This window comes from Stylophora pistillata, chromosome 13 (genome assembly GCF_964205215.1).
Source record: "Stylophora pistillata chromosome 13, jaStyPist1.2, whole genome shotgun sequence".
Classification (NCBI taxonomy): Eukaryota; Metazoa; Cnidaria; class Anthozoa; order Scleractinia; family Pocilloporidae; genus Stylophora; species Stylophora pistillata.
The window spans coordinates 16,158,156-16,230,244 of record NC_142531.1 but is presented as its reverse complement, the minus strand read 5'-3'; the positions used below and the strand labels follow the sequence as shown (position 1 = coordinate 16,230,244).

Below are 72,089 nucleotides of genomic sequence, written 5' to 3'. Positions count from 1 at the left end.
AACAAGAATGTAGACATAGCTCTTTATCGTTATTATAACGACTAAAATTTGCATTTCTATTGTCAAGCAAATGTGATATAATTTTCTATTGCTTTTCTCTCTATTGTTCTACTATTGGAAAGTTGTTTCTCTTTAATTTAGTTTGCGTTTTCGCGTGAAGTTATGTAAGAATTACGTAACGCCCGTAGCTATTTATTTTCGCCAGTATGCGCGATAATTTTCATTACGTTCTAATTCGCTTCGCTCAAACGAACGTAAATTATTTTACCCTTAAACTCCCGTAATATCAACAGATCATACGAGAAATATGGTAGGATGCGCAAGCGGATCCAAAATACATATGAGCATACAAAATAAACAAGAGGCTCTCTTTTCTTACCACGAAAAAGCTGATTATCAGCGCCCAAAGCAATTCTTGGTTTCTTTCCACGATCACTGGAGAGTTGTTCCTTTTGGCGTCTCTTGAGGCTCGCGGCCTCCCTTGCCTTCTTGAGACATTTTTCATCTTCGGAGCCGGATGCAAATTCGTCTGACTCGTACTCGGCTACAACCTGCCAGCCTTCCTTGCTTTTATCAGCGATTTTTATCAGCTTCTGCCGCGTTCGAATACGTTGCCTGCCTTCTTGGGAAAGTTTCTTGATTTGCGACAAATTTGGCTGGATACTTTCACTTTCGGTTTCTATGCTTTCAAAAATGGTATCTAATTCAGCATTAAGCTCAAATTGTTTCTGGTTCCCTTTGAACTTTAGCTGTACAACTTCTTTATCTAGCTTACTCCTTTGTTCGATTTGCTTTCCTTTATCTTCTAATTTTTTCTCAAGAAAATCTTTAAACATGGAAAAGACTTGATCAACGGCTGCTGAGTTTCCTCCACTCTCACCTGAAGACGTTTGGCCTACTTCAGGCGGAACAAACGAACCCTCACTCTGTTTCTGGTCGTTCGGCATCACACGAATAGGAGAGCGTAAACCAAAAAGATGAATGAACTGTATGGAACCGCAAGCGTGAATGGGACTCAAGAGACAGCGAAGAGTATAAGTACTAATAGCTGGCCAATCAGGAGATACATGTAAGACAAAATGTACAATAGTGGGTGCGGCAGGTGTGAAACGAAAACAACTACAACTGATTACTTGGAATAACAGCGGAAAATACATTTGCTAATTGGCTTCAACTAAGTCAATCGTTTCGTTAATTTTGGCTAGCGCCATGTTGCTTTTATCGAAGAGTTTTACTACCGGACCTGCTTTCGCCATAAATCTCGAATCACCCACTCTCTTATGCGGTAAATGGTTTGAACCCGGGGGTAACATGTGAAGGTGTAGTCTGATCGTCCGGGTGAGTGTAGTCCTGAGAAGGACTGTTGTCGGTGGCAGTGACTGACGTTTCGACAACCTGTGCGGAAGTCATCATCAGAGTCAAGTGAATGATTGTTGTCAGTAGAATGTTTTTATTCCAGTTCGTGTGAAATGATCGGTTGGTTTTGCCGTGATGTTATTGGCTGTAAGACTCAAGTGACGTAAGTCGGTCGTGATTGGTCTGTTTCGGTCTGTCGGTAAAGTTAGGTTGTTCTTTTTCGGTCGTTTGTGATGTTTATGTCGTGAATGAGTCGTTTGTATGGGGCGGGTAGTTGTTGACATCTGTTTAGGGGAGACAATCTTTTTAGGGGACAATACTACAACCGCTAACCGACAAATCCAGACATAAACTACAATCCACTGAAGACTTCATTAACGCTACCAAGACTGTTCAGATACCTGACGACTACAAACTAGTGTCATTTGATGTGAAATCACTGTTCACAAGTATTCCACTTCAATTAGCATTACAATGCACTGAGACTGCAATCCGACAATCTACTGACCCACTACCGCTACCGACAGACGACATCATGGACTTGCTAAACATTTGCCTAACGTCTACTTACTTTCAGTACAACGGTAAACACTACAAACAGTTACACGGCACTGCCATGGGGTCTCCAGTTTCTGTTGTTATAGCAGAAATTGTGATGCAGAACATCGAGGAACGCGCCCTTTCGACTTGCCGACAAACGATACCGCTTTGGTTACGTTACGTTGACGACACATTCACCGCCGTTCGACACGACGAAATTGACGCATTCCACAACCACCTTAACGAACAAAACACCGACATACAGTTTACCAGAGAAGTCGAAGAAAATGGCAAACTTCCTTTTCTAGACTGCCTGGTAAGCCACAACGACAACTCATTACGAACGACAGTTTACAGGAAACCGACACACACCGACAGATTACTAGACGAGTCATCCTACAACCCTACATCACACAAAGCCACAACTATCAGAACTCTAACACGACGCGCACAACTAGTATGTGACTCGACAGACAGCTTATCCGACGAGAACAAATACCTTCACCGTGTTTTCACGAAGAACAACTACAACAACGACTACATCCGACGAAACACTCACCGACCCACTACCACTACCGAAACTAACGACACCGCAACCCCTACGACTACAGCAACCATACCGTACATAAAAGGCATGTCTGAAAACATCTCGCGCATCTTACTACCCTTCAATATCCGCGTCGCCCACAAACCCATCACCACACTAAGTCAGTTACTAACCAACGTTAAAGACAAAGACGAACCGAGGAACAGACAGGGAACGATTTATAAGATCAATTGTTCCGACTGCCAAGCCTCCTACATCGGTGAGACTGGCAGAAACCTCACAACAAGACTGACTGAACACAGACGGGCGACGAGGAAAGGTGATGTCAGCAATCACATTGCTGAACACCATCGACTTACCAACCACAACATTGACTGGGACTCTGCGCAATGCCTAACCTACAGCACTGACTATTTTCAACGACTGACTCTGGAAAGCTGGTTTACTAACTTAGAACAGACTCCCCTAAACAGATGTCAACAACTACCCGCCCCATACAAACGACTCATTCACGACATAAACATCACAAACGACCGAAAAAGAACAACCTAACTTTACCTACAGACCGAAACAGACCAATCACGACCGACTTACGTCACTTGAGTCTTACAGCCAATAACATCACGGCAAAACCAACCGATCATTTCACACGAACTGGAATAAAAACATTCTACTGACAACAATCATTCACTTGACTCTGATGATGACTTCCGCACAGGTTGTCGAAACGTCAGTCACTGCCACCGACAACAGTCCTTCTCAGGACTACACTCACCCGGACGATCAGACTACACCTTCCCACTCTCTTATGTACAGATCTTTACATCTAAATAAATGTCCATCTGGCATATAAATAAAGAGTACATTCGCTTTGTGGCGTTAAACGTGTAGTTATTTGTCGACAGATTTGCTTTGCAGTGTTAATCTTAGTTTTATTACACCGGTACTTTTCCTTTTAGAATTCTCATATATTTTCATATTTTCAAGCAGCAGTATATCATGACAGCGTTATCCAATAAAATTACTGTTTTTGCTCGACAGCAAATAAATGCACGTCCATGCACTTCATGGCTGTGTTGTGATTTTCTTCAAGCCACTGTGTGACGATTCTCATTTCTTCTCGATCTGTCCCCGTTCACTGGTTGATCTTGAGTCTGCGGCTCGATGCATCAACGAAATAGTTTCATCCCCCAGAAAAGGAACCGATTCTGTTGGCCCTTCTGCTTCTATTTCCAATCTACTTCCGATTGTCACTTCTTCTGTGTGGTTCCTTAGAAAGTTTGGTCTCGCAAAATTACTTCAACCCTCACACTCACACGCAATAAGTCCCCTCGATAATGTTATCATCTGTGTGAGGATAGTGCTGGAATTGCTTGTCTAAATGGATATCGTTATCAGAGATGAGTCACAATTGTTGTTGTTCAAAACTAGCTCCATATTTATTTGGACCATTCTAATACATTTAGCAGCCTTGGGAGAATCAAGTCATCAATTTCAAGTAATCCAAGAGTCCACTCCATTTTTAAACTGACGAGAAGCGTAGATACATTGCATATTTCAACAAATCAACCCTTAGAGACTGCTCTTATTCATTGTGGTTACTGCTTTCTTCGGAGCAAGTTGTATTCCACATTTATACCAATAACCTCTTCCCAATAACTACATTCCCGTCCATCCCGGCATTTTCCTGTCACTTTGCCCATGACAACTTTTAGAAAACACCACACAGGAGATAAGTGCTTTTGAGGTTCCCTGATTGGCTAATCCGGAAGTGCTCTGAGCAGACGAACAGACAAAATCGCGCTTCAAGAGTTTCATTTCCGACCATTTTCGGTATTTTGACAGATATCAGTGATTTTTTAAAGGAATTATTAACCTCTACTTTGATGAATAGTACGCGACTAATGCTAATGCTGTGTCCAAATAAATGCTGGGACTGGCCAATCCTGTACCAGGTCGCTCAAGGTGCATGTTGTTTATCGCGGCACCGATCTTTGTTGTTGTTGTTTGAAATGCAGAGCCAAAAAGGCTTGGCAATCTCTCTTAAAGCTGTGTGTTTATAATCTTTTTTCTTCCCATGATGGGCCGAGATCTTGGATCTATGTGGGAATGTAATGATGACCGTAGAAATCCCGACAGGTACAAGATCTTAACGAAAAATTTTTATTTCCAGTTTGTGGGTTCTTACAAAAGTCTTGGGCTCGATTGTCTCGTTGTTCGGGAACCGGAGCCCGCGCTCCTCCCCGAAGAGACGGCTGGACGTGTGAGGTTTCTTTTGTTGCTTATAGCCAATCAGAAGTTCGCCTGCAGATTTTGTAAGGCCGCATAAATTATCTTGTCAGACAAAGTTTTCAAAATGGTGGGTTCGATTACCAGCCGCTATTCGGGAACCGGAGCCCTCGCTCCTCCCCAAAGAGACTTCTTCTCGACGAGGAACGAAAAAGACCGGACTCGAGAGAGCAGCAGAAATCGAGCCTACAAAAGTCCTTGATAAGTTGCTACACCTTCCGTTCCATCCCGATCAAGGTATACCTTTTGAAGCTCAAATGAAAACTACATATTCTGAGACTAATAGAAATTTGAGCCTTTAAAGAAACGAAATTAGCTCTAGAGTAACGAAAAATGCAATTCCCAAAAGCGACGACGACTTCGACCGGAAAATGAAAACGTAACTTGCTGACTTCATGAGGCTTTGGGACATTTGGGCCAACGTTATTACCGGCAAATTTCATCTCAAGTGTTGATATGTTCATAAGGTATTGTTCAATCAAAGATTTTGTCGTTAAATCATTCAACTTTCAGAATTTTCAATACAACGCTACGCAAATATATGGCCGTGAAGTCATATAAATAACGGTTGTGAATAAATATCGCCCAGGTCTCGTGAATGCAAGTAATTTGGGCAAGAATTCCATATTACCCCATATATTAATTATGCATTCAGTCTTTGTTCAATGCAAACAAGAGCGATAACAATAGAATTCCTCTGAGACTAGTAGTCTTTATTTTCAAAGTTCTGACGTTTTTTAAGTCTGATATTTTTCATCGAACTTGAAATTACTTTGCGAGTTTTGCGAAAGCTTTGAGTTTGAAATGTTTTCAAAGTGCCGGTGAACACAAAAAGTGTGACGTTACAACTAGCTGTGTTCACATACTCTCGTCTTCACTGATCAGTTGACCAATGTGGGCGTGCGAACTCTCAATTCTTTTATTACCGTTGGTATTTTTGTCTGTGATCATGCAAATCACACCCGCTAGAAAATGAAAAAACCATGAAGACAATGAGATAACTATCGCGCACAGATATCTTACCGAAGAAAGGAGCTTCGGCTTTAGGTTGATCGATCTTGTGATGAAAATCTAACCGTTCCGAAGGGATAAACAATGACGTCTGACGTTCTATGTAAAAAAATTATATTATTTTTCATTTGTGCATGCGCAATTCCATCAGAAGTTATAAAAGTGTGAAGTAAAACCGAAATAGATTCATTTTGAAGTAAAATGGTGATTAGCTCTCCATACCGGTGCATAAAGAATCTATTATCGCGCGCAGATAGCTCACAGTTTAAAGAATATAGGCATCAGCTGTACTGTGATCGATCTTGAAATGAAAATCCAACTTTCCAAAGCAATGAACACTGAAGCCTGACGTTTCCTGTTAGAAAAGAATAACATTGATAAGAGAATAACAGTGATAACTGTAGCATGTTCAAATCCACCATTAGTTATAGCAGTGTAACGTAGAAAACCAAAATACGTTTATTTGGGTTGAAACAGTTAAATCTTCTTAGTAACTGGCTGGATAATTCTCCGTATCTTCCTCTTGGTGATGGAATTCATTCATTCTCCCGAAGTGTTCAATTTCCGTTTTGAATCTTAGAAATTGGTATAAAAACTGAGTAGTTTAACCTTCGTTTTCTTCCGTAAAATTAGAGATATATTTCTAATTTGTAATAAAAATTTGTGAAATAAGAATCATTAGTTCACGTCTCGTACATAATAAATCACTCAGGGGAAAAAATATAACCTTTTGATCTCTTTTTTGTCCTCGAATGTATTTGAAATTTGATCAGTTCCCAGCAAGCAGTTTCAGTAATTTAGTGAAATACTTTTGATCATAGTTTTTATTTCTCCTCTAAATAATCACGAATTTGTCGTAAAACTTTTTGATACGTAACGGGGAGGGGGGGGGGGGGGAAGGGGGAGAGGGATTCCAAAAGGGTTATTGGAGAACGAACATTCAAAGAGAAAACATTTTCAAGAGGATCTGAATGGGGTTAACCGCCAGCCGTCAAATGGCCAAAATATTAACCATCAGCCTTCAAATAAGCCAGCCAATGTTAGCCGTCAAATGTCTCAGATATCCGTGATTAAGAACCAAACGATTGCCTTAATTGGGGTCAAGTTCTGTTGTTTACATATATATATATATATTATTTTATATATATATATATATATTTATATATATATATATATATATATATATAAAAGTTTTGATATATCACAAAAATACATTTAAGTAAGTCCTTTAACTTCTAGTCGCGAGGAAAGCTGGTTAGCGACAGAACTGACTTCCGGTGTGGAAACACTTCCAGTGTCGAAAAATGTTAATTGTTTATTTAAAAAAAGGTGTTTTAACTTAACGGTTCTTTACAAACGCGTCATTGTGAAAAACTATAGCCAAGTTCGAGCGTTAAGCTTGTTTTACAAACGACATTCCAAAAAATTAACCGTCAACTGTCAAATGACCTAAAATTTAACCGTCAACCGTCAAAAAGGCTTAAAATAAACGGGAAGCAAGCTCGTCGAGCTTGCAATTGCATGCCAGTATTTTTCGAAGACAAGGAAGAACCTACGCCATATAGAATTGCTATCATTCATATGATCACTCGTTGTTAATGCTTTCTAATCAGCGCAAGTTTCTTGCAGTTGCCAAAGGAAAAGAGGAGAGTGTCTTCCAGGTACATGGATCCTACAACATAAACGTGGTCCAGGTCCATTTCCCCTACCTCCCTCCCCTCCCCAAAAGAAGTATCAACCATTGATTATTACTGAGGATCAGGCTAGATCCTCTCGCTGATGTTCTTTTTCAGTCTCCGGATTAACGCTTTCAAAGGTGGGACCAGTGATGAGGCTATTTTAGAACAAATTACCGATCCACTCCATCTGTTTTTCTTATTTATTACATCAGAGACTATTTTTGTCTTCGATCACGCAAATCACGCCTGCGTAAAAATAAAGAGTTCATGAAGACCATGGTTCAATTTTCACGCACAGATAGGTTACTGTTTCGAGTGTCGAAGACGTGCAAAGGCTATATGCTCACGATTTATTCGCTTAATTCAATTTTGCTATTACACTTCAGTTAACTCCCACTCACAGCTCTCACGAAATCACACACCACGTCTCATTGTAAGCACGTGGAATAGCGCCATATATGGGGCGATAAAACACGTGCTGCATACATGCTGTTTGGTTACGTAATGGACAAACGAAATGACTTATGATGTCATCAGTTTTAAGACTAATAAATGTAACGTACAGTTTCCAACACTCTCCCCCATATGACTTGGGAACAAGGCATATGCAAGTGGAACTGACTCCACAACACAACAAGAAATAAGCATAAAAATAATGTTTCTTTAGTAAACACATTCAAGTGTCTTGCTCTGCAATGTCCTGTATTCGCTGACGTGCTGCCACAGCTGCAGCTCGTCGCGGCCGGAACTCCAATGCAGTTGGGTTCAAAGGTGTGTCATTACAAGGCGTAGGGTTTCGGTCGCACGACAACTCCAATGGATAGCGATGTTGGATTGGGCGTTCCATGAATCCCCTACCTGCTCTTAATTTCGCTGCCCTAACAACACTATCACATCCACTGAATAATTCTTCTATTACCCCCACGGGCCACTGATTTCGGTTTCGCTCTTCAACATCTCCTACGGACAAGCTGTTTGGTTTGGTGTTGTCAAAGTTGATGCCTCTCTCTCAAAGCTCTAAGGTATTCTGTGGTCCAGCGACGCCACATTGTATCTTGGGTAGCTTTCAAGAATTTCGCACGTTTCCTCAAGTCGCGGTCTTCGAGCTGATGTGGCTCGAACTAAGGTAAAATGTTAGCATTCAGAAACAGGAAGGAGTTGGGTGTTAGTATAGGGAATTGCGGGTCATCCTCCACGTAGCTAAGAGGTCGATGGTTAAGCGACACCTCGATGTCAAGGACTACCTCGCAGAGCTCGTCCCAGCTTGGTAGACCCTGACCCACGGACTTGTAGAATGAAGACTTGAATAAGCCAATGAGTCTTTCGAAGTGTCCTCCCCACTATGTCACTCTACTCAGGTTAAAGCGCCACGTGATGAATTGATCACTCAAGAATGAGTGGAACTTCTCATCCTTCTTCACTTTCGTCAGCCATTTTGCCACAGCTGTGAACGTAGAACCGTTGTCTGAGTAGACAAGGGATGGTCGACCTCTCCTCGCGATCAGATGTTTAAAGCTCTTGATAGATTCGCTTGTTTCTAGGCTGGGAAGCACTTCCTGGAAGATTCTGCGGGTAAGAGAACAGGAGTAGACTTTCTTCTCTGGCTTGCAGTTGCCACTATACTTGATTGGTCCTGCGAAGTCCACCCCCGATGACATCAAAAGGTGTACTCCCTTCTGTAGGTGACTTCGGCAGATCACCTGGTGGTGGGTCATGAAGGGGCTGAGCCTGGAACCTCTTGCACTCAAAGCAGTGCTTCACTGCTCTCTTAGCAAGCCGTCGAAGCCTTGGCAGCCAGAATCTTTCTCGTACTTTAGCCATAGTCATGCTGACTACCCCATGGAGAGTTTTTTCATGCGCTTGCTGCACTATTTCCACTGTGAAGGAATTAGAATCTGGTAAGTAAATAAGATACTCACCCTGAATGTGTCCTCGGCATTCCAATACACCAGCGGTGTTTAGTTGCAGATTCAGTTGTTCCTGGTCACGGGAAAACTTGACCGTCTTTGCCCCTTGGCTCTGCGCTTGCTTGATCCAGGACATTTCTTGCTGCTGAATTTCTTCGGTCGTAAGAGGTCCAATGATCCTCTTGGAAGGGTGACGAGAATTGTGATTGAAACCGCAAGATCCATGCACAAATTCTCATGGCTTTACGCAAGCCGAACTTCTCGAGAACAGTGTCAAAGTCATCGTTTGCTTCGACACCGAGCGCGAAAAGTTCTCGTTGAGCCTTCTTTTCTGCATTGCTGTCATCCGTTGTCACAATATTTGCAGGCCACTGAGATCGGTCGGATAACCACGGTGGACCGTTCCACCATAGCTCCGCTTCATTCACACTGCCACCTCTGCTCCCCAGGTCAGCAGGGTTTTCGGATGTCGGTACATGTCTCCACTGCGTGTTCGAGAGGCTCTGGATCTTTTTAACCCGATTAGCCACGAATTGGCGATACTTCCCGTCATCGTTTAGCCAGTGTAGGGCTACAGTGCTGTCGAGCCAGCACTGTATGTCCTCCGTCATAGTGAAGGTTTCTAGCGCAACTCGCACATTTGTAGACAAGTTGACTGTCATAGGACCTGATACGAGCTCCAAACGAGGAATCGTCAGACTTTTCTTGGCAAAGCGGGATTTGGCGGCAATCAGACCCAGTGTCACGCCTGACGCCTGTGTAACCACAGCATACACAGCAGCACACACACCGTGAATGCTTGCATCACCAAATGCACGAAGTTTAATATTGTCGATCGGTTCCTGGTACTGAACAAGACTTCGAGGAAAGTACACATCGTCCGTTGCATTCTTCTCCCGTTTTAGCCACCGTTTCGCGATCCCCACGGGAAGCGGGGTATCCAAGCTCAACTTAATCTCACTGGCTTCTCGATAGATTTGTTTTCCCTTCTAACATCGCAGGCGACACAAGTCCTAACGGGTCATAAATCTTCGCTAAGTTGGCGAGGATGCCCCGCTTGGTCAATGTAGCAGGCTGAGATGGGAGTGAAACAGGTAAAGTGTCATCCCCTTTGCCCCATTTGAGTCCCAGTAGTTTGCACTCTCCACGAGGTGATGATGCACCAAGCTGTTGTTTAGCAAACGAAGGCTCGTCATCGGTGCAGTTGCCTTCTAGTTCTGGCACTTTCTGGCACATTCTAGTTCTGACACTCATTTTTGCAAGGTGAACCTTGCATGATTAAAGATATCTACCGCATGATGTTTGAGGTGTTGCGGACCTTCTACAGTAGTATCTCCAGTAATCAAATCATCTACATACAGACTGTTCTTAATTTCTTGTACAGTCCCTGGGTACTCGGACCGCAGACTTTCCAGGTGTTGTTGTATCACGGCATTGAGTAAGAAAGGAGAAGGAGCAAGACCAAACACCAGTCTCGTAAACCTCAGCACTTCCAGTTCTTCAGTCGATTTGTGTTTAATCCAGTGGAACCTCAGTGCGTCACGTTCAGCTTCCTTGACACATATCTGTAGATGCAGTAGCCTTGCGCATATCTCCGGCTACTGCAATAGGATGGAATCTGTTGCGGACACTAACATTCCAAAGTTCATTCCGTAGTGGGGGTTCAGTGTGTAATCAGTCATTCAAAGATGGCGCACCGTCATACGCACGGGCCGAGGCGTCATATACCACTCGTAGCTTGGTTGATTCTGCATTCTCGCGTATTACTGCTCAGTGGGGCATGTAGAATTCTTTGCCAGTTACCTTCGCTGGTGCCTTCACAACCACACCTTCCTCTAACTGTTCCCGAATAATGTCGTCGTACTGGTCTAGCATATCAGTTCTCTTTGATTTCCGTAGAAGAGAGTTTACTCTGCGCACTGCCCGCAAAGTTATTGGGCAACTCAGGACAGTTCCCTTTCCAGGATAGTCCAGTTTCGTATCGGCCGTCTGGACTTCTAGCCAGCTGCTCCTTAAATTCTTCGTGGACGTCGCTTTGGTGAGTAGATAGTTTGTCCTCTAGTCCGAGGACATCTAGGGCGCAGAGTCGGTTGTGACCCACCGTAGATTTCACGGCAAGGAACGCGTTGCCCAGATCTGTTCCGGGGGACATTATAGTCCACCCGAAACGTGTACGCTCTGCTACTGGATCTCCCCTACGTCCGACCCGAAAACAATCACTTGTCCGTATCTTGGTAAAGTCATTAGCGCCGATAATCACGTACATAGGTAAGCGAGCCTTTGTATCACTATCCTCCATTTTAACACCTCTCAGGTGAGGGTGATTTTTTACGAGGTCGGAGCACCTTGGGTTGTCTAAAGTCAACAGTTCCTTTTACGATTGTGGTGACATTCACGTTTAGTGAGAAATCTCCAGTCACAGAACGCATGACAGCTTCGTAGACTTACATAGTTCTGTTTTCAACGCCTGTAAGCATGGCGATTTGACGCAAACTCTTACTCTTCACTTCACCGGCACTTTCGATTTTGGTGACATTCACATTTAGTGAGAAATCTCCAGTCACAGAACGCATGACAATTTCGTAGACTTGCATAGTTCTGGTTTTAACGCCTGTAAGCATGGCGATTTGATGCAAACTCGTACTCTTCTCTTCACCGGCAGTCTAAATCCCACAGGGATCAACGAACGCCTTTCATTCCACTAATTTACTCTTGCTTTTCTAGTTGCCATGTTCCCATCAATAACGTAGCTCCATTCTTTGCTTTTAAAAGCACACACAACTCACAATTCCTCTATTCGCTCCGACGAAGAGCTAACGCTCGAAACGTCAGCTTTTGTAATCGTTACGGTGGCCAATTTACCACTTCAACTTTGTTGATATATCCAAGTTATTTCGTTACTCCCACCGATGCAGCCCCAAACAGTTTCTTTCGAAACTATCAGCCTCTTCACTTTAGCTTTAAGTAACTCAATCGCAGTTGACGAAACATACGAATGGCTAGCGCGGCTGTCCAAGAGAGCTCTGAATTTATATCCACCTATGTTTGTCTACTACTGGATGAATAACACTGGAATCGCCAATCAAATTTGGAGTCATTACTGGTTCTCGTCTCTCCTTCTCGTCACATATCGAAGTGTGGTGTTTTCCATCGCAACTTTTGCAAGTATTTCTGCTCTTACAATCGCTGGCTCGGTGTTTGGCTCCGGTATAATTGAAGCACAAGCGCTTATCGGCAAGTATTTCCTTCCTTTCTTCATTTCTTCAATGCTTTGGACGTTTTCACAGTTAATTGCTTTATGTTGTTAGCTACAACAATAAAGACACGCCCCTGGGCTCGCCCTCGACTGGTTTCCGGTTTCTTCTTGTTTGGCACGAAATGCTCTGGACTGATCTCGACGGAAATTTGAACTCTTTGATTTCGGTTAATTTGAAATGGGATTATTAATCGTTCATTTTTCCAACGCCTCTAAGAATTCTACAAAAGTCCATTCACACCAATTTTCATCTATCATAGCAAGTTCGTTCTTTATCACGTCAAGTTTGTCGAAGGTAAATCGAACTGCGGCGTCCAATTTGGATAAGCTCTTCAATGTTCGCAATGACTCTACGTTGAACCGTAGTACTTCTTAAATTTCATATATCTTCTTTACGTTTCTCTCGCGCATGGTGGGTAGCTCCAAAGTATTCCTAACGTAAGTTCCCACGACTTCACTCGCTTTCCCATATCTTCTTGTGAGTAAGTCTTTAGCCTTTTGATAACCTTCAGGCGTAAACGTAAGACCGTCGTTGAGATTTTGCAACCTCATATTCACTTATTCTTTCAAATAAGAGAACTTTGTGACTTCAGGGGCACAGGAATCATCAATTTGACTTTGGAACTGTCCCCAAAAACGCAGCCAATCTTGCGGCGTCCCGTCAAATTCTGTGATCACGAACTTGGGCATTCTCACCACATTGCTAGCCATTTGCCCGTGCATATTCTCCGGCGGTTCCGTTTGAGCTTGTTTGAGCTCCAACTTCTTCTCAAATTCCAATTCCTCCGCATGTGCTCGATTAATAGCTTTTTGTTGTTGCACCATTTTCTCTTTTTCTAGTTCCACTTCTCTCTTGTGCCCTAGAGCACGGTTGCGTGTTTCAGATTACGATCGATTTGCTCGATTCGTTCTTCCAGTTCGCGTATACAGGCGTCTCCTTCGTTAATGACCAGCTCGATTTCGTCGGCCCATTCTTGTACCGCTTCGTCGTCTTCGCCGTTCGTGAACTGTATCGAAGACGTGCAAAACCTGTACTCACGATTTATTCGCTTGATTCAATTTTGCTATTATACTTCAGTTAATTCCCACTCACAACTCTCACGAAAACACACACCACGTCTCATTATAAGCACGTGGAACAGCGCCGTGTATGGGGCGATAAAACACGTGCTGCATACATGCTGTTTGGTTACGTAATAGATGTCACCAATTTTAAGAGTAATAAATGTAACGTAGTTTCCAACACGAGACGGAGCTTCAGTTGTACCATGATCAGCAAATCCAACTTTCCAAAGGGATGAACGTGTTGAAGCCTGACGTTACATCAAGGGTGTAGCCAGGGGGGTCCTGGGGTGCCCGTGACCACCCCTTGGTAGGTCTTCTTTAGAGCAAACAACCTACGAATTCTGTGGCACGAATTCTGTGGCAACCTTGCAACCGAAATACGTGCTTTTAAGTGGAGATATTGAAACAAACCCGGGTCCAATAGGAGATGGCAACTTATGCTCGTTATGTCAAAGTACTAAAGTAGTAAAATGTACGGTATGCGACCGCACTATTTTTATGTTCCATCAGAACGTTAATAGCCCGCAAAACAAGTCGGAAGAAATAGTGATGCTAATGAGGGATCTCAAAGCTCAAGTGGTTTTTTCAGTTTTTTTTAACTGAAACAAAGATTAATAAATCGTACCCTAACAGCCGATTCTCAATGGAAGGTTACAATATGTATAGGAAAGACTGCAAGAAAGGAGGAGGTGGTGTCTTGGCATACATTGACTCATCGTTACCTTCTAAGCAGCTAAAGTTACCTAGAACCTACAGTACAATTGAAGCCTTAGCCATTGAATCCACCTTTGGAAGACACGAAGTAGCTGTGCTTGGCCTTTACAGGGCACCGGAAGCTTCAGGGATCAATTACTACATTAGACTGGAGGACGAGCTGAACGAGGTTGTCTCTTGGCTGTCACTGCAAAAGCAGTTCATAGTAATCACTGGAGATCTGAACCTAAATAGACTCAGACCAGATAAAAAAGAGGGAAAAATTATGTGCGACCTCGAAGATGTTCATGGCCTAAAATGTCTGACTACTAAGCCAACTAGAATTACTGATACAACAGAATCGTTACTGGATGTAATATTGACAAACAGACCTGATCTTTTTAAAGAATGTGGTGTCCATGATCCTGGAATTAGCGACCATTTGATGGTGTATGGAATACTGACTAAAAGGATCAAGTACCATCAAAGCAAAGTGATTACTTTCTCCGATTTTAAGAACCTTGACACAGATAAACTGAAAGAGACCCTTAGTATAGCACCCTGGCATGTGGGAGAAATATTTGACTGTGTTGAGGATTGTTATGATTATTGGATAAAACTTCTGAGAACTATTTTGTCAGAGTATTTGCCAGTGAAGAAAATGAGAGTCAGGGCAAAAGATGTTCCCTATATGACCCCAACATGGAAATCTGCTATAAGGACTAAACGTAAGTTTGCCAAAAGGTTCAACCAAAACAAAACACCAGAAAACTTGGAGCTCAAGAGAAAATGGAGGAATAAGGCTACACGACAAAGGTGAATAGCCATTAAGCAATACCGGGAGGAAGTATCACATGATCTGAAGAATAATCCTAAGAATTTTTTTCAAACCTTCAAACCATTCTTGGATAGAAAGGACAAAGAGGACAACAGAAAGAGAGAAATACATTTATCTATTAATGGTACATTGGAAAAAGATAGGCTAGTGGTAGCAGAGTGTCTTTCTGAGTATTTCTCATCCATGGCCAAAGGAATAGGAGGTGAACAGGTAGATGATTTAACTGAGGGACATTTTATTGAGCATAGCAGTCTACATCTCATTTCTTCACATATGGCAGAATCAAATGATTCTTTTTGTTTCAGACCTGTAAATCATTATGAAGTGAAGGATGCTCTTGAAAATCTTAATACTCGCAAAGCAATTGGATATGAAGGTTTGCAACCTAGAATTTTAAAATTAGTAGCTGAGGAATTGGCTCCTTCACTAACCAGGATTCTCAATACTAGCATTGAACAAGGGACATGGTTATCTGACTGGAAGAGAGGGGTATGGGTACCTGTCTACAAGAGTAACAACAGAGAAGAAGTGAAGAATTATCGACCAATTACAGTTTTACCCCCTCGATAAGCTGTTTGAGAAACTATTGGGAAAGCAGTTTACAGAGTATATGGATCCTAAACTTAGCAATAGCCTGACAGCCTATCGAAAGAACAATGGATGTGAAACCACATTACTGAGACTAGTTGAGAAATGGAAGCTGGATCTAGATAGTAGAAAAGTTGTAGGAGTATTATCCTCTGACATGAGTAAGGCATTTGACTCTGTTAGTCCACCACTGCTCATTAAGAAAATGGAATCATACAGCTTTTTAGGATCAGCCCTCAACCCTCTGCGTGCGTATTTCTCTCGCAGACGGAACAGGGTTAAATTGGGTCCTGTGACGAGTCAGTGGAAAGATACAATAAGAGGTTGTACTCAAGGGTCCTCCTTTGGTTCCCTCTTGTGGAACTCATTTCAAAATGATCTCACATATATAACTGAGGAGGGAATCTCCATGTATGCAGACGATCATCAAATTTTTGCATCAGGTTCGTCTGCTAGTATTGTTGAAGAGAAACTGCTGAGTGAAGGTAGAAAAATTACTAAATGAAAACCTGCTACATGTGAATGTTCAGAAATATCAATCCATGCTTATGGGTTCTGGAACTGAGGCCAAAAATAGTATAAACCTGCATATAGATAGGACTGACATTGAACAATCAAAATCTATCAAACTGTTGGAGGTACTCTTGGACTCTGAACTAAATTTTAGTGATCATATTACCTTAGTCTGTAAAAAGGCAAGTCAACAGATAGGAGTTTTAAGTCGTCTAAGTTAACTAATACCCACTTACACTAAACTACAACTTTATAAAGCCGCCATTTTACCTCACTTGACCTACTGCAGTATCATCCTGCATTTCTGCAGAGCCTCAGACAAACGTAAAGCTGAAAGACTACAGGAAAGGGCCTTGAGAGCAGTTTTCAACGATAAATCACTCTCTTATGACGGCCTGTTGAAGCTGGCTGAAATTCCATCACTGGTAAACAAAAGGCTCCAGGACATAGCAATCCTTATGTTCAAGGCAAAAAAGAACTTACTTCCTTGTCAAATACAGGAACTATTTATGTCACAAGTAAACTGCGGTAGAAGATATTCTCAAAGAAATGCAGATTTTAGAATCCCTCGCTTTAATACAGTAAAATATGGTAAACACTCTATAAGATACTATGGCCCTCTTCTCTGGTCGAAACTTACAAAAGAGTTACGCAGTGAAGACAGCCTGCACGGATTTAAGAGCAAAATCAGGAGAAAGGACATGACTGTCATGATTGATGATGGATGCAAAAAATGTACGCTCTGTAATAGTTGATTTTTAACTCTAGGACATTGATAAATAATTTTAACTGTTAATAGGTTAGGTAAATAATTCTGTAAATAGGTTCCAGATTTCTTATTTTTAAAGCTTTTACCCTGTGTCCCCAATTAGTGCGGTGCGCTAGGTTTTCACGACACATAAATAAAGTTCACTACTACTACTACTACTACTACTACTACTACTACTACTACTACTACTACTACTACTACTACTACTACTACTACTATAATATTCAGGTGGCGAAAACGCCATGACAATATCTTGGCCGTAAAAGCCATTGATATGGGCCTTCATGCCGCGATAATACGACTGAGCCCGCTGATACACGCCGAAAGAGCAGCGCTGTAAATGGTGAGTAGCCTTTGTGACCCCCCTCCCCTTTGAAAAATCCTGGCTGCGCCCCCTGTACATGTAAAAAAAATCAAAATGTTTAGTTTTTTTGGATGCTCAAATCCATCACTAGTTATAAAAGTGTCACGTGCCAAAACGAAATACAGTCCCTTTGTTTTGCTAGTATTTTTGTCTTCGATGATGCTAATCACACCCGTTAGAAAATGAAAACTTCAAGACAACGAAATACAAGTGATCTAGATCCCCGAAACACGTTGACAGTGGAAGTTTTGAAAGGTTGGGAAAATACCTGACTGCAAATCATTATTTGCTGTTGTTTCACTTTGAAAAGTCGCCGCCCCAGTGAAATAAATTTGTTCTGCAGCGACTTTTGCAAACCTTTGTGGCTTTGTACCCTATAATTAATTCTTAGTCATCCTCATTAGCTAAGGTTATTGAGTATGGTTCAATTTGAAATACTGATGATCAAAAAACTAAAAACAGACCTATTTATAATGCGGACTGTCCCCCGCTGATATCATAGGAAACCCGTGGTGCTTCATTATGTGGTTTCCAGTGGCTATGATCTGCATCTGTTATTAAACTGACATCGTTTTAGGAGGGCTCAACGAATGATTCAAAGATCTCGGTAGATACGAATTGAAGTTGTGTTTTCTACATGTAACAAGCGTTTCATAACCGAGATACTCCACACTGAAATGGGTTCACAGCTACGGTACAAGAAAAATGGAGAAAAAAATTCATGTCATAGTCACTTTAAAGCGCCTGAATCTCGCAAAAGAAGATAAGTCAGTCTATGACACTGCACGTTCTCTAAGAGAGATGTTATTTTCTTTTAGAAACTGAAACTATTTTAAATTCAATGATATAAGTGTACTTTTCCGTTGGAAAAGTGTTTCATATCTCCACCGTTAAATTCGATCAGTTGCTTTCTTCAAACCTTTATGGTTTTAACTATGTTTATATTTTAACCTCATTAGCATCGATTAGTTTGAGGAACTGATGGTTTCCACAATCATCTGATCAAAAACTAAGGTCAATCGTATGTTAAGGCATATTTATGATGTGGACTGTCCCTAGCTGGTGTCAGACGATATTCTTAGTGTAACGATTCTTTGTCTTTGATCAGCGGCCACAGTTTTACAGTGGAACACCTCTAAACCGGACCCTCAATAAACCGGAATCCTCTCTATACCGGACCCTTTTTTCGGCCCCAAAATCTCTGTCATACATTTGCTCTATTTTTAACCTCAATATACCGGAACTCCACACTTTCGGAAACTGGACGCTTTTTTCAGTCCGTAATCATTGCGCTCACTTTTCAAATAAAAGTAGTTTATGTACCACAGCCGTTAAGTTGGTTAGGATACTTTAGGCTACAAAAAGAAATCATACAACATTCGCTCACAATCTAGATATTTTGTCATTGCTATTTCACAAACTCATAGTCGAATGCCTGCATAAATGTGGGAGAAAGGGAATTATAATATTTTGGTATCGGTCATGTCATAAGACAAACTTTTAAGAATTAGATAACTCAGTACTAAAATTTAAATCGAATCGGCTATCTATCTTTGCAAAACTGAGTAAAAAGAGATTTTCGTTTTCTGGATGCTCAACTTTACATCGGCTATAAAAGTGCTACGTACCAAACCGAAATAACAGTCACTTAGTTTTGCTAGTGTTTTTGTCTTCCATGATGCAAATCGATCTATCGGTCCATGACTCTTAAAATTGCTGGGTTGGTCATTAGTTTGAACTTCTGACCAAAAAATTGCCTATGTTTTTCTCGCGTTTGAATGAAATGAGTGGAGGTTGCGAAAAGACAATGCCAGTCTCTGGATCGTTTTGAAGTAATTTAAAGTTTTTAAGAAGAATGGATTTAACTGAGTGGTTGTGAGGGTGAAATGTGAGAGTAAATGGAATGCGGTCAGAATTTTTCTTCTGTGACGTTTGTGGTGCTGACTGTCGAGCAATAAGTTGAGCGCGATGGTGACCCACTTGAAAGACAGAACAGGGTAACCACGTTTTTAAAAAACTGGCACATTTACCCTGACTTGAAGAAAAAATCAGAGTCGTCACTACATAAAAAACGAAGTCTTAGAAACTGAGAAAAGGGAATAATAATAATAATAATAGTAGTTTATTAAACTCTCTTGTAGTAACTTACTGAATTAACGAGTTATGATACAATGAAAACTTAATAAGAACGACTATGTACATTTCTGTATACATTAAGTACAAGTTATATACACCACTCAGAACATACATCACATTTGTTAAAAATACTTAAAAGTTAAAAAGTCTTCGGTGCGCTTCTTTCTACAGGTAGTAACGTTTCTGTAAAGATACAACTGGTCTGATTTGTGTCTGAGGTTATAGGGACAGGTATCGTCTAAGCGTGTTGGTAGAAGAGGATGGAGAGGGCGGTTTAAGTCCTTATCTCTTCTATACGCAAGGGTCTCCACCCGTGCTAACTCGAGGGCTTCTGAGCAACTGTCGGCACATGGGAAAATTATCTTAAGCGCCCTATTCTGTATGGATTCAATTTTGTCAGACAAATAACCTGGAATGGATTGCCATACTGGTACGGCGTACTCTATAACAGATCTAACAGCGCTTGTATAGACCTTTAACATGCTACCTTGGTCAACGCCGGCTCTACGTAGAATACACAGAGAGTAGAGCTTCTTGCAAGCTTTTTTATATATGTAATTAATATGATTATTCCACCTAAGGTCGCTATCGATGAACACTCCTAGAATCTTGTAAGTCGATACGCGTTCTATAGTGTTATTACCAATAACTAATGGTCTGAGAGTAAAATTAGGATAAGACATAAAGTTAATTAACATCTCTTTACATTTAGTAGGGTTTAGTCTCATGTTATGGTCCATGGAGAATTCGTGAATGTTAGAAACGATCGTATTGAGCAGACTGATAGAGTTCCTAGGTAGTATTTCTATGGCAGACTTGTCATCCACAAACTTGATCCTCAGGTGCCAATCAGCTAAAAGATTGTTTGTCATTATTGTGAAAAGTATCACTCCTAATTTAGTTCCCTGCGGCACACCTCCCTTGAGGAATTTCCAATCTGATAGTGTTGCACCTATTCTTACAGCTTGCTGTCTGTCGGTTAGGAACGCCGCGATCCAACTGATGAGCGCTGGATCAACCTCTAGTTTTCGCAACTCAGTCATTAGGATGTTGTGGTCAATTAGATCAAAGCCTTTCGAGAAGTCAGCGAAGAAGACCCGAGCTCCTAGATCAGTACAATCTAATGCCTCGTAAATGGCTTGTAACATGAATAGAAGAGCATCTGTCGTCGACTGGCCTCTACGCGCAAACTGTCGCGGGTCGATTTTTCCATGTAACTGTGGCAGTAGTTTATTGCATGTGAATCCCTCCATGACTTTTGCCAGAGTGCACGTGAGCGATATCGCCCTTTATTTCTCTTGGTGGGTTTACCTTTGGGATTGGGGTGATGATGGAAGATTTTAGAAGTGATGGGATGTATCCCTCCTTAAGAGACTGGTTATAGATGTTTCGAATGACAGGGGCTAGTTCGTGTGCGAGGTCCTTAAGCAGTTTATTTGGGATGTTGTCGGGTCCTACAGCTTTCGCCACATTAAGCGACGACAGGGATCGAAACACTTCCTCATTGGAGACGAAAAGTTCCTCTTGTACCAGGCTTGGGGGAGAATCACGGGTCAAAGGTGTAAAATGGTCTGTGAGACTTACAAAAAAGTCATTAATCTTATCTGCAAGTAATTTGGTATTCATGGTATCCCCCAGAAACTGATGGTACCACTCCTGCTGAATATCTTGGCCTGTTAGTGACTTTACTTGCCTCCACCACTTACTGAAATTAGTGGATTCCACTTGAGCAACTTTATTATGACAGTAATAATTTTTAGCTTTTTTGACCTCGCCCTGTACCTTGTTCCTCCAAAATTTGTAATTCTCAGAGTCCTTTCCATGTCTGAGAAATGCAGATTGTCTTTTACGAATCCAAGATTTCAATTTCTTAGAGATCCAGGGACGGTCAGTTGGATGTTTCTTGACTATTTTTCGTGGGAGGAAGGAATTAACAGCAGAAGTAAGTTCCATCATCAACAGCCTGAACTTGTCTTCACAAGACTCAGTATTAAGAACCGAGTGCCAGTCCCTCTCGGTCATCCAGCATCCGAGCGCACGCCATGCACTGTCGCGCATATCGCGTGACTCTATTTTCTTTATGATCGGTTTGTGTTCGGATGTAATTATTGGTCTGGCCAAGATGGTATAATGATCAGATGATGCGATTTTGGGTAATTGGGATACACTGAACAACTTTGGTCTATTTGTGAAAAACCAATCCAGCGTGCCTGAGTCTCTAGTTTTGAAATTTACAAGCTGCTTAAGATGGTTGGCTTGAGATATATCTTTTGACTTTAATCCTGTCGTGTGATGATTAAGGTCGCCGGTAATTAAAACCAGGGCATTTGGCTGGTCAGATAATAGCATGTCGAGATTTCTTTGAATATGTTGCCGCAAGATCACATTCTCAGGTTCACGGTTACTTGTGGAGTGGTAAATCGCACCTAACACAACTGATGTAATTTGCCTTGGTAGACTATGTGGCCTCATTGATATCCAAATTGATTCGACTTCCTCTTGTTTACAAGATTCTAAGAGTTTCCATGGCACTTTGTGATCTAAATAAATACACACTCCTCCTCCTGTAGTAATTGTATCCTTGCAAAATAGATTGTAACCAGGGATAGCGACACAAGAATCTGGCACATTAGGCGACAGCCAAGTTTCAGTAATGAAATTAGCGACTACAGAGTTGAGCGCTGCGATTTGTTGAATCTCATCCACCTTGTTCGTTAATGCTCTCGCATTAGTTGACAGGATAACAAGTATATCATAATATTTCTGATGTTTGACCTTCCTTAAGACGTTATAATTCACCGCTCTCGTTGGCTTATCAAATTCGCAGATGGCTATACTGCTTGTTCGGGGCTGTTAGGGTTTATAGCCGACATGAATTACTTGCTCTTCGTTCCCAAAAGTATCATGACCAGGAATTCAGGACTTGTCTTGGGAAACTTAAGGCAAACGGACTTCTAAGATACCGTGGTGCTCGGCGTTCCCAAGCAGAGAAGCCTAATGCCAGTCAAAGACCAATTCCAAGTAGGATAACTTGTAGCGAACTTGGTAAACAGCCGCAGATGATGACAAATGAGGGCTATCCTCGTTGTTGGGTCTCTATGGCTGTAAATTGACCAAGTTACTGGAGTCAGTCTGAGTCCTTGGAGGTCCTGGGTTGGCATGAACGTCCATACATTCTGTTAGATCTTTAAATGGGAGAAAGACGTAAATAGAGCCACGCTTTCTCCATTCTACAACTGGTCTCTTCGGGGCGTTCGATAGGTTTTGGCTCAACCAAGTTTGACCAGCGCGCTCAGAAGGGACTTTCACTTGAAATAAATGACTATTCGTAGAGTTTAAACCCTTATCTCCCGATTTAACATATACCGAAGGCAAAAATATCAATGGAAGTAGTAGAAAGTAAAGTAGAAGTGTAGAACTAGAAAGCTTGGCGGCCATGTTGGCACGCATACATAATAACCATGGCATTCTTGACATGAGATGATGCGAAGATGAATACAAAAAGTAACTATGTGAGTCTGTAGGTTTGTAATACACACTGGTACATAAACCGTTGCCTTCAATTGAAACTTTGATGTTTTAAAAAGGATGAAGCTAGAATTGTCGGAAATTTCCCAGCGGCCGACAAGGGCGGCGCATTAGTTGGTTGGTGGACCGGCCTCTAATGAAAAAGAAGCTTTACGGCAACTCTCTGACATATCTTTTTATCAAAAGGTTGACAAAGATCTCACTTCTATTAAGTCAAACACCGTCAACTGATACAATTAACGAAGTCATAGCTAAACAAGAATTGCCGGCCACTGCAACAAATGTCAGCATAATCACTCCTACAACTTCTTGTATTTACCTTTTACCTAAAATTCGCAAACCTGACAACCCAGGTCGGCCCATTGCATCGGCTTGTAGTTGCCCTACGGAACTTATTTCCAACTATTTAGACAAAATTATGGCTCCTGTCGTCAAAAATTTACCATCATATATCAAAGACAGCTAACACGCTCTTCAAATTTTTCGCGACTTTAATTTCCTTGGCCAAAACAAAATTCTTTTCACCATGGATATTACGTCTCTTTACACTGTCATTCCTAATGGCGAAGGTCTTCTGACCCTCAAACATTTTTTTGATCAACGCACTGTTAAGGATCTTAAATTTGAAACCGACTATTTCGCTTAGCTGAACTAGTGCTCACACTCTATTGTTTTTCATTGGGGAAAAATTTTCTCAAACAAACCGATGGCTTAGCGATTGGTACCAAAATGGGACACCAATTTTTTAGCCAATACAACGGCTCCAAACCTGAACTCTACGGTCGCTACATTGACGACTGTATGGGCGCCACTTCCTTTACTATGGAGGAGCTAACTCAATTCATAACCGCAGTCAATTCCTTTCACCAGGCTCTAAAATATACCTGGGCATTAATAGTATTTATCATTCTATGAGGACTGCCTTGTCTTCTCGTGCAGCACTAGGGGTTGTTTCTTGCACTTTCCCAAGCTTTTCAAAACTACCTCTTTTCAAAACTTACTCTCTGTAGAATCTATCAAAATTGTACAAGGCCAAAATAACTTGCTCTGCTGGGTATTAAACAAATTGCTCTTGAAATCTTGATGTTGTATCTTAGCTACTCACTATATCAATGATTTAATCTTATTTATTACCAGCAAAAATTGATCAACTTGACAAAATCAAAACAATTCTCCTCCATCTCAACTTCTCTGTACCTCCAAATATGAACTAAAGTAGCTGATTTGAAAGATCTTCTGCTACAGCACTGTTACAAAACTAGCTGTGATAATGCCTGTAACTGTTGTGTCTATGACAGGACGGAAAATGCGTGAACTGTAAGTACTTCACGTTGTCCCATAAAAAGCCTTATGTTAATTACACCACAGCTCCTGAGAGGGAAAGCTCTCGTAATTAAAATCAAGAAGAAAACACTTTCTACCAGTAGGTTTTATTGTTGCCAGGCGCGGATCTAAGAAAAATTTTGACCGATTTACTGCAAAAGGGCGCCGAAGGCGCAAGCTCCTATGGTGGTCCGGCAGCATGCACCCCCGGGAAACTTTTTCAATTTTAACTATCTAAAGTGCCCTTTCCTGGCTTTTTGAGTCAGTCAGACAATATATCTGCCAGCTCCATTCTCCTTGGATGAAGCCTTGCAAATTTATTATTCTGACCGATTTCCGTAAAACGGTGGAAACCGGTAAGGATCCGTGCCTGGTTTCAATGGTTAATTTAGTGAAAACAGAGGAAAAAAAGGATGACAAGTAGATGTATGCTCAAGGGAAAGAAGGAGCAAAGTAAGCTGATTTGACTTTTATTAAGCAGGGATGTACACCAGAAAGACATCAAACAAAGCAACATAAAGTTGCCACTACTCGCAGTGCAATTAACTCAAGCAGCAGGGACAGAGAGGACTTTGAATGAGCATTTCAGCCATTGAACTGTCTCACTGAACAATTAAATAGTAAATCCCCTCAACAAATTATTAATGCCATTCATAAAAGCACAATTAATCCAAGTGACAGAGATAATGATTTCACTCTAAAGTGTCAACCATCACACAACCCTGACTTGTATTTTGGCAGATACACTTGATGAACCTACAGAAAGTGTAAAATTATTATATCTAGGAAAAATTCTACATGAATCCTCAAATGAATTTCAAATGGTGAGAACTCAGGAGCGTAGGGAATGTAAAGAATTTGACAGATCTCAAACACTAAAGTATGTAAATAAGAAAGATCGATCGCCTTGAGCAAGTCACATGTTTTATTCTGAAGTATATTTTATTTAAAAACCAAATGAATTAATAGTTATCTCCGGGGATCTTCAATCTGCTAAAGCCTATATCACTGAAGGAAAACTTACAACTCCTTACAACACCAATACAATATCAAGCAGACAAATGACGAGAATAAAGTAAAACTATCACTAAGGGGATAATTAGTTGATCCAATACCAAATTCTTCAAACTAATATCATATGAATTGTGCAGCAGACAGTAAGAAGATTACTATTGAGATCTCTGGAGTTAAAGGGTTAGGGAAGAAATACCAGACATACCTTGTTGCTTGAAATTAAGTATAACTAATAAATTCTTCCAGAACATAAATTTAGGATGACTGTTGCACAAAATGCTTTAAGTAAGTAATAACATAGACGGTGTTTTAAATTTTAACATATTTATCTATATTTATATTTGTATTTGATGTGTAAATTCATCATTGATTCATAAGTCACATATAGATATTAAGTATCAACATCCAATTTCCTCAATCGTCCTGACCAGATAAGCTCGGAGATACAGTATTAATACATTATGCAGGTAAGAGTCATGAAGTGCAGATTCAATTCAGTCGTATAAATCTTGATCGTTAGTCTCAGTTTTATCCAGACTCAGCAATAGATTTAAAATCAAAGCTTCCCATGCAATAACAAAGTAATTATGAACAGAAAAAAGAGTAAACCAGTGTGTTTGTTTCGTAATTGTTTTAATGTTTTCACCCATTTCAACAATTACAAATCTTTTGAAAGTCCAGCGGTTTCAGCCATAGCGGTAGGACGTGTCTTGACTTTCTCCGTAATCTTGTTAAGTTTGCAGTAAATGGTTTGAACCCGGGGGTAACATGTGAAGGTGTAGTCTGATCGTCCGGGTGAGCGTAGTCCTGAGAAGGACTGTTGTCGGTGGCAGTGACTGACGTTTCGACAACCTGTGCGGAAGTCATCATCAGAGTCAAGGGATGACTCTGATGATGACTTCCGCACAGGTTGTCGAAACGTCAGTCACTGCCACCGACAACAGTCCTTCTCAGGACTACACTCACCCGGACGATCAGACTACACCTTCACTTGTTAAGTTTGTTGCTCCTATCTTGTACTTCGCTGATTCCGACTCTCCTAAGCACTTTGGGAATGCTCAAGCGGGCCTCGGGGACAATTTTCTCCAGTTTTTTAACATCTTGCTGCAAAAAGTTAAACCGAGATTGCTAGCAGACCTGACACGAGTCGGCGGCCAATTTTTTTCTGGACATCGTAAGAGATTTCTGAAGTCAAGAGTGGCGTATTCTGCGAGCTGTACAGCTTCTTTCAACCCGACTGACAGTTTCATAGTCCGTAACGGAGATGTTCATCCCCTACCGGGACCTAACAGGCAAACTAATTCGGCCATGCTTAATATACCGAAGTAATTGAAGTCAAACATCAACGTTGCTCATCTGAACATCCACTCCTTAAAATCTAGGGTACATTTCTGCCTTGTTAAAGACACGATTCTACAAAACAGGTTTGATATCTTCACGGTATCTGAAACGTGGACAGATTTAACTGTGAGCGATGCAAGTCTTGAGATCTCTGAATTGTTCAGACAGGATCGCGTAACACACAAAAATGGAGGTGGTTTATGCATATATGCTAAGTTAAACCTCAAAATTACTGTCCTGGATGACCTATCACTGGCTTGCGAGGATGGTTTTCAACAGCTTTGGCTAAGAGTGCAGTGCAGAAGTCATAAGTCATTTTTAGTTTGTTATCCCTATCGACCTCCAGACACACTACTTCGAAAATCTTGCTAAGTGCTTTGTTGACGCATTACTTATGGACTTAGACATTATTATACTTGGAGACCTAAACTGCAACTTACTGGCCTCTAGCCCCGAGACTAAATCATTGCGGGAATTGATCTCAACTTTCAAATTAAATCAGTTGGTTGAGAAACCTACAAGTATTACTGAGACCACTATATCCCTAATTGACTACAAATAAGAACATTGTAAGTCTCTGTGACGTCCTCTCCTGCTTCATAAGTGACCATTATCTTATCTAGCTCGTCTTAACTCTTAAAACACCTAGACTTAAGCTCTCCTATATTACTATCAGGAGTTACTCTAGCTATAATGCAGAGCGCTTTCGTGAGGACCTGGCATTTGTACCATTCCACATGATTTCCATGTTTGATGATCTCGACGATCAGGACACGTTTAACTCCTTATTTTTGGATGTTTTAAACAAACATGCCCCGATAAAGAGGATTAAGATAAAGGCTAGACCACATCCTTTTATTACGGGTGAAATTCGCCAGCTAATAAACTCCCGCGCGGACATATGGCATAGAAGAGCGATTAGGTCAAACGACCGTTTTCACTGGAACGCATATAGATGCTTCAGACAGGAAGTTAAACGTGAGTTAAGATTTGCAGAAAAGGCGCCTCCTGTGCGAACTGAATTACTTAAGAGCAATGAAAACACCAATGCAATCTGGAAGATTATCAATAATTGTCTACCAGGGAAAAGTCGAAATCGCCCATTAATAACTGAAAACCCAACCGCCCTGGCTAATAAATTCAACGAATACTTTACGTCAGTGTGGAGTGTGAGTGCCCAGAAAGTTTGTGATCTCGCAATTGAACGTAATTTCTATATCCATCCTGCTTCGTCAGCTGTGGAACCTTTACCTGATCAGCGCTCAGAAGCTTTTCAGTTTCATTCGGTGTTAGACAAGGATGTTGAGCGTGTTATTAAAAGCTTTTCTTCAAATTAAACAAAACACCTGGTTACGAAAGAGTGCCCGTGCGTGTACTCAGGGATTGTCTACCTGTAATTCTTCCGTCAATCACTAGTATTATGAACTACTCTTTTCACACTGGAACGTTTGCAAGGGCATGGAAAATCGCCGAGGTTACTCCTATTTTAAAGTCTGGTGATTCTGAAGATCCGTGCAATAATCGACCTATTTCAATGCTCCCTATCCTTTCAAAGGTATCTGAACGATTGGTTCATGGACAATTTGTTAGTTATCTAACGGCAAATAAGTTATTGGCTAAAACTCAAAGTGGTAACCAAAAGTTTCACTCAACTGAGACTGCCCTTCTACGTGTTACTGACGACCCCCCTGCAGGCAATCAATGATAAAAAAATCTCAGCTTTAGTTTTAATCGATATGTCAAAGGCCTTTGACAGCATTAGACATGATATTCTACTGTAGAAACTACGGGCTCTTGGTGTTTCATCCTTAAGTCATGACTGGTTCCATAGCTACCTTGTTGTCCTCAGTCAAAAAGTACGCATCCCATAATGCTACCTCTGATGCACTTCCCTGAAGTATGGAGTTCCTCAGGGATCAATATTGGGCCCAGTCCTGTTTACTATTTATGTAAATGACATGTTGTCTGTCCCTACTCACTGCAAATCGGCCTGTTACGTTGATGATAATAAACTATACCTGTCCTTTCCTTCATCCGACATGTCCACCGCAATTCATAATCAAAATGCGGACCTGGAACAAGTCTCCAGATGGTATTGCCAAAACTGTTTATCGATAAATCCTGATAAGACTAAAGTTTTAATTATCGATTTGCCTCAACTTCTCAATAAGCTGCCCATAGCATCTATTCGGATGCTTGGAAAATAATTTACACCCTCTACTGTTGCTAAAGATCTTGGCATTTATATCGACCAATCACTAACTTACAACGAACCCATTACAAAAACAGCGTCTACTTGCTTACATAAAATTGTACAAATCAATAGAGTAAATGTTACAAAAGAAAACAATACTTCTTCTTATGAATTCCTTCGCTTTTAGCAAGTTATATTATTGCTCAACTGTTTGGTCTAATATTAGTAAACATAACATCAACAAACTTCAGTTAGTACAGAATTTTGCCGCCCGTGTCGTTCTTCGCCTTAAAAAGTTCTATTACATCTCACTAGCTATCAAATCGCTAAACTGGCTGCCTGTTAATGACAGAATTTACTTGAACGATGCAGTGAGGATGTACAAATGTATTAATAAACTTGTGCCTGACTATCTAATCGAAAAATTTACTATGCGTCCACAAATTCACACTAGAAATAATAGACAACGCGATCAACTGAACGTTCCAAGATGCCGCCTAACCACTGGTCAACGGTCCTTCGCCTACGGCGGTGCAAAGCTCTGGAATGATCTAAGGCCCTGTCTATACGTCGCATTTAATGACACGAATTTAATTGATAAATTTTTTTTCGTCTGGGAGACGAAATTAAATGTCAATTCATTTTAGACGTCGAATATAATTTCGATGTCGTTTTGCGCCTGCATTGACTTTTATCGGCGGAGAACTTCCAAAAAGAACATGGCGGCGTTCAGAGAGGCAGTAATGCTAAAGATTACTCTGGCGAGGCGAAGGCGTAGGAATTTGACTTTGCAGATGGCAACGCTTGTAGCCGTAAGACGAAAATTCAGGCTTCGACTACTGGCTTTATTATGTTAATTACTACAGCAAGTGGGAGAAGAAGAGGAACGTTTTCGTAGTGTCCGAAGGTGTGAGAGAAATGCTAGGTGGTGGGAGATGGTGTGGTCAACTTATGACAATTTGAGATTCAAGAAAACCTTTCGTGTGACGTGTCAAACGTTTTGCCATATACTTGAGAATATAAGGTAGGATATTACAAAGGATCAGCTGACTGAAATGCCAATTTCTCAGGAGTACAGATTAGCAATATGTCTTTATCGGCTTGGGAGTGGTGATTACCTGTACACAATAGCAGAATTGTTCGGCGTTGGACTAGCAACTGTCGATGTCATTGCTAAGGAAGTCTGGGAGGCAATCGTTAAAAACTTATGGTGGAAGGCAGTGACAAATCATTTCCCAACTTCTGAGCAGGATTTTACAGAAGCCATAGTAGACATGAACCAGCTTCGACAATTTCCTTGGTGTTAGGGAAAAATTGATGGTTGCCACATCCCAATTCAGTGTCCACCTGGTTGAGAGGAAGCTTGTAAAGAGTACCATAACTTTAAAAACTTTTTCTCTAGCTTGTAAAGAGTACCATAACTTTAAAAACTTTTTCTCTATTGTTATGAAGGCCATTGTCGACACTGCGGCAAGATTCATGTGAGTCAGCGTGGGTTTTTAGGTAACTCACATGACTCAATTACTTCAGTCTACACAGCTATCGATTGATATCACGGAAAAGAAAGTAATCCCCGAAATATCACAGAACATTCAAGGAACAGACATTTATCCAATGATTCTAGGGGATTCAGTTTTCCCTTTTCGTATTTGGTTGATGAAACCTTACTCCAATGCTGTTCTGAGTGCTGAACAGCGCTATTTCAACAACCGCCTCAGCAGGGCAAGGATGGTATCAGAAAGGGCTTTTGGCCAGCTGAAGAGTCGATGGAGAGTTCTCTACCGTAAATCACCTTGTCAACCTAATTCCGTTAAATGCGTTGCATTAGCATGTGTTGTTCTTCACAATGTTTGTATAGACATAGGTGATTCCCTACTATCACAGTTAGACTTAAGATAGCATCCAGCACAGAATGGGAGAAGAAGCAGGAAAGAGGTCAGAGAGCTGGTGATGATGAGAAACTGCACCATGAAGAAGGATAAGTCACACCATGCAGAAGAGATGAGAAAAGCACTTCTCGACAAATTTTGGGAAGAGAAAGAAGGGCAGTAAACTGTCAACCCTAACTTTTATGTTTTTGCTGGGTCTTTCAAAAGAGGTAAGAAGTAACAGCTTATAACTAATCAACTGTTCAACCTGAAAAGTGTCTTTGATTTACTTTTAAATTTTTGCTGTTTGCCAAGTGGGGATTTTCTATTGGCAAGGGAGTTTGCTTTATATAGTTATAAATAGTTAGAAATAAAGGGAAAATTCTTTAATGAGGGGGTGGGACTCCCACTAAAAAGTATGCAACACATCATGATTGTGAACTAAGCCATTTGAGTATGGGGCATTTTAAAAAGGTACCATAATACTCTTTTTTCCCTCCATAACTTTGCATAAGCAATGTTTTAAATATAAATTACAGTATCTGGCGAGAGTTTGAAGTCCCAAAAGAAATTAAACACAATGCTCATGTAAAAGTTTAGAAGGGCAAAAAAAATATTGTATTTTTGAAAGTTAAGTTTTCAATGTAGGGTGAAATAGTATGCAAATATTTTAAGCATATTACCCTAAAGTATATTATTAACAATCTCTATGAGGAATTGTTCCACAGGACATCCGAGTTAGGGAGATTATACCTTGTTGCATAAATGTTGTGTGGTTTCACAAGCCTAAAAGTCTAAAAGCAATGATAGTAAAATCATGACAGTTGATGGTGTGTCTGTTGTAGGTTAGACCTGTTCTTATATGTAAACCCGTTTTTAACCTAGGTTGAGTCAGAATTTCCTTTGTCTCCTAGCTCTAATTACTCTTGATAATGAATAATTAGGGATAAGAAACAAAGGAAAACTTTACCTACAACATGTTTACCATTTGACAAGGCCTTAGGAAACAAACATGGGTAATGCAGTAAATGGTTTGAACCCGGGGGTAACATGTGAGGGTGTAGTCTGATCGTCCGGGTGAGTGTAGTCCTGAGAAGGACTGTTGTCGGTGGCAGTGACTGACGTTTCGACAACCTGTGCGGAAGTCATCATCAGAGTCAAGAGAATGATTGTTGTCAGTAGAATGTTCTTATTCCAGTTCGTGTGAAATGATCGGTTGGTTTTGCCGTGATGTTATTGCTGTAAGACTCAAGTGACGTAAGTCGGTCGTGATTGGTCTGTTTCGGTCTGTCGGTAAAGCTAGGTTGTTCTTTTTCGGTCGTTTGTGATGTTTATGTCGTGAATGAGTCGTTTATATGGGGCGGGTAGTTGTTGACATCTGTTTAGGGGAGTCTGTTCTAAGTTAGTAAACTAGCTTTCCAGAGTCAGGCGTTGAAAATAGTCAGTGCTGTAGGTTAGGCATTGCGCAGAGTCCCAGTCAATGTTGTGGTTGGTAAGTCGATGGTGTTCAGCAATGTGATTGCTGACATCACCTTTCCTCGTCGCCCGTCTGTGTTCAGTCAGTCTTGTTGTGAGGTTTCTGCCAGTCTCACCGATGTAGGAGGCTTGGCAGTCGGAACAACTGATCTTATAAATCGTTCCCTGTCTGTTCCTCGGTTCGTCTTTGTTTTTAACGTTGGTTAGTAACTGACGTAGTGTGGTGATGGGTTTGTGGGCGACGCGGATATTGAAGGGTAGTAAGATGCGCGAGATGTTTTCAGACATGCCTTTTATGTACGGTATGGTTGCTGTAGTCGTAGGGGTTGCGGTGTCGTTTGTTTCGGTAGTGGTAGTGGGTCGGTGAGTGTTTCGTTTGATGAAGTCGTTGTTGTAGTTGTTCTTCGTAAAAACACGGTGAAGGTATTTGTTCTCGTCGGATAAGCTGTCTGTCGAGTCACATACTAGTTGTGCGCGTCGTGTTAGAGTTCTGATAGTTGTGGCTTTGTGTGATGTAGGGTTGTAGGATGACTCGTCTAGTAATCTGTAGGATTATCCTAGGAATTCCTAGGAATTACCGGGAATAAGAGGTGTGAATTTTCATGGTAAATTCGGACCGGGAATTCCTAGGCTAGGAATTCCAAAAAAACCTATAAATTTCCCCCAAAAACCTAGAAATTCCCCCCAAAAACCTAGAAATTCCCAAAAAAAACCTAGGAATTCCCAAAAATTCCACATTTATAAGCCAACAGGACTTGGAATTCCTAGGAAATCCTGGGAATTCCTGGGAATTCTTAGGAATTCCAACTCAGTGCACCCTTCCCTGTGAATCTAAAAACTTGCTGGAAATTCCAAGGAATTTTTAGGAATTTCTAGGAATTTTTAAGAATTACTGGGAATTTTAGGATAACTTCAAGGCAACTAGTAACAAATAAATACATGCATTAACTCCCAACTATAAATTCAAGTAGTCAATGAAATCTATTTACATGCTTAACTCAGGTTTACATGTTAATTATTTGCTATTGTATATTAACATCAACATGTAGTAATATTAGGATGAAATTTCTTTTTCTTTTCTTGAAAACTTCGTAAAATTTATCCTCAATTACAGTTATTCATTTCAAATAGTCCTAGTGAATCAGTAAATTTGGTTTGACATAAATTGTGAATAAAATCTGTTGATTCTTTTTCATGAAATAACTTGGGTTATGTTTATTGCAATAAATACTTAGATATAATGAATATATGAAGTTCATATATTTTGAACTGCAGTTATAGATACGTATGATTCGCGATCCTCGCAGTAGAGAGCGCTGTTTATGCAATAGCAAAAATCAGACCTGAAAAAAATCAGGCCTGTACGGGATTCGAACTACTGACCTCTGCGATACTAGTGCAGCGCTCTACCAATTGAGCTAACAAGCCAGCTGGGAGCAGGCCGTTAAGTTGATTCGTAATGGACCCGTGATGATAAACCAGATATGATGTTATAAAGTTTATATATTTTGAAATGCGGTTATACATACGTATGATGCACGATCCTTGCAGTAGAGAGCGCTATTTATGCAATAGCGAAAATCAGACCTGAAAAAAACTTAATGGCCTGCTCCCAGTTGGCTTGTTAGCTCAATTGGTAGAGCGCTGCACTAGTATCGCAGAGGTCAGTGGTTCGATAATTAACAAATGGTAAACACCACAGCGTACACTATTGAGTTATGGATGCACGCGGGAGGTTGCTAAGCACGAAAGAAGCGTAAGAGTCGCTCGAGGCGATAGCCGAGAGCGACTCTAGCTTCTTGAGTGCTTAGCAAACCTCCCAAGTGCATCCATAACTCAATAGTGTACGCTGTGGTGTTTACCATTTGTTTTATAACATAACATTGATACATTGTAGCTAAAGAGTTCCCGTTTATTTAACAAATCTTACGCGACCAGAAAAAACAAGCGCGCGCGGAAAAATAGTCTTTGCATTTGCTCACGTCAGCAGCGTACACCCATGGGCAAATGGGGAACGCTAAATTGACCAATCAGAGCGCGCGCTTTACTTTGGTTATGTTATAACAGTCCGTTTTTGATCTCCTCCTGTTTTTAACACCTGTGTCTTTTAACTTCTTTCTGACATTCTTCAGAAGTTCTGAGCTGTTGTTGAAAACCTGCTCGTCCTTGTTAAACTACTTTGATTTCGTGACTTAGCCCATTTAACCTGTCATATTTTGCAATCTACGTGCTGGCAGGTTTGGGCTCGACCTCAAATTTCTAAAAAAGCCACTGACATGACATTTGGAGCTAAATAGTTCCATGAAGAATATCAGAAAGAGAAAATTGATTTGATTATCTTGTATGAAAGAGTGAACACAAACACAAGCATGATGCTTGTTAATAGAGAGACCAGTGTAGCAGCTGCCACGGTTTTGCCTGCTGTTAAGAAGACGTTAACAAACTTGTGCGCGCGCGACTCGCGTGCGCGTGCTTTGAGGTTACGAAGCAATCTCGTAAGCAAATCACGCGGACCCTTTTTTAATGTTGACGTGTGCGATTTTTAGAGAAGAGTAGTTGAAGCTTTTTTCGTTTATCGTTTGGTTGTTGTCGTTTGCCGTAAGACTACAGTTTTCTGTGTTAGAGTAAGTGTCTGTTTGGATTTCCCGTTTCGCTTCCGAATACCTAACTTATATTGAAGTTCGTTTTGGTTCGATTCTTACAAGCGGGACTGTTATGTAAGTGCTAATGTTCCTTTCCTTGAGCTTATATATAGTTTTTTTTGTGAGTTTGTTTGAGTTTTTAGCTAGCTTTGCATCTTGCCTTTATATCGGAATGTTTGGAATGTTGGTTTGTCTATTCGCATTTAGCTTAGCTTCTTCCTTATAAATTCATATTTCAGTTTACGATAAGTACTTGGATACCACGACTACGTTAAATAAAACGATTCAAGGCTTGTCCGTAAAATATATCCTCGCTTCATAGTGTGTCTTCATTTGCGAAACTCATAGTTGTCGTCGAAATTTTGCTTCGCTTGTGTCGGCCGCTACAACCAGTCTTTACTATTTTACCTATTAAGTCTCACTTCATCATGTAAAAGCTCTATATAGATGTCTAGCTTTTGCCTATTTTGTGGTTTTTCAAACTTCATTTAGGTTTTGTTTGTGTAGGTTTGTCATCAATAACTGGAGCAAGAAAAGGTATGAGATACGATGGAGTTGCTTGCGGAAGAGACCAGTTGCCGTTGAAGCGGAAAATACATTGTGATAATGATAGCCATAGCACCGAAAAATACAACATTAGCTTAGTTTGACAAAAAGATTGACGTGTATAGCTCGGTACGGCAGTAGCGTGTAGTACGGTGCAACAATATGGTACTTATAACTGAATATAAAGTCATGAATTAAACCTGAAATCGAGTCTAACTGTCTCTGTCTGTCTGTTCATTTATTTCAATTCGAGATGAACAATTTGCCAGCGAATCGTACTAAATACATTCGAATATTATCACAGGCGGCCCAAGCTCTCTTTGAGAACCACACAAGGAACACAATTTGCATATCGATTTATAAGGATTTGTATGGGATTTTCTACAAGATAGCCATAGAGATAGTTAAAAGTGAAAATATTAAATAAAAATGGCTTACCTTATTCCATACGTGTATTGCTTACTCCTGGTGTCGTTATTTTACCGATTTCACTTGATTTCATCGGGTTTTTTTTTTAATCCTGGTTTTCTCTTCTTAAAGAGAAGACAAGGCCGAACACTTCTGTCCAGACAGCCTCCCGAACGAAGTAAAAAATCCCGAGCTAAAATGTACCCACGGCCACAAATCCACCGCAGAATTCAAGGGCAAAAGTTGACCTTTTATTTCGATTCTCTAGCCACACAATTTCAGCCCTGCGATAGACGCCAGGCGGCTCTTCGTGTCCTCAGTGAAACGTTAAAACGTTTGTAGACATCCTAGTCCTTTTTATACACGACACAACGACCGTTGAAATTGGCTTGGTAACCTCGTCATGTTGGCAAACCAAGAATCGCGGGGGTACTAAACCTGAGGGGACCCAGGGTTTTACAAGAAGTTTTATTGACAAGTTGAGGTCTAGTACCCCCGCGAGTCTTGGTTTGCCAACATGACGAGGTTACCAAGCCGATTTCAACAGTCGTTGTGTCGTGTTTAAAATGGACTCGGATGTCCACAAACGTTTTAACGTTTCACTGAGGACTCGAAGAGCCACCTGGCGTCGATCGCAGGGCTGAGATTGTGTGGCTAGAGAATCGAAATGAAAGGTCAACCTTTGCCCTTGAATTCTGCGGTGGATTTGTGGCCGTGGGTACATTTTAGCTCGGGATTTTTTACTTCGTTCGGGAGGCTGTCTGGACAGAAGTGTTCGGCCTTGTCTTCTCTTTAAGAAGAGAAAACCAGGATTAAAAAAAACCGCTTCAATCAAGTGAAATTGGTAAAATATTGACGCCAGGAGCAAGCAACACACGCATGGAATAAGGTCAGCCATTTTTATTTAATATTTTCACTTTTAACTACCTCTATGGCTATCTTGTAGAAAATCCCATACAAATCCTTATAAATCGATATGCAAATTATGTTCCTTGTGTGGTTCTCAAAGAGAGCTTGGGCCGCCTGTGATATTATTAACCCACCCATCCAACACCAGGGGAGGACATCCATCACACAGTAATCTCGTGCGTGGGAAATTAACGTCTCCTACCCCTAACCCTGCAGTAGACGGGACCTCCATTTATTCGTCCCTATCCGAGAAGACTAGAATATCTAACCATTTCTTGATGTTATTGAAAGGTAGCATATTCTTCTCAATTATTTTAAGACCTTGAGTGTTGGTCCGGCCGGGGCTTGAACCCTCGACCTCCCCGCACAACAGTCAGCGCTCTATCCAATGAGCTAACCGGGGGGCGGTTAACCAGGAAAAATGAGAAGAACTGAGAAGAAGAGGCAACTGGTCGATCGATGATTTTGGACTAAATCATGGCTCTTAATGACCGCCAGTCTAGATGTTTAAGCGTGGGTCGAGCATTGGCACAGTATTGGTCGAGTAAAGTAAATTAAGCCACCATCTTCGTTTTCAGTCAATATAAATAGATAACTTCTAGTCAATTTGAATATATATTCACTTATTCAAATATGCTGTCAATATAACTGATTAACCTTTATTTCTGGTAAATTAATCAAGCCTCGTTATTATTTGCTAATCTTGAATAATATACCCTCACTTTGTACAGTTTCTCATTTGCAATCCGAGTAACCTAAATCTTTCGAGAATATTTTTCATTAGTTTTTTGCATGCTCAGTTCGTGTAATAAAAGTGTGAAGTAAAAACCGAAATAGATTCATTTTGAAGTAAACTGCTGATTAACTCTCCATATCAGTTCATGAAGAATTTATTATCGCGCAAAGATAGCTTACAGTTTAAAGAAATAGGCTTCAACTGTGTTGTGATCGATCTTGAAATGAAAATCGAACTTTCCAAAGCGATGAACACCGAGGCCTGACGTTCCCTGTTAAAAAAGAATAACAATAATTTTAGCATGTTCAAATCCGCCATTAGTTATAACAGTGTGACGTACAAAACTGAAATACATCTACTTCTGTTGGAACAATTAAATCTTCTTAGCCAGCTGCTGAATAATTCTCTTCATCTTCCTCTCAGTGATGGAGTTTCATTCATTCTCCCGTGGTGTTCCATTTCCGTTTTGAATTTCTAGGAAGTCGTATAAAACTAGATAGTTTAACCCTCGCTATCTTCTGTAAGATAGAGATATATTTCTAATTTGTATTTAAAATTCGTGAAATGAGAATTATTAGTTCACATCTCGTACATAGTGAATCACTTCGAGGAAAAAATATAACCTTTTGACTTTTCCTCGAAAGTATTTGATCCGGCAGTTCCTAGCAAGATTTTGTTAAATACTTTTGATCATAGTTTTTATTTTTCCACTAAATAATCACAAATTTGCAGTAACACTTTTTGATACTTAAAGGAGCTTAAAAGGGGTCACTGGAGAACAAAAATTTAAAGAAGCAACATTTTTAATGTCGGCTTTGGCTTTGGCCGTGTAGCCTTGGAAAATGAAATTTCCTCGAATTCTAAGAAATGAGGTAACATTGACAAATACATCAAAATCCGGTCGTGTTTAAAAGAACTATTTTATCTTTTGTGGAGGCAATGAATTTGCTAAAATATACGGGAAGCAAGCTTGTCACGCTTGCAATTGTTTGTCGGTTATTTTTCGAAGACAAGGAAGAACCTACGCCATGTAGAATTCTTATCATTTACATGATCGCTAGGCGTTAGTGATCTCTAATCGAAATTTTCTTGCAGTTGCCAGAGGAAAAGAGGAGATTGTTTTCCAGGTGCACGGATCCTACAACATAAAAGGAATATTAAAAGAACTATCAATCATTGATTATTACCTAGGGTCAAGCTAAACCCTCTCGCTAGTGTCATATCTAAGTCTCTGGATTAACGCCTTCAAAGGTGAGACCAGTGATGTGGTTATTTTTAGAACAAATTACCGATCCACTCTGTCCATTTTTCTTACCTCTTATATCAGTAAGTATTTCATCTTCGATCATGTTAATCACATCTGCAAGAAAATGAAAAGTTTATGAAAACAATGGGCCAATTTTCACGCACAGATAGCTTCCTGTTTTGAGACAGGAGCTTCAGTTGTACCATGATCAGCAAATCCAACCTTCCAAAGGGACAACGTGTTGGAGACTGTTTTACATGTAAAAGAAATTAAATTGTTTTATTTTTTGGATGCTAAAATCTATCATTAGTTATGAAACTGTTACGTACCAAAACGAAATACAGTCACTTAGTTTTGCTTCTATTTTTGTCTTCGATGATGCAAATCACACCCGCTAGAAAATGAAAAATTCATGAAGACAGTGAAACACAAGTGATCTAAATGTCTAAAACACTTTGACAGCGGAACTTTTAGAAGGTTGGGGAAAGTCCTGACTGCAAATCATTATTTGCGGTTTTTTCATTCCGAAAACATCAGCCACATAGTCATCATCTTGGTAAGTGCGATCGATAGTGTTTTATAGTCACTCTGTTTCATCAGCCGTAGCAACTGTTTAGGAGTAAGACTCGCGAAAAAGCCCAGTGACTGCTTTTGCGATCTTTGTGTCAGCCCTATGTGGTTATGCCACGCTGTGGAAAATCATCACCGGAGTAAATATAAATTCGTTCTTTAGCGACTTTTTTCAAACCTTTGTGGCTTTATACCCTATAATTTAAAATTCATAGTCATCCTCATTAGCTGAGATTATTGAGTATCGTTCAATTTGAGGAACTGATAATCAAAAAACTAAAATCAGACCTATTCATAATGTGGATTATCCCTCGCTGATATAGGAAATCCGTGGTGCTTTATTATGTGGTTTTCCAGTTGCTATGATCTGCGTCTGTTATGAAACTGACCTTGTTTTAGGAGGGTCAACGAACGATTCAACGATCTCGTTAGATACGAATTTAAGTTTTGTTTTCTACATATAAAAAAGCGTTTCATGGCCGAGATACTTTTCACTGAGTTCTCGGTTCTCTGCTTTAGCTATATTGTAACCTCAGTAGCATCGATTAGTTTGAGAAACTGATGGATTCCACAATCACATAATCAACAACTAGGATCAGTCCTATATTAAGGCACATTTATAATGCGGACTGTCCCTAGCTGATGTCAGACGATGTTCTCAGTATTAAAATTCGTGGTTTTTTTAAGCGACCATAATTTTGATTGCTAAATTATCATGACCTCGTTCGCTTTTTGTGAAAGAACCGTCAAGGTCTCGCATGAGAAGATGAGTCAGTCTAAGATACCATCCTCTCACGACTAAAGACATTTTAATTCTCTGTGAGGATCTGAAGGAATTGTAACTGATCGCTGCGCTCACTTTTCAGATAAAAGTAGTTTATGTGCCACAGCCGTTAAGTTGGTTGGGATGCTCTTTTAAAGGCCCATTTCCAACCGAGATGCCTTGCGCGCCCGGATCATTTTTCATATATGAAAAATACGCTATTTTCCTCGTAGTTGCAGAATCGCTTTGATATCTTCTTCCATCTTACTAATTAGGGCTTTCAAAGGTCCATCTTGAATCATGTGCGAACAACAAACTATCGTAGTATCCATATCAGTGAATAGTTTTTAATTCTTACATGTATGACGGTGAAAAACGTCATTTGAAAAGTTGATACCGCCGATGAAGTGGTCTAGAGGAAGGCCGAGTCTGCCCGGCTCGGCAAAGGTTATTCGACTTCGAGAGTCTGTATATGATTTATGGAGGGCAAGGAAAACAACCATGGGTTTCGGTAACACTACAGACAGTGCTTTTGCAGAAATGTTATTGCATTGTTCCTGCGATGGAACTAGAGACTCCGGGGAGATTTTTTCGAGGTCAGAATAATTATTTGACTGATTTTTACTTGAGATCCTGAGATATGTATGTCAGCGATCTCATTTGTAGATGTGATTATTCTATAATTGAAATGCGTAAAGTAAATCAGTTTTGGCCAATATTGGTTATTTGTTTATATTTTATTTAGTGTTGAAGCCGAACAATTTCCTTCAACATCAAGTAAGCTTTGTACAAGTTTTATACGCAGACTCGATTTATGATTTTTCAGTCTCAAATATTTAGCTGCAAATTTGTTTACTGTGTTCTTCACCAAATCTTTGTTTTTCTTTTTAATAGTGTTTGTGAATGACTATCAGAGTTCGCCATTTAACAATAGCGCGATTCCAAAACAAAAACAAACGACTGTAAAGGATCTCGAATGGAAATGGGCCTTTAAGCTATACAAAAAATTTAGACAACATCTTCTCACAATCTTAATATTTCGTCATTGCTATTTCACAAATTCATATTTAAATGCCTGCATAAATGTGGAAGAAAGGGGATTATAATATTTTGATATCCGTCACGTCATAAGACAAACCTTTGAGAATTAGATAACTCAGTGCTAAAATTTCAACCGAATCTTTTATCTTTCTTTTAAAAAATCAAAAAGGTGCAAAATCGTACCATATGCTATAAAAATTAGTGAAAATGTTTTGAAGTTTTTATTCGCTCCTGCGTAAAAAAACACTCAACAATTATGACATGAGTTGGCCTGATCTTGGAATGAAGGAAAAAGTGCCGACTGATGTTTACTGTTTTTGTCGTTTCACATCAAAAAACATCAGCTAACTTTGACTTCACGGTTACTTGTAGCACAAGAAACTTTTTAATAGCGAAGCCGAAGTGCATGCTGTTTCGTCCTGGCCTGTGATTATAAAGTCATATCGTGTTGTGCAAAAATCGCCACTAGAGTGTAGTCAATTTTCATAAAGCCGAACTTCGTCAAACATTCGTAGCATTACATCTGGTCTAACTTGCACATCAGCTAAGAATAGATCCGTTATATGGGGGCAACAAAAACGGAAAGTGATGCAGGCACAGCTTGTCAAGCTTGCAATTGTTTGCCGGTAATTTTATCGAAGACAAGGAAGAATCTACGCTGAATAAAATTCTTTTCATTCATATGATCACTCGATGTTAGTGCTCCCTCATTCTCAGAGCAAGTTTCTTGCAGTTGTTTGAGGAAAAGAGGAAACAAAAAGGTAAAACCCGCGGGAATTGCCGTTGCAAGTTTTAAGGAGAGTGTCTTCCGGGTGCACGGATCCTACACCATAAATGTAGTCCAGGATCATTCCCCCCCCCCCTTCCCTCCCCTTCCCAGAAGTCTCAATTGTTAATTATTACCGAGAATCAAGCTAGATTCTTTTCCTGATGTCATCTGCTTGTTACCATATTTTAGTCACTGGATTAACACCTTCAAAGGTGAGACCTGTGATTTGGCTATTTTAGAGGAAACACCAATCAACCCCGTCCGTTTTTCTTATCTATTATATCGGTGAGTATTCTTGTCTTCAATCATGAAAATCACACCTGCAAGGAAACGAAAAGTTCACGAGGGCAACGCGTCAGTTTTCACGCACATATAACTTGCGTTGTAACATGATCAAATCTAACCGTACCAAAAGGTTGAACATGTTCAAGCATGACGTTACATGCAGAACAGAGTAAAAAAAAGTTTAATTTTCTGGATGCTCAAATCCATCATTAGTTATAAGTGTTACTTACCGAACCGAAATACAGTCACTTAGTTTTGCTAGTGTTTTTGTCTTTGATGACGCAAATTACAACTGCTAGAAAATGAAAAATTTATGAAGACAATGAACCGCTTATCACGCATAGAAGATAACTTACCCTTTTGAAATAAAGAAACTTCGGTCAGTTGTTCGTGTGATCGATCTTGTGATGCTAATCCAACCACTGCAAAGTAAGAAACAATGAAGCCTCGCTTCCCATGTTAAATATTTTTTTATTTTTTATTTTGACCTGTTTAAATCGATCATTAGTTATAAAATGGGACGTACAAAACTGAAATGCTATGTACTTATTGAGTGAGTGGGAGGGCCGGATGGGAAAACATTTGACCCGATCTCATGACGTACAGTCCCACCAAACCTAGTCAAATAAGCATTTTATCATCTGACCAATGGGCGTCGAAAATTTTAACCTAACCAGCTAGGACGCGATAGACGGTTAAACGAGCCTAAAATACTTCTGCATTAAAAAATTTATCGTTTTACCTTTCGATTAGTCTAAAAAGGGGGTGAGGGGTAGGGAGGAGGGACTAAACTAAAACATAAGTGATCTGGATCCCAAAACACTGTGACAGCGGAAGTCTGGGAAAGCTAGGAAAAGTCCTGACTGTAAATTATCATTTCCGGTCGTTTCATTTTGAAAGCGTAAGCCACAAATTCAACATCTTGGTAAGTGCGATTGAAAATCACTCGGGTTTTCATTAGCTGTGGTTATTTAGTAACCGTGAACAGGTAAGGCTCTCCTGGGAAAGCCCAGTAACTGCTCTTTCGATCTTTGTGTGTGCTCTATGTAGTTATGTCACGCTGTGATCATAATCGCTGCCACAGTAAATCAATTCGTTCTATAGCGACTTTTTCAAACCTTTGTGACTGTATACCCTATAATTCATAGCTGCTCACACCAGACAAGATTATTGAGAATCGTTCAATTTAGAAAACTGCTAATCAGAAAACTAAAATCAGACCTATTTATAGCGTCAGACCTATTGATCTTATGGACTTCTTTCCCTCGCTGATATCCCGCTGATATCCCATGATTTTCCAGTGGCCATGATCTGCATCAGTTATTAACTTGACCTTGTTTTAGGAGGGTGCAATGAACGATTCAAAAATCACGGTAGATAGGAATTGAATTTTTTGTTTTCTACATGTACACAGGCGTTTTACAGCCGAGATACCTTACTCAAAATTTTTTTGAATGCTAACGGTTCCACGGTGCAAATTATCCCAAAGAGCGTGCAATAGTTGTCTGTTAGAGCGCCTGAATCTCGCATAGCAGATAAGTCAGACAAGAACACTGAGCACTCACGCAGAGAGTTGTTTTAATTTTCTTTTAGAAACTGAAACTTATTTAAATTTCCTGATATAAGTGCACTTTTCCGTCGGACAAATGCTTCATATCTCCACCGTTTAACTGAATCAATTGCTTTATTCAAACGGTTATGGCTTTAAACGCTGTATTTTAACTTCATTAGCATTTTGATAAACTGATGGTCTCCACAATGACGTGATTAAAAACTAAGATGAATCCTATTTTAAGGCCTTTTTCTAATGTGGACTGTCCCCAGCTGATGCCGACGATATCTGCGGTGTTACAGCTCGTGATTTTTCCAATCGCCATCATTCTTTTTAGTAACTATTTGTGAAAGTACCGTCAAGGTCTTGCATGAAAAGACAAGTCAGTCAAAAACACCGCGTGCCGACGACGAACGATGTCATAATTCTCCGTAAGGAACTAAAGGAAGCGTAATTGATCACTGCGTTTATTTTTAAAATTGAAGTGTATAGTTTATTTAGTACAGCAATGAAACTGGTTAGGATGTTTTGTTAGGCTATGAAAAGAATTCAAACAACATTCGCTCACAATCTTAGTATAATATAACCCCAGTCATAATTAAATGCATAAATGTGGGAGAAAGGGGATTACAATATTTTGAAATCCGCCACGTCGTAAGACAACTTTTGTGAATTAGATAAGCCAGTGCTTAAATTTCAACCGAAACGTTTACCTATCTTTTAAAAAAATCAAAAATTTGCAGAATCGTTTGCTGTGGTTTATATTACTCAAGATGTTCTGAAGTTTTTATTCGCTTCCCGGTATCAAAACACTTAACAATCATGCATGGGTTGGCCTGGTTTTGGAATGTAGCAAAAAGTACCGACTGATGTTTACTATTTTTGTCATTTCACTTTGAAAAACATCAACTAGCTTTAATTTTTGCGGTTACTAAAGCATATGTCACTTTTTAATCACGAGAGCCAATATGAATGCTGTTGTCCTGTCCTGTCTTGTGACATCATGTTGAGCAAAGTCACATCATGTTGAGCAAAGTCATCATGTTGAGCAAAGTCACATGTTGAGCAAAGTCAAAGTTGAGTCAAGTCACATCATGTTGAGCAAAAATCACTACCGAAGTAAAATTAATTTGTTTCAGCTAAAACCGTCGCCCCCAAAATGTTTTTCTCACCTTGCCCTACACGTTTCAAATTTCTTACAACTTCTGTTCCTGTTCGTGAGTCCGACCAAGCCTCTTTGGTCATTGGCCCCCGTAATAGCCCCTAACTTTGGCTTATACATACAGGCGTTTAGTTATGCTTGTAAAACTTCCTAAAGAGGTCTCCGAAAGTTGCACGAAACGCGTCGCAGAATAAAGAAGTGTTACAATTACTGTTCGCAGAAGTGCTGCTCACTAGTTTATATTTAAAAATTGTTAAAAAGTTAAAAAAAATTGTTTAAGTCACTTTTTAATCACGAAGGCCAATATGAATGCTGGTTTATCCTATCCTGTCCTGTGACTATAAAGTCAGATCATGTTGTGCAAAAATCGCCACCGGAGTGAAGTGAATTTATCACAAAGCCGGACTTCCATTTATTTCTTATCTTAAGCAAATATTATGAATATTGCAACACTTTCAGCTCGGTACTAAAAGTAATCAACCCAGCTCGTTCTTTTAAGTTCACATATAGCTTCCTGTTCGTAGTGACTCATAATGAATCTAGATTATCTGATCATTTCAGTGGTTAACTTGTGTTACTAAAAATGTTTGTCTTATTTGGATCAAATGACAGGAGATGATAGCAATGCAAAACCTAAAGGTAGAAACCGTACTAATATCCGTAAACATAGCCTTTTTTGTCGCCGTGTTCCTGCTAAACTCAGATCGCGTTCAAAAAGCCATTGAGATGTGCAGCGAATGCTTGATTTTGCTAAATAACACCAACCAACACATCAAAGACCAGTTTATCTCACTACGCTACGACGCCATCTATGGCGTTCTTTTCCGCGCTTATCGTCGTATTTCTGACTACAAAAATGCCGAAAGGTACGGAAGGAAACTACTTGTCCTATACAACGAGTCTGGTCGCTTAGTACAAGAAGGGTATATGAGCAAGGCTCTAGCAGAGATAGTTGAGAGTCAAAACAAGTTTACAGAAGCCAAAAACCTTTATGAAAGAGGATTAGATATAATGAGACAAACTGGTGAAAAAAATGGAGTGGCAAATTGCTACGAAAGACTAGGAATCTTGTGTAAGTTGTTCAAGCAATATGACAGGGCAAGAGAGTATTTCGAGAAAGCGCTTGTCATCAAAACTGAAATTGGCGATGGAAATGGAAAGGCAACTTGGTACACATACTTAGCTTCTGTGTTTTTCTCGCTCGGGAAATTCGAAAGGGCTAAAGAATGTGTCGAAAAAGCGCTTGTCATTATGACTAAAATTGGCCACAGAAATGGAGAGGCAACTTGCTACGTAATTCTAGGAAGTGTGTTTCGTTCGCTCGGGCAAAACGGAAGGGCTAAAGAGTATGTCGAAAAGGCGCTTGTCATCAAAACTGAAATTGGCGACAGAAATGGAGAGGCAGCATGCTGCAGCACCCTAGGAACTGTGTTTCACTCCCTTGGGCGATACGACAGGGCTAAAGAGTATCTCGAAAAAGCGCTTGGCATCAGCACTGAAATTGGCAGCAGAAATGTAGAGGCAGCTTGCTACGGAAACCTAGGTATATTGTTTCAGTCGCTCGGACAATACGACAGGGCAAAAGAATATCTCGAAAAAGCGCTTGGCATCAGAACTGAAACTGGCGACAGAAGTGGAGAGGCAACTTGCTACGGGACACTAGGAGCTGTGTATGAATCCCTTGGGCAATACGACAGGGCAAAAGAGTATTTCGAAAGAGCGCTTGTAATTAAAACTGAAATTGGCGACAGATATGGAGAGGCAATTTGCTACGGAAACCTAGGAGCTGTGTATCAGTCGCTCGGGCAATGTGATAAGGCAAAAGTGTATTACGAAAAAGCGCTTTTCATCAGAACTGAAATTGACGACAGAAGTGGAGAGGCGAATTGCTACCTAAATCTAGGAGCTCTGTTTGAGTTTCAAAGGCAGTATGACAAAGCAAAAGAGTATGGTGAAAAAGCGCTTGTCATCACAACTGAAATTGGTGAAAAGGGAGGGGAGGCAACAGTTCTTGCAAACCTCGGAACTATTTCTAGATCCCTTGGAGATTATAAAGCTTCGGAAGCATACTTCGAGAGAGCGTTAATCATATCCAGAGATATTGGACAGAAACGAATAGAGTTAGAGATCCTTAAAGCTTATGTAATTTTGTATTTATGTCAAAACAAAATGAAAGACTCAGTTTCTTATCTTCATCAATGCATTGTTACATATGAAGAATTGAGAGATTTCCTTGGCGTAAACGATCAGTTTAAAACATCACTTTTGGATCACGCTTGTGTATTTCCCTACAATCTGCTTTGCATTTTGCTTTGTCGAACCGGAAGTACTAGTGATGCTCTATATGTCGAGGAGTTAAGTCGTGCAAGAGGCCTATCAGACTTGATGGCGAAGAAGTACTCGGTTGAAATGCACATCTCTGCTAATCCACAATCTTGGTCTGGCATTGAAAACACTTTGAGAAAGGAAAATAACTGTACTTGTCTTTACATTTGTGGATCTTAAAAATAAGTGGAGCCATTCATTTTAAACGAATATCACTAGAAGAGAGTCTCTTTCAGGCTGGGTTGCCTAAAGATTTGCCTTTGAGCAAATTTTTGGCTGATAACCTCCGGAGTCTTGGTATTTTGACCATTGAAGATTGTGAAGATCGGTCTTTAAATATGGTTGAGTCGCAACCTCTTACCTCCGAGCAAAAGAGCTCAGCAAGGGTGCGACTGCTGGAGGAGGAAAAGAAAGTCATTTCAAGTCTATCGCTGTGTTACAAAATCTTTATTGCCCCAGTTTATGATTTGCTCGAGGAGCCTGAAGTCATTATTGTTCCGCACAGTACTTTGTACAAAGTTCCCTTTGCTGCCCTGAGGGAAAAGGAGGGAGCCAAATACCTCTCTGAAACTCGTAGGATCCGTGTCATTCCTTCTTTGACGACACTCAAGATGATTCAAGACAGTCCAGAGGACTATCACAGCAACACTGGAGCCTTGATAATAGGCAATCCTAAGGTTAATTGGTTGCTGCCACTGCCAGGTGCAAGAAAGGAAGCGGAGATGGTAGGACGACTCGTGGGCGTTCCGCCCTTAGTAGAAGACCAAGCAACAAAGGAGGCGGTACTTGAAAGGATAAGCTCGGTGAGCCTGATACATTTTGCTGCTCATGGTAACGCCGAAAGAGGAGAAATTTCCCTCTCCCCTAATCCAACTTTTAACAGTACAAACACTATTCCACCACAGGAAGCTTATATGTTGACAATGGCTGATGTCTCACGAGTGAAAATCACAGCTAAACTAGTGGTACTCAGCTGCTGTCACAGTGGAAGTGGACAGATAAGAGCCGAGGGAGTTATTGGAATTGCCCGTGCGTTCTTAGGATCTGGTGCTCGCTCGGTGTTAGTCGCACTTTGGGCCATTCCAGACTCAGCGACAGAGCAGCTGATGAGTCGGTTCTACGAACACCTTGTTGGTGGAAAAAGTGCCAGTGAATCTCTTCATCAGGCCATGAAGTGGATGAGAAATAACGGCTTTACCAAAGTGTCTGAGTGGGCTTCGTTCACGCTGATTGGAGATGACGTGAGGCTTGAGTTTGGCAAACAGAGGTAAGATTCAGCGAGAAAAATATTTCACAAATCAAAGTTAAATAAAATGTTAAGGTGACTCTGCCTAACTGGTTGCTGACGCTCAACGGGGATCCCACGTCACCTTCAATATCAAGGCTAGTTTTATATCTCTTTTTCTTATTATTTCGGAGAGTAACATTAGACGCTCTTTGTCAGTAGTAAAATTTAGAATATCGAGAGTACCTCTTTGTCAATCAATGTTGGCCTTTCGTATTCCCAATGATATTGGGTCTAGTACAACTTTGTTTGCTTTACATAAGAAATATTAATTAAGTTATTTAAGATTTCTTTCTTTTATGTTCATTACAGGAAAGAGGACTCCGACAGTTGAATGATGAGACTAGTTCATAATTTCATTGTTTAATCAAAAAAAGGGCAATTTCAAATTAAGGAGATTCATTTCAATATTTTGTGGTTTTTTCCTTCCAATATTCCTAGAAGGACGTATCGGCAATGTAATCAAGATTCTCTTTTTATTTTTCGCACAAAAAGTATCTGGTCTGAAATGACTAGCACGAAACATTGTTGGCGTAGGGCTTGTAATTAACGTGCCTACAACCCCAGAAATGTTTTTTAGCCATGTTAAATCTCTCTTTTGCACTGAGAAAAATGCCGCAAAAAAAATTGTGTTTGGTTAAAACTGCGATTTTTTATGAATTTTCAAAGTTGTGGAAAATCATATTTTTTCAAAACACGACTGAGGCACGGAATTATCAAGATGGGTCTGGGTCGAGCAGAGTTTGTGACGTCATTCCAGGCTTTCCAATGAGTTTGCCTCAAGGACTGGATGAGGTATCTTGACGGATGCTGGGGCCCAGCCAGGATTTTTCAAAGCGGGAGGGGTCGCAGAGGCTATTGACCATTTACACCGCTGCTCTCCCGCGTGTATCAGCGGGCTCAGTTGTATTATCGCGGCATGAAGGCCCATATTAACTAAATACAAGAGCCGTTGACGAAAATACTTTACAAAAAAACAAATTTTAAAAAAGTGGGCTTTTCAGCAATAGCTTTTACGGCCAAGATATCGTCATGGCGTTTTCGCCACCTGAATATTGTAGTTTGTTTGCTCTAAAGAAGGCCCACCGGGTGTGGGGGGTGGGGGGCACGGGCACCCCAGGATCCCCCTGGCTACGCCCTTGGGATGTGCCTGATAAGTGTATTGTTTTCGGGTGTAGCAACACTCCCGACAAAGAAAAAAGAGTAGCACTTCATCCGATACCTTTTTATGGGGCAGATGACCCGGAGAAAACAAAGAGAAGAAAGAAGTGGGTTGACTCTGTGCAAATAAAGCATGCACATTGGAAGCCCACAAAATACGCGGTTGTGTGTTTCAACCACTTCCGAGAAGAAGACCATTCAGTCATGTTCTCTGCTCTGACTAGCGAGACCATGCAACGAAGGTTGCGAAAAGATGGAGTTGGAATTTGCGTCTTTCCGACTGTTCACGAGTGGAAACGAAATCAGCTGAAAGCGAGCGAAGTAAAAGAAAGGTGAGAAAAATTTACCGGATCAGGCTTTAGCGAAGGTTTCATGTCGTTGGAAACGTATAATATTGACTGAGATTAGATCGGAGCGCCACTGCCGATGGCCTGGAATGACGTCACTAGTCCCAGTCTCTGGTTCACCTGGTCGTTCCAAAAATAAACCCATCTTTGAAAATTCATAAAATATCGCGGTTTTAAACAAACACAAAAAAGTTTTGCAGCATTTTGCTCAGTGCAATAGAGAGATCTAATACGGCGATAAACTATTTTGGGGGTTATAGGCACTTAAAGAAAAGAGAAATCAGTAAAGTTAAGGGTAGTTTAGGCATGAAACGAACAACTTTAGTCCTGTAGGACTTCTTTTCCAAGAGCACTATATTTGGTTTCATCAACATAATCCTAAGTTTTTTATCAAAAATTGTGATGTAGCATCTTTATAGGAAACTTTTTTTTTTGTTTTGATCAATTACAGGACTATTTCTGATACTTAAAAGACTAAAAAAAAAAAAAAACAAACAACATGGATTGCAAAATAAAACCAGGTCAAAGTTTTCAAGGTAAATTATTTTGTTATGATGATCTATATTCAAAAGGATAGGTGCTGATTACAATAGATTGTTGTTATATATATAATATGCACAATAGGTGAGAAAACACGAAAATTACAGTTAACGTATATATATAAAGAATAATGAGACAATGGGTGTGAGTGTATTTGCAGAAGTCTTTTGTAGCAGGGGAGCGTCAACTGTTCTTTAGATAAAACTTGTTTTTGTGGCGGCACTTGGATATAAGTCAAGATCTTTTATTCGATAAATTGCTGCTGTTAGACTTAATAATCATGTGAGTCCTAAAAATAATGTAACCGTAAAAAATTAGCATTAGTCACATAAAATGGCCAAAAATGTAACCGTTGGCGGTGAAAGCCATCTTTCCATTGAGACCCTCATTACATTGTCACATCTTTTGTAAAAGGCACGATCAGCAATTGATTTGACTATTCAAGCTCCAAAACCTAGACCTTATAGACCCTATATTCTGAGCCATCTGCTCCAAAGTAAATATTTAGAGATTAATATTTAAATTATGCTAAAATGTAAATATTTATCATCATTAATGTATTATTATTCATTTATTCTAGTTTAGCTTATTCCTTTTGCTTCATTTTAATCACTTGAAGCTATTAGCTTACAGGTACTCTTAAATTCGAGGTAAATAAAGTTTATGTATGTATCTATCTATCTATCTATGTAAACCACCAGTATTCCACTGGAAAGACTTGACGCTTTCAATTAAAATTTCCCACCCCACCCAAGTAAGGTTCAAAGGACGACAGTCAAAAACCTGTGGGTTGTCCCGGATGTTGGAGCTGCGATTAATCGGTGTAGAACGTCACTGATACTGATTCAACATTTTTTGAACGTCAAAATCTAAAAAAAGGAATGTCAGGTAGTACGCTAAGCAAAACTAATTCGACCGAGTTAACGACCACACCTATAAAAATAAAACAGACTTGTGATCATCTGCGACCTTCTCTACAAGGAAATTCTAGCAGAAAAACGCAAGCACGAGGTAAACCGTTGCAAGGACATGTATTTTCAAACGAAAAAGTTCAGGGGAAAAATAAACTATTGATGGAAATACCTCGAGCCTGAAGGTTAGAACTTCCTACATGGCAGGAGTCTTGAGGTAAATCCGAGCATTCTGATTAGTTCTTACTTGGTCTGGATTTTGCCATACGGACCATTTCCACGGAAGCGGTTATAAGCCGTATATTTTTGTTCGCGAAAGCCTAGAAATTAAAATTAAAGAAGTTTTCCCAAACGCCATTTTAAAATACTTAATAACATCGCTTGCTTGAGCTATATATATATCTTATTAGAAGTTTTATTGTGTAGTATCGCTGAGTATTTTTACGATTTGTGCCGTATTTTGACGAGCCCGTAGGGCGAGTCATAATACAAATAACGAGTAAAAATACTCAGCGATACTACACAATAAAACGTCTAATAAGTTATTTATTATCCAACACGCCATACTGTGATTTCAGTGCGCGCGGGCGAATTTCGCGGTTATTTATTTACGGGAGTGCGTGACAGAGGTATGCGAAGCGGAACGGAATTGGCCCGTTGTCGTGTTGTTGTTTCTATTTTCTTTAATAAATAAAGGTATTTCCAGGTCGTTAACTGTTTTTCTTCGTTGGATTCATCTGATAAACTTGTATCTATATTTTCCAACCATTCTGACTCTTCGTCGTCAGAAATATGATTCAAGTTGTCCGCCATTTTTTTTTTCGCAACTACAATTCAATTCTTCGCTTGCCCGATGCAAGAAAACCTGTTTAACCGGTACTCTAGAGTACAAATACCGCGTGATATTTGTACTCGTCTATGGCGTTATTTGTACTCTGCGAAGTGTAGTTGGATAATAATGGGAATTATTATCCAACTACACCTAGACGAGTACAAACAAAGCCACAGACGAGTACAAATATCACCCGGTATTTGTACTCGTCTATTGTAGTACCGGTTAAACAGGTTTTCTCGCATCTCGCCAGCAAAGAATTGAATTGTAGTTACAAAAAAAAAAAATGGCCGACAATTTGTATCATATATCCGACGACGAAGAGTTAGAATGGCTGGCAAATATACATCCAAGTTTATTGGATGAATCGAACGAAGAAAAACAACTAGACGACCTGGAAATTTCTTCATTTATTGAAGAAAATAGAAACAGCAACACGACAACGCGCCAATTCCGTTCCGCTTCGCATACTTCTGTCACGCACTCCCCGTAAATAAATATCCGCGAATTCGCCCGAACTGAAATAACAGTTTGGCGTGTTGGATAATAAATAACTTACCAGACGTTTTGTTGTGTAGTATCGCTGAGTATTTTTACTCGTTATTTGTATTTTGACCCGCCCTACGGGCTCGTCAAAATACGGCACAACTCGTAAAAATACTCAGCGATACTACGCAACAAAACGTCTAATATATATATATATATATATTCCCTTAGCTCCGGTTGGAGCATAGGCCATTAACCACTTCCGTCCTCCATCGGGTTCTGTCCTGGGCAAATCTTCCTAAAGTGGCCCAAGTGTGGCCCCAGTTTCTCATTTGGGACTCTACACCTCTTCTCCAGGAGTTCCTGGGACGACCCCTCTTTCTCTTGCCCTGAGGGTTCCAACGTAGTGCCTGCCGGGTGATGTTGTTAGCCGGTTTTAGGAGAAAGAAGAGCAATCGGCTGTGTAGGATCCTGACGGCTTTCCCTACGCTGCGTCATATGCTGTCTGTGTGACGACCCCCTATTCCCCAAGTCGATGGTTAAGTTAAAATTGATCAATGATTCTGTAATCCGTTACATCCACTGCACGGGGGATTAGCCTATGCAGCTTCACCAGAGCCCTGTTAGCCAGCATTACCTGTTTCCACCTCTCACGACGAGGACGTAGGGTTGGACTTTGAGAGGCAAAACGTCTAATAAGATATATATATTGGCCCTCGGTATTCTTGTACGGACCCCGCTGCGCTCGCTCCATACTACCTATACTATCTGCGCTCGCTCCATACTAGCTGATGTCTGGAACGTGTGTTGAGAATTGGGGCTCGATCTAGATCAAATCTATTTCGGCCTCAACATCGGTATTGCCGACAGTCTTTAAGTGTTCAGAAATGACTTTACGGCACGACATTAGCTGAATTAGTATTAGCCGAAATATCAAAGATCAAAAGAATTACCTTTTCCTCGACTTAGTTGTTTTAATTTGAGAACAGTTTCAAGCCGAATCAATTTACGTGAGTTTTGTAACCAGAACTCTCAATTTGGGAAGAACGTTCTTAACTCAGCTAAGATTCTTTGTTTGTAGTGGTGATTTAAAATGGCACATTGTTCATCATACATTTATCCTCAGGTCTAGTTCGCCCTATCTATTTCCTTCTTTTTCCAGCTCCATACTTGGTATTCTTCTCCTATTCCAATCATTTCGTATTTTTAATTCCTGTGTTTCGCCTTTTCTCTGACTTTCATCCTTCCCCTAATCTTTTTTTTCTAAAGCTATTCGTTGCTTTGTGTTCTGCTTATTGGCTATTAGATACAATGAATATATGAGGTTCATATATTTTTGAACTGCGGTATTAGATACGTATGATGGACGATCCTCGCAGTAGGTAGCGCTACTTAGGCAATAACGAAAATCAGACCTGAAAAAAATCAGGCCTGTACGAGATTCGAACCACTGACCTCTGCGATACTAGTGCAGCGCTCTACCAATTGAGCTAACAAGCCAACTGGGAGCAGGCCGTTAAGTTGATTCGTAATAAACCCGTGAAAGGGATAAATGAGATACAATGAATCTATGAAGTTCATATATTTTGGTTCGAATCCCGTACAGGCCTGATTTTTTTCAGGTCTGATTTTCGCTGTCTACTGCGAGGATCGTCCATCATACGTATCTAATACCGCAGTTCAAAAATATATGAACTTCATATATTCATTGTATCTCATTTATCACTTTCACGGGTTTATTACGAATCAACTTAACGGCCTGCTCCCAGTTGGCTTGTTAGCTCAATTGGTAGAGCGCTGTACTAGTATCGCAGAGGTCAGTGGTTCGAATCCCGTACAGGCCTGATTTTTTTCAGGTCTGATTTTCGCTATTGCCTAAATAGCGCTATCTACTGCGAGGATCGTCCATCATACTTATTGGCTATTAATGTCGCTATTTATTACATTGAACTCTACATGAGATCCCCGCTGTGAAGTTAACAAGTTTCACAGCAATTGCTAACTGATAAGTAAAATTATCATGTAAACAAGTTTGTTAAAAAAAACGCTATTCATCGATATTTAAGAATTAGTAGATTGAAATAATTTCAGCATTGCGTGACAAATGCTTGAGTGTGTCACATTTACATATAGATTTCTTCCTGTCTTCAACGTCTTCGGCAAAGAACACTTGACCTGCCGTTACAAATGATCGAATTGTCCTCCTTCAAGTTCACAATGAAGCTCAAGCGTACCCCAGAACTTTCTTAAGACTTATAGGTGTTCAAATACGCAAAGAAAAACAGACGCCCTCCGCTAGCTTAGGGAATGTGTTATCGTAAACAATTCCGTCGTGCTAAATGGATGAGAATTTGAAACGAAAGCAGAGATAAAAACCAATCAGCCGTGGTTAGCTATGCAAGGCTAGCTTACTGTATTGATTCCCTGATTGACCACGGTGCTAAGTTCTAAAAATGTGCTTGGAATTCCGGATTTAACCACGGGGTACCTAATTAGATTATGTTGTAACGTAAATGACGATGTTGCAATTTTCACAAAGTTCAGCTTGGTGTTTCCATGCGGGAATGAAAATCCCTAAATTAACTTTTATATCCTCGAAAACGACACTATTTCCACTTATCATGATCTTAACCAAAAGCGATTCTGAGATAATCCGCATGCTGAAAATGATAATTGAAAATTTGCTACAAAATGCGATATTAGGATTCTGAGATATTGGTGATTTTTAAAAGCGTTCCGTGATGTCAAAATTAAATGAAATGGTCCCTTTTAGACTTAAGCCATACCTCAATCCTTCCTATACAAATTTTTCAAATTGATACGAGCTTGCTTTCTTTTGCACTTTTCGTGAGCAAAGTTCCTTTGCCTCTACTCGGGGTACTGATCTCCGCCATTTTACGGCTACCGACGCTCGTTTCAGTTTTCGTGAATTTTCTAGGATAAAGAAGCAATTCTGGGAAAAAAAAACCTACCACGTTTCTACGTTCACTATAAGGAATCTCTGACTGAATTATGAGTATATTTATTTTTCGGTCGATGTGCCACCTCTAACGCGTTCTTGAAAAAAAGTCGCTCTTAACAGTCACTCTACCTAACCACCGCGTGAGGGGCGGCACAAGGTCGGGAAAATGGACCCCTTGATATTTCGTCCAGAGATAACCTATAGTATGCTAAGACTCGTCATGTAAGTTTTAGGTTCTAGAGTTTTTACATTTTTGAGAAAATTACGAAAAACCGTCGACCACCGGTGAAGCTGAAAAATCACAGAAATGAGGTAAAATTTCATGATCAGATAATCGAACTCGCGTGATGGCGCATGACAAATTATGGTTTTCCTTAGTTTATAGTTTTGTTAAGGAGGTATTGCTAAGCTGCCTTGATGATGTTTTAGACTTACAATAGTAATTCTGAATTCCTGGAGAGCAAGCGTAGAGCTAGACTCTGAAAATCAAAAATTCCATTCCGTTTTCAAACATCTCAAAACATATACGGTATCATGTGGAATTCTTTCAAAATTAAATTATAGCAAGTGCAAGAGCTGTTTTTGGGCGTGATATAATTTTTTTCTTGGCAAAAGTTATTTCAGAGGCGAGTGGCCCCATACAAGTTGACCCAATTTGAGCTTTCGAAGAGATTTTGTTTCACAAGGAAATGTAAACAATTCGACTAGCCTTAGGTCACTTTCTGAGCAAACCATTGAAGCCATTTCCCATTAAAACTGCCCAGTAAAGGTCCGGTAATACGGGCAACATTTTTCTTCAACTTGTCTTGCAACATTGTTGCATTGCCAGTTGAAACCCTTTGTTTAAAATTTGTTGCAGAAAGTAGAACTCGATTCTACTTTGCGCCTACTTTGCGCAACACGTTGCCTCAACTTGCAACACTATATTTTGTTGCGAGACAAGTTGCTCACGAACGTGGTAATACGCGCAACAAAGGGTTTCAACTTGCAATGCAACAATGTTGCAAGACAAGTTGAATAAAAATGTTGACCGTATTACCGGACCTTAGATCTGAGATAATACTTCGATGACAGCTTACCTTCTAAATTGGTGTTTGAAGGCAAATAGCTTTGATGTTCTTCACTGATTTTTGTCTTGCTGCCGTGCTCAGCCACTGGCCTTTTCATATGGCTACGGCATTTTCTAAGTGTAACCTTAAGTTTCTCTGGTTTGTGCAATATTTTTGCAGGACCTGGATCCATTTCTTGCATATAAAGCCTCCTCTGGGTATCTATTTAGTTTAGTATTGAATGTTTCTAATAGATGTTACTAAAACTAGTAACGGGGAACGGGGGAACGGGAAACGGGGGAACGGGAAACGGGGGAACGGGAAACGGGAAACGGGAAATATGGAACGGGGAACAGGGAACGGGGAACGGGGAACGGGGAACGGGGAACGGGGAACGGGGAACGGCGAACGGCGAACGGCGAACGGCGAACGGCGAACGGCGAACGGCGAACGGCGAACGGCGAACGGCGAACGGCGGACGGCGGACGGCGGACGGCGGACGGCGGACGGCGGACGGCGGACGGCGGACGGCGGACGGCGGACGGCGGACGGCGGACGGCGGACGGCGGACGGCGGACGGCGGACGGCGAACGGCGAACGGCGAACGGGGAACGGCGAACGGCGAACGGCGAACGGCGAACGGGGAACGGCGAACGGCGAACGGCGAACGGCGAACGGCGAACGGCGAACGGTGGACGGCGGACGGCGGACGGCGGACGGCGGACGGCGGACGGCGGACGGCGGACGGCGGACGGCGAACGGCGAACGGCGATCGGGAAACGGGAAACGGTGAATGGGGAACGGGGAACGAGGAACGGGAAACGGTGAATGGGGAACGGGGAACGGGGAACGGGGAACGGAGAACGAGGAACGGGGAACGGGGAACGGGGAACGGCGAACGAGGAACGGGTGTACAGCGGCAACCCGCCTGAGAATTCAAAATGGCGGATTATAGGGAACTAAAAGGGTCTGGCAACTAGTTTTGAGTACGTGCTCTTCGAACGCGATCATCGGAGCAAAAAGCATGGACGGTAAGTGTAGGTTTTATTAAAGGATTTTAGTTTGAAATGTTGAGTGCCTCATAAATTTAGTTTTGTCTGGGACACATTGCAGGTTGCAGAGAAATCAAATCCTCGGAGAGGTGAGTCTCTCACAATTCATGCACAACATTTGAACAATCAACTCAGAACTACAAGCTCGCGGCATTTATTCTTATATTCATAGAGTAATTGTACTGCAAGGTAATGAATTTTAACTCCAATATCTTTACCGTTACAACCTTGTAATGTCAATAACGTTGTAAAACAAACAGCTGAATGACTTTCACGCCCATTATGGGAATCACTTTATCTTGAATATGATCAATGCAGAGTAAATATTATTGTAAGTATTAGCATGAATGTGAATTCATACACCTACATTCTTAAAGACATAACTGATGTTTTTCTCTTAAATTAAATGTTATTAAAAGTTCTGTCAATGTTTGATTTCTCATTTGTTTACGTGGAAGTTTATAGGTCGATACAAAGATATGTTCCTGATGTTATTTTTCGGTAAGGTAAGCAGATATCTGCATGTAGTAATTTTAATAACTAGGCTGGTTATTACGTTTCCTAGCTCATTTCCGTTAATCTAAGATATTACCTCCTTACTACTTATCTGCAAAAACTGCTGTTGGGCAATGCAAACAAACAACATACCCAAACTCTGCCAAAAGATGCAGATTTCAGGAAGGAAAAACGAAGAGAGACGTCAGAACAAATGGTGGCAGCCATTGCAGAAACGTTGACTTCGAATTCTCGCCTCGGAATACTAGGCTTCGTGGCTTCGCCTGGGCAATAGTTAAATAAAAGTGAGTCGTCTAATTTCGCTGCAAGCGGCGACCTAGTGATAAAATCAGTGTTTGTGAACATCGTTTACTCCGCCATTTTGAATTCTCAGGTGGGTGACCGCTGTACACTCGTTCCCCGTTCCCCTTTCCTCATTTCCCGTTCCTCGTTCTCCATTCTCCGTTCCCCGTTCCCCGTTCCCCGTTCCCCGTTCCACGTTCCCCGTTCCACGTTCCTCGTTTCTCGTTACAGTTTTAGTAACATCCGTTTCTAATGAAAAGAGGCAAGAAGTGAAGGAACTAATTGAACTAAAAAATAGACCCAGATCGATGTCAGTTAAGTATCACGCGCTGCAAATACATCGGCACGGATATTTTTGTCTTGCTTTTGCTCATTTCTTCATTTTTTTTCCTTACTAGCATACAATGTCTTCGTTTATTTTTTTTGGTTATCACAAGCCTATTTTGAAGGAGAGTTCTTTGCATGCAATACTTTGAATTGGTCTATATACACGCAACACATTTACTTTTCCCATTTTCTAGTGACTGAACAACAAACTAGAAATCCTATATAGTTTTAGCTCCAAAATTCAAATGCCTGGGCAGGTCCATTGCTAATGATTTCCTAAAGCTAGATAAAAGGGAGTAGTAATGTACATCTGAAAAAGTTATTGGCCGCAAAGCGACTTTTTGTAATTTGTATTAATTATATTTACCAATTTTCCCATGGCATGTGGAGACGCAAATAAGTCCTCTTCATGGTGCAGCTGACTTTTTAGGAATTATGTTCAACAAGATGCCTTTCGATGCAGAAATAGACGCACGCTTTTATGATTCTTCGAAAACTATCCCTTTGGAAACTGAAAATGATTTGCTTTTGGGTTTGCACAAGACATGTTTCTTTTCGTACGATCATAGAACAAGTAAAATGTTTTGTGGGTTGCCATCGACAGAGATCAAAGTTTAAAACAGATAATTACCAAACGCAAATAGATATGTCCCAAACGCTTTGCTTACTTCTCAAAAAGTTCTAAATATAGAATTCTCACAGAGTTCGAGCTGTTATCTTTTAAAATCGAACTTTTCCATCGCTTGCCTGTAAGGCGAGGCTAGCACGTGCGAGCCAGGCTCCTAACTTTTTATTTAATTAAATCTAGCAAACCTTATTACGCGGACAGACTCCACTAGATTAAAATCTTTACAACTTTACAAAGATATTTATAACATAACCAAAGTAAAGCGCGCGCTCTGATTGGTCAATTTAGCGTCCCCCATTTTCCTATGGGTGTACGCTGCTGACGTGAGCAAATGCAAAGACTATTTTTCCGCGCGCGCTTCTTTTTTCTGGTCGCGTAAGATTTGTTAAATATAGGGGAACTCTTTAGCTACAATGTATCAATGTTATGTTATAAAACAAATCGTAAACACCACAAATGTTTACCATTTGTTAAGTGTAGGAAAATGAGTTAAGGTTTGTTAAAGTGCATTGTATAATTTGAGCGCTCACTTTGTAAAAAAAAAACAACAACAATTGGAATCAAACATTATTTACAATTCGGCATTCCGAGTAATTGGGACGCCTGTGTCCACTTCTGCCGAAATTGAGTCATCGGTTAACGAATTGCTCTGCGTCATCGGTTTACGAATTGCTCTGCGTCATCGGTCAACCAATTGGAAAATGGGGAGAATTTGCTTGTTTCAGCGGCTAGTTGGTGGCCAATGCGGTCAAGATCCTCGAAGCATTAAAAGACAAAGATTTAGTTCCCTTGCTAACTTATAACAAGGATATATCACCGCCACAAAAGCTCTCTTTGGCTATCGACCGGCAGCGGCGCAGACACTGAAGTGGAACTGATTCTAGCAAGGTCCTCAATTTTCAGTTTCCCTTCCAACATTTCTGAAATGGATATTTGTCCCATTCATCGTTCTTCGTTGGGTATTGGGTGCCGAAGGGGTTTGGTGTGTTGCCAAGACCCATAACTTATTGCCCTTTCAGAGAGTATTCATGAGCTTTCTTTGGTAAGCACTAGCTATTTTCGGAGTCTCGCACATACAATTGATTTTATATGTACAGGATCAAAGCCTGAATTTCATGAAGTTACCATTTAACTCTTATTCTGCATCGCTCTTTTTTAATCAATCTTTCTGATTATACTTAGCGATGGTTGTTTCTAAAGATTTTCAATCGTTTATGCCACGCCTTGTTTCTATATGTAAACATGGAAAAGCCTCATGAACCGTGCGCAATATAACAGCTTACGTTGCTGTTCTAAGCTGAGGAGACGACTCTTACTCGTCCTGAACACAGTAGCCCAGGCACCCCAGGAGGAAGCTTCTATTTTCCGACAGCTGGGAGACGCGTAGGCAAATCCTGTCCATTATGGGTGATAAGTTGTCACTGAATCAGCTCAGATATTGGATACCCGATTTATCTCAGTAGCGTTTTATTGAGGCCAGACGTCACTGCTTAGTATATAGAAGGGGAGCACCAGTGCTAACAGTTCCGACGCTAAGGATGAGAGTGTCCACTGCTCAAATCGACCACTTCATCGCGTTCATCACTTGTCCTCGTATTATCCAAGATTTGCCTTTTGGCGAAAAAACAATCATGTTATCGACGAAAGAGACTATTAAGATTCCAAACGTCATACGGATGATTATCCCACAGCGAATAGTCATCCATATGACTTACTTCCAGGAGTCTGGGTTCACGCCACTAAGCCGCGCTACCCTTCGGCGGATTTTGAGAAAGTGGGTTGCATCTCCTCGGACATCGGTTCAAGGCCTCGATTATGTTAGTGCTGCAGGTGCAGAAACATTTGACGATCTGTGCGATGTCAGTTGAAATCCTTGGAGATGTGGGACAAGGCATGGGATGGGGCAAACCGGCAGCAGGAAAATAATCTACGCGCAAGCAAGCTGTACCTTAAAGTGCGTATTAACCCAAAAATTTGTTTTGGACATATGAAATCTCTCTATTGCACTTAGCAAAATGCCGCAAAAATTTTTGTGCTTGGTTCAAACCGCGATTGTTTTAATGAATTTTCAAAGTCGTGGAAAATCGCATTTTTCAAAACACGACCGAGGCACTGAATTATCAAGATGGGTCTGGGTCGAGCACATTTGTGACGTCATTCCAGGCTTTCCAATGAGTTTGCTTCAAGGACTGGATGAAGTATCGACGGATATGCCTGATAAGTGCGTTGGTTTCGGGTGCAGCAACACTCCCAACAAAGAAAAAAGAATAGCACTTAATCCGATACCATTTTATGGAGCAGATGACCCAGTGAAAAAGAGAGAAGAAAAAAGTGGGTTAACTTTGTGCAATTGAAGCGTGCACATTGGAAGCGCACAAAATACTCGGCCGTGTATTCCAACCACTTCCGAGAAGAATACTATTCAGTCATGTTTTCTGCTCTGACTAGCGAGACCATGCAACGAAGGTTGCGAAAAGATGGAGTTGGAATTTGCGTCTTTCCGACTGTTCACGCTTAGAATGTTGAGGAAACGAAATCAGCTGAAAGCAAGCGAAGTAAGAGAAAGGTGAGAAAAATTTACCAGATCAGGCTTTAGCGAAAGTTTCATCTCGTTGGGAACGTACAATATTAACTGAGATTGGATCGGAGCGCCACTGCCAATGGCCTTGAATTACGTCACTAGCCCCAGTCTCTGGTTCACTCGGTCGTTCCAAAAATAAACCCGACTTTGAAAAATCATAAAAAAATCGCGGTTTTAATCAAACATAAAAATTTTTGTGGCATTTTTCTCAATGCAATAGAGAGATTTAATATGGCCAAAAAAATTTTGTGGGGGTATAGGCACTTTAAAAGCGACGTAAAGATGGGTGTGACCCGCGGTAGGCAGATACCCCTATACCTCTCTATGTCACTCGCCCCATATCTTTCTCTTGTGCGTTCAATATGATGTCTGCGATCACACACTCCCAGTTTTCCGAGTTAAAAAAACACCCTCTACCACCTGCCAACAGTTTAATCGAAATACCATTAAATAGATTGAATGTGCCACCCAGAGGCAACCATCGAAGAATTGACGAATGAGGTTTTTCGGGAACTTTTGCCAGGATACCGCATCAAGTGAGGGCTCAGGAGGGAAACTCAACACGACCAAGTTATCGTTTGCAAAACTAAGAGACATTTGCGCCGGGCTTGACATTGCTGTTAATGTAGCCATCAAACGCAAACAACCCTACACAGACAAGATTGAAGAGTACTGTCAAAATTGTCGCTGCAAAGTGGATAAGTAAAGCCCAAAGTTAGCACAAGGCTGGGGTAGGGGAATAGGAGGAGGGTAATGATAGGGATCCGTTCTTCAGTATCACGACCCAAATACCACACCACACCCAAACCTAAGCATACTTCAATAGTGGGAACACTGTCATCTAGACTTTCTTCTTAAAATCAATGTCACTAAGATGCTACAGGGAATTTAGATAAGTTTTCGCTCGGCAGGAAATTTGTTTTCCGGCTTCTGCCTGCGCATTTTTGTTTTCAAAATCTTCCAGTCCCACCCCCCCCCCCTCGCCTCCTTAAATAAAAAAGTGGAATGGGCTGTCCTTTGCCCCAAATACATTTTGTTTTCACTCACTTTAAATTCAAAATTAGCACAAAGGTGTGGTAGGGGAGAAGGGGGAATCCAGTTTTCAGAGTATGGCAAGTGCACGCACGAGTTCCTTTTGTAAACGTCTATTTTGCATGCAAGAATCGCTGCATTTCACGCGGTAGCTGTAAAACTAAGATATGCGAAACGCTTGAGGAATACTTGTTATTCCCCCTTTTTGGAGCAAAACTGCTACAAAAGGCGATCAGTCTCACTGTTACTCAATGATGCATCAAAATCGTTTACAATTCAAGAGACCTTGTTAAGGATGACACTATTGAGGCAAAGAAAATCTACATATAAATTTCACAGAGATGTCAACAGTACTTCGACATGCAACGTCTAGCTTTAGCTTTTAAAGGCGCAATCAACTAATTAAGTACATAATATTTTAAAACAGCGATGTTATTTCACATTTCTAAGTTTCCTTAATGTTTCTAAGCATTTCATTGTCGTTTTAAGCGTCGATCTTTCTCCTTAAGAACAAAAAAATCTGTTCTTTCAGCCAATCGGTGCATATTTGTTTAAAGCACGACCTCTTTCATCGAAGAATACAGGCATTCGATGACGTGGAAGTCCAGCATCTTCATCTCCATCTAAATAAAGGGTAGCCACATCCTTTTAAACTGTTTCTTCACACTGCACTGGCATTGGAAAACACCAATCAACATTTGTTCTTTCCACAAGCGTGTCATTTAATTGTCCTCCTTTCACTTTTTGTTTCTTCATCACAGAGTAATATGACTCGACAACTGCCTGAGAACCACTCATAACCAGTGCGACATCGAGTGCAATACCATGAAAAGGTGGTATGATGTTGTCCATAGCAGCACCGTATGGCTGAAAGTTGACTTTGATTTTCAACGAAGACTCACGTCAGATATTATGGACAAAAATATTTATCCAGGGAGTAAGAGAAATTATGCTGAGTGAATGCTGTTTTCTAGAATGGGAAAAACTATGTTCAATTTTTACGCCGTTGCAAGAAAATTGACGTTCTTATAGTGCCGTGGATTGGTTATTCAAGAAGAATTACTATTCCAGATTTTACGCAAACATTAAACATCCGCCATTTACGATTTTTGGAATTAAGTCATTGTAGAGTTACAGACTTGCTTTTCAATCAGCTTCCTTCAAAGTGCCCACTTCTGAAATTTTTTCTTCTACAGGACTACCACGAGATAACGAAGGAAGCTTACATAAACTCCCATTTTAAAACACATGGATGTCTCACCCTTATCAATGTAGCAGGAAATAGAGCATCCTCGGAGACCCAGGGGCTGTGAGTCGATTTCAAGGTAGGGCGGAAGAGCCCCCGGGGACATTGTCTTACAAGACTAGTTCCAAACGGTCGCAGTCGTTCTGGCATCTGATTGGTGGCAGAAAATCTTTGTGTTTTTCAGCCCAATCAGAGTGAAGTGTGCTTCAGAGTCCTTTCGTGTGTTTTAACACGGACATATATAGACAAGAAGCTCAGTTGATCGCCATGTTTGTTTGGGCCGTACGACGAAGCTTTGCTCGAGGTGAAAGGTTTCAGTCTCAGCACACAATGTGAGAGATATCGATCAGATTGACCACGAAAATCTTACCGGAAATTATACTGAATACTTTCGCAGGTATCACAAAAGAACGTGTTTAAAAGTTTGCGAGGTTCGTATAAAACATAATGGTTGCAGGCGTTAATATATCGCTTTAAATGTTAGTCGAGATGTAAGCTGAAATCTTTCAAGATTTTCTGTATAATTTGCTGTTACTGAGACTTTGCCAATCCCGTGGAAATAGAGAAGCTCTTTCAGTAAATTAAACTGAACTTGAAATATAGCTGCCGTAAAATAATGGTGAACATCCGAGGAAATCATTTTACAGAGGAGGATTTTGATAGAATTGTAGAAAAACACCCAGATGTAATGAAAAGAATAAAGGTTGTTGAGGAATACCGCTTCATGTTAAATTGAAACCAACTGAAGCAGAATCTTTTTTGTTATTGCTTTGTACGTTCATTTGCGTGCAACCAAGGGTTTTCCAATGGTTTACTCAGAAAGCGAGCTACGGCTAGTCTAATTGTTTACCTTTCTTGGTGAAACAAAATCTCTTCGAAAGGTCAAATTGGGTCAACTTGCATGGGGCCACTTACCCTGGTCCCAGAGGTTCTCTTCTCTCTACCGGTGTACGATAATTCAGCGCGAAGCGCCAGCCAACGAGCCGCAATACAGCGAGCGTAGAGAACCTCTGGTCAGGACCGTTGAGAATCTCACTTTCATGCCACCAAGCTTCGGGTGACAGCCATAAATCACGCCCCTTTCCGACAACCAATCAGGGTAAAGTACTAAAATACCTCTGGGGGAGGGTGTTAGTGTTTTTACTTCTATCTGGAGTGGGGGTGGGGAATATATTTTGATTCGTGGCCGTATTTACAATTTCTGTAAAAATATTTGTTACACGTGCCAAATGACAAGCTCGCATGTAGTACGAACTCCAACAAAAACCCCGATTAAAATCTACTTCCCTCGGGCAAACGATTATTGCCGATGTTGTAACGAATACGTCAAGATAAATGGCTATTCTCAATTGAATCTTTTCACCGAGAATAATCGAGATTTTCTGCGCCGCTTTAGGCTCGTTGTGAACGCCAAAGTTGAAAACGATTCCAAGATCGCACAAGTGCTCTGTAAAAAGTGCTACAGGGCTGTCCTAAGGTATGAAAACGTACTCAGTCAATCCGAAGAAGTACAAGAGTTCAGGAATAACTACAAAGAAGTAAACAGAGATGTCGGAGAATTGACGCGACGCAAGAGATGTGCGAGTTAAAGTATAAAGTTATCCTACCATTTGGGGATGACATGTGCCTCGTCAGTAACTATAGCGAAGAGATTTCTTTGATAAACATCGCTCTGTAGCATATTCCGCCATTTTTCGTTCAGAACAAGGGACTCAGGGTTTGCAAAAACGAACGAATACTCGCCACGCATAATTCTTTCGTCATCAACATCACCCACGAGGCTTGTAGCTGTAATTCCTCGCTCTTCTAGTTCTTGAATATGTGATTTCACTAACGAGTTCAATGGACAAACAACTAAGACTATTGCCTTTCTTGGGAACTTTTTTCCTCTCAAATATAACTCTTCACAGAGATCTGGCAGGCACTGAAAGATCAAAGACTTCCCATGACCCGTCGGCAAGATGGCGAATACGTCCTGTCGATTCACAAGTGCAAACAAAGCTTTGCTCTGTTTATCAGATAGTTTAGAAATATGGGGAAAACGTTTCTCCAAACAACCAGAGATTACACTTTCAAATAGTGAGTTTGAAATAGACTCCATAAATATAACCAACAGTAAACAGTGATCAAGAAGACTCGCGAAGTTATACAAATATTGTATAACTTGTAGCACGTGTAACAAATATTTTTACAGAAATTGTAAATACGGCCACGAATCAAAATATATTCCCCACCCCCACTCCAGATAGAAGTAAAAACACTAACACCCTCCCCCAGAGGTATTTTAGTACTTTACCCTGATTGGTTGTCGGAAAGGGGCGTGATTTATGGCTGTCACCCGAAGCTTGGTGGCATGAAAGTGAGATTCTCAACGGTCCTGACCAGAGGTTCTCTACGCTCGCTGCATTGCAGCTCGTTGGTCGGCGCTTCGCGCTGAATTATCGTACTCCGGTAGAGAGAAGAGAACCTCTGGGACCAGGGTAGGGGCCACTCGCCCCTGAAATAACTTTTGCCGAGAAAAAAAAATTGTATCACGTTCAAAGACAGCCCTTGTACTTGCTATAATTTAATTTTGAAAGAATTCTACATAATACCGAGTATGTTTTGAGGTGTTTGAAAACGGTATGGAATTTTTGATTTTCAGAGTCAAGAAATTTCGGTTCTCTTCGCTTGCTCTCCAGGAATTCGAAATTATTATTGCAAGTCTAAAATATCATCAAGGCAGCTTAGCAATACCTCCTTAATAAAACTATAAACTAGGGAAAACCATAGTTTGTTATGCGCCTTCACGCGAGTTCGATTGTCTGATCATGAAATTTGACCTCATTTCTGTGATTTTTGGGCTTCACGGGGGGTCGACGGTTTTTCGTAATTTTCTCAAAAATGTGAACCTAAGACTTATGTCACGATTGTTAGCATACCATAGATTATCTCTGGACGAAATATCGAGGGGTCCATTTTTCCGACCTTGTGCCACATTTTTTCAATCTTACTCGGTCCTTACAGAGAGTCGCTAAAAGCTCTTTGTCCCAAGGATAATAGAATGCTGCCGATCTTCAGCGGATGCCCAGCTTTTCGAGGGCTCCTGGTCAAACCGAGAGCCTTTTTCGCTTTCACCAAGGATGTTTTTTTTTCTTTTTTCGACAAAATGCTGCCATTTCTCTCGTCTTTGGGTCTGTTTTTCTCGAGCTCTTTTTCTTTACCCAAGGACTCCTCTCTAATGTTTTGTTTTATTTTTTATCCATGAGAAGAGACTTTCCACGAGCAGATAACTTCCACGTGTGAATTTTGTCACGTGCGCTATGCAAACAAAATATGCAAATGACATAAAATTGTCGCGAATATTCCCCTGGGTGGTTCGCCATTTACGAGGTTATGACGCCTTCCTGATTGTAATGAGATGCATTTATGCGAATGAGTGAGCATGCGCGTTGTAGAGTGTTAGCGAGTGTGCCAGAGAATGTTCCACGCGCTCGAGTCAGTGGTTAAGTTATCATGTAATTCAAGTCTTAATTATCGGAATAAATTCATTCAGCAACCCTCTCAGAGTCATTACACTGATTTATTAACTTTTATTTAAAAATACATTTTTCTAAATAAGTCGGACGCTTTATGAGATTTAATTTTCTTTTTTGTAAAAGTTAGTTAAAATGTCCAAGTTCAATCTAGTCCAAGAAACCCCGATTTTTTCGGCCTCTGAAGGTAGGAAGTAACCTCAAATCTAGATATTCTAACCAATAATTTAGCGGAAGTAAATTTAGTTTAATCAGACGATCTTTGTAACACAGATAACTGTTTTTACCTACAATAAAACGCGTGGCTCTTCTCTGCACCCGCTCGATGAGGATTAACTGATTTATAGCAGACTGAGGGGCCCAAACTTGCGAACAATAACATAAATGGGGGCGTACTAATGAGCAGTAAAGGCGCAAAAGAGCATTACTATCGACCAGACCCGCGCAATTTCTCTTTAGGAAACCCAACATCCTATTTACCTTAGCAACAATCGTAACTATCTGCTTCTTCCAAGAGGTGTCATTGACAATCATAACTCCAAGATCCTTTTCTGAACCGGATGATACCAAACACAAAAAAGACCAAACACCCGCTAATTGGTTCTTTACAAAAGCTAAACCATAGTAGTGAGTCCACAATGGAAATTCATATCGGTGGCATCAGGCTGGGAGATGCAGCGGGAGAGAGGCTGCTCGGAGTCGTCATTGAACAAAATCTTTCGTGGAAGTTACATCATGACCATTTGATTAAAAAATTGAACTCTAGAATTTGTCTTCTTAAAAGACCTAAGGTTTATTTTACATTGGCTTGCAGAAAAATGTTATATACTGCCCTCATCAAGCCGACTCTAGAGTATTGTTGCATGGTCTGGGGTAATTGTACCGTTGGGAATCTTCAAAGAGTTTTAAGACTACAGAAACGATGTGCTCCGCTAACTTTGGACGCCGATCCTCATGAAAACTCTGTCAAGCTTTTTAACAAACTAGATTGGCTGCCTATAGACGATATTATACGTAGTAGGAAGCTTTATATGCTTCATAGAATAAATCAAGGACATTAATTACCCCTCTTATTTTAATATATACACTGAACATATAAGCAATACCTATGATTATAACACGAGATCAGTATCCAATAACAATATAACAACACCAGCCTGTAAAAGGAACTCTGGCCTCAGAACATTTCACTCAAGCGCTCACGGTCGTTTGTGGAACACTCTTGATCCAAAACTTAGGTCACTCTCCCATACATTTAACCACCTCCAGGTCAATTTCATGTAAACTGTAAGTACGTGGTGGGCTTAAAGTTCCTAGATATGAGCACATTTTTGCATTCAGACAGGTTGAAAATGCATTTCATCGCCCAAGGACCAATCTAAAAGTGCGTCTAAATCCTGTTGAAAATGTACAAGATCATACTCTTGCTATGTGATCTTATAACACCTTGAAAGATGCTCAGTCTAAGTCCCACAGGGATCAACGAAAGCTTTTCATTCCACTAATTTATTCGTGTTTAACTCGTTGCCATGTTTCCACCAATAACGTAGCTCCATTTTCTGCCTTTAAAAGCACACGCAACCCACAAATCCTCTATTCGCTCCGACGAAGGGCTAACGCTCGAAACGTCAGCTTTTGTAATCGTTACGGTGGCCAATTTACCATTTCAACTTTGTTGATATATCCAAATTATTTCGTTACTCCCACCGACGCAGCCCCAAACAGTTTCTTTCGAAACTATCAGCCTTTATTTATATGTCTAGAAAGGCTGTTAGGAAAGACGACTATAGGAGGCTTTCAACAATCCAAGAATCTCGTGTTACAGGGAGTAGGTCGCGGCGCGCGTTGCATCAAGATTGGAAATGGGCCTTTAGTTCCTTGGCCGATCCCATAAAAACCAACTGCCACGCAAGTCACGCGCGAATGTTTTAAAGGAAGTCAATGCTTTGCCGTAATTCAGGAATCTAAGTGTTCGTAGAAAGTAGACAGACGTGGAGAGAGCTATTAACAGAAACTCGATCTCCTTTCTAAAAGAAGTATCAATTGTTGATACTTAGTATGGGTTAAGCTAGATTCCCTCTCTTGTGTCACCTGCTTATTAACACATTTTAGTGATCTGGAGTTAACGCCTTCAAAGTTAAGAGCAGTGATGTGGTTATTTTGGAGCGAAGTTCCGATCAATTTTTTCTTATCCATTGTATGAGAATTCTCTAAAGTTATATACGCAGAACCACTTAGAAGTCGAGGATTTGTATAACTTTCGAGAATTCTCCCAACCTCTGGAGTGTTAATAGTGTTAGGTGAGAGTATGTGAACACGGAGAAATTTTTCTATTGCTTTAACAAATAAAACGACAAACGAGGGAGAATGTGTTCATTTACTTCTTGATTACTATAGAGTTTCTTAATACATACTCTGGGCGATAGTATTGCCTTCTAGCCAATCAAATCGTGCATCTGATAATACGTAAACTGATCAAAATTTGCTGTTAAAAATCAAAGTTAAGTTAAAATTTGTGGCGAGTGCCAGCACTGTTTTAACAAAAGCATTTCAATTTTAAATACTTGTAAATCTGACAGAAAAATGCCGAAATGTCTGACATATACGATTCCTAAAAGAAAGAACTTTAAAAGTAGGAGTTAAACTGAGCTGAAAATAAATGTCACCTTACTGTGTTTGATCGCCTTTGGAAATGAGAATTTGAATCACTCATCATGCCTTGTGAAGTTTTTTCGGTTCGTGAAGTTTTGCTGTCCCATTCTGATAACTGGCTAATGGCCAAAATTTTAACTGACAACTGACCAATCGCTGAAGATCTAACTGTATGTATGTATTTATGTATTTGTATGTATTTACGAATATTTATACAGGGTAGCCCAGTTCAGCTAATAGCTGGTTTAAATGGGGCCCTAACATACCCACCCATCCCACCCCAGGGGAGGACATCCACCACACATCAACCTCAAGCGTGGGAAAGTAAGGTCTCCTACCTCTAACCCTGCAGGAGACGGGGCCTACGGTTTATTCGTCTTTATCCGAGAAGACTAGAATATCTATCCATTTCTTGATATTGTACAAAGGTAGCAAATTCTCCTCAGTTTTTTAAGACCATGAGTATTGGTCTGGCTGGGGCTCGAACCCTCGACCTCCTGCACAACACAATCCGGCGCTCTAACCAATTGAGCGAACCAGGTGGCAGTCTTAACTAACAAGCGGCAGTAGCGAAGGTGGGAAAATATGCATGCAAATATGACACGGACTTAGAAAACGACTTTTCTGACCGAGAGAATGAGGATATTACCCCAATTACGGTTTCTAGATCCGGGCTGGCAATTCGTATCCATTTTTCTTTGGATTTCTTTAGTAGGCTTACAATAGATATCTCTAATAATCTAGTTGTAAAGTAGACAAAAGAATATTTCTTTCCGATCATTTCATCGGAACCAATCGAAATCGACGCATCGTAAAACAAAACATAAAACCAATATATTTGCTAGAGGACCGGCTTCACATGTCAAGTCTGTTGTCTTCCTGACGATCTTTTCTTTCTAACATTTTGACCGGCTAAGTGTTTGAAAAGGAATGTTTCAATGTTGCGCACGGGAAATAGAAGTTTGTGTGCAGAAGAGGTCGAAGAGTTGTAACTCACTTAAACACCTTTTAAACATAGACGGAAAGTTACTTGGAAGATCTTGGAATTATTTCATTACAGAATTGATAAAATGGTGCTCTCATTGTATCGGTTTTCGACTTAATTTTCGAGTTTACGCTTTATGTGCCTTTTCAGCCAGAAATGGTGCGTAAGGGGGGAGGGGAGAGAAAGGGGGTATCCAAAGGGGTCATTGGAGAGATTTTGCCTCCTATCCCACAATTCATGATATAGAACATCCAGGCCGGTATGCTCTTAAATTTAAATCTGACGCAGCAGCCCCTTCTCTCTACCTTTCTTAATCTGAAAAATGTGCCCAATGCCTCAGTTTCCGAAAAATTAGTAAATCACCTGCGAAATATCTATGGCGTTATCTTTACATGATAAAAAACAATTACAGAGAGACCACTTTTAATGTCGGCCGTTTACTACTGATTGA

The 72,089-nt window shown here is 40.5% G+C and overlaps 4 protein-coding genes and 2 pseudogenes across 5 annotated transcripts in view; 3 read left to right on the top strand and 3 right to left on the bottom strand.

The window, feature by feature from the left end:
* Window positions 1-17, bottom strand: part of LOC148717853 (uncharacterized) — a 1,596-nt pseudogene extending 1,579 nt beyond the window's left edge. The window contains exon 1 of the transcript XR_015994429.1: window positions 1-17. This exon is cut by the window's left edge and continues 77 nt beyond it. The product of XR_015994429.1 is annotated as an uncharacterized LOC148717853 (transcript).
* LOC148717852 (uncharacterized) overlaps window positions 1-971 on the bottom strand; it is a 975-nt gene extending 4 nt beyond the window's left edge. Inside the window, exon 1 of the mRNA XM_088743014.1 lies at window positions 1-971. This exon is cut by the window's left edge and continues 4 nt beyond it. Coding sequence (XP_088599140.1) covers window positions 231-947 — 717 coding nt within the window. The 5' untranslated portion in view covers window positions 948-971 and the 3' untranslated portion in view covers window positions 1-230.
* Window positions 972-14,308: 13,337 nt separating this feature from the next.
* LOC148717851 (uncharacterized) lies at window positions 14,309-15,987 on the top strand (annotated as a pseudogene).
* LOC148717850 (uncharacterized) lies at window positions 15,792-16,274 on the top strand. Its single transcript, XM_088742426.1, has one exon. The coding sequence runs from the start codon at window positions 15,792-15,794 to the stop codon at window positions 16,272-16,274; it is 483 nt and encodes a 160-aa protein (XP_088598552.1).
* A 4,507-nt stretch (window positions 16,275-20,781) lies between these two features.
* On the bottom strand, window positions 20,782-22,023 carry LOC148717849 (uncharacterized). Its single transcript, XM_088742425.1, has one exon. The coding sequence runs from the start codon at window positions 22,021-22,023 to the stop codon at window positions 20,782-20,784; it is 1,242 nt and encodes a 413-aa protein (XP_088598551.1).
* A 25,273-nt stretch (window positions 22,024-47,296) lies between these two features.
* LOC111327649 (tetratricopeptide repeat protein 28-like) lies at window positions 47,297-49,515 on the top strand. Its single transcript, XM_022931879.2, has 2 exons — window positions 47,297-48,516; window positions 48,847-49,515. Exons 1-2 carry the CDS (start codon window positions 47,588-47,590, stop codon window positions 48,866-48,868), a joined length of 951 nt encoding a protein of 316 aa, XP_022787614.2. The 5' UTR covers window positions 47,297-47,587; the 3' UTR covers window positions 48,869-49,515.
* The last annotated feature ends 22,574 nt before the right edge of the window (window positions 49,516-72,089 follow it).

Bases quoted from the DNA above. Each gene is read 5' to 3' on its own strand.
- LOC148717849 (XM_088742425.1), bottom strand. From the start codon at position 22,023: ATGAGGCCACATAGTCTACCAAGGCAAATTACATCAGTTGTGTTAGGT.
- LOC111327649 (XM_022931879.2), top strand. From the start codon at position 47,588: ATGGTTGAGTCGCAACCTCTTACCTCCGAGCAAAAGAGCTCAGCAAGG. The intron at 48,517-48,846 runs GTAAGATTCAGC...TGTTCATTACAG, and splicing joins CTTGAGTTTGGCAAACAGAG to GAAAGAGGACTCCGACAGTT.
- LOC148717850 (XM_088742426.1), top strand. From the start codon at position 15,792: ATGGATCCTAAACTTAGCAATAGCCTGACAGCCTATCGAAAGAACAAT.